The sequence below is a fragment of the Manis javanica genome, chromosome 2, assembly GCF_040802235.1.
Source record: "Manis javanica isolate MJ-LG chromosome 2, MJ_LKY, whole genome shotgun sequence".
Classification (NCBI taxonomy): domain Eukaryota; kingdom Metazoa; phylum Chordata; class Mammalia; order Pholidota; family Manidae; genus Manis; species Manis javanica.
In genome coordinates this window covers 39,367,821-39,439,909 of record NC_133157.1, presented here as the reverse complement: position 1 = coordinate 39,439,909, position 72,089 = coordinate 39,367,821, and positions in this window count along the sequence as shown.

Genomic DNA, 72,089 nt, shown 5'->3' with positions numbered 1-72,089 from the left:
ACCTGTCCCCTGACTGCAGCTTCCGTGTGATGAGTGCACTGAACTCCCTACTTGTTCAGCTACTGACTGCCTGTGGAATGGGTGAGCTACAGGCCAAATCTACATAGGACTTTGAACCTAGCTGAATCCTCCGTCTTGAGGATTATGATGATTTTATTGCTGTTGTTATTATGTCATTAGTCTGATTACAATGCTCCAGTTTTCTCACACAGAGGCCATTTCAGAAGATGGGGAATGAGTAGATCATGAGGTAAGATTTCTGGAGTGGTGGGCTATGTGTAAAACTGCAATATTCCCAGAATCTCTCACCTGACCTTCATTCATCTCCATATCAATAGGTGTTTCCAAGGGGTGGAGAACAGTCCATCTCCATATCAATAGGTAATTATAAGGAGGAGCAAGGGCATATCTGGAATGGAGAGTTTGGGTCAGTTCCTTTTTTGAAGTCAGGTTGTGAAAGACATGGATGAACAGAGTGGTTTTAAGCAAGAAATGGGTTTTTCCTACTTTATTTCTCACTTTGATTGATTTTGGTTTCAAAGGTAATTTGTCCCGGGATTAGAAAATATTTTCGCCCCAGAGTTACAAGAATTAACTATAATTCCATATACCTTGCAAATCCAGAACCAAGTATTCTATAGTCAGAAAGACACTAAAAATTCTAAATAAAAGGTATGTTGTTTAATATTACTGATATACATGCAAAGTGATGCCATTCACATAACAGTTTATGCTACTGAAAGCAGGAAAAACTGTCAATTCACTGTGACTAAGGTACTAGGTCCAGTATGTGTTATAATGCATTTTATAAGCCAAGAGAATTTGCTAGAAGAAAGTTTCATTCTGTCTGTCCTTTTATTAAAATTACTTAGTAAATACTTTTTTTAAATTAAATTATCATTGATATACAATCTTATGAAGGTTTCACATGAGCAACATGGTAGTTTTAACATTCAACCATATTATCAAGTCCCCCCCAACACCCCATGGCAATCACTGTCCATCAGCATAGTAAGATGCAATAGAGTCATTACTTGTCTTCTCCATACTATACTCCTTTCCCCATGACCTACCTATATTGTAAGTGCTAATTATAATGCCCCTTAATCCTCTTCTCCCTTCCTCCTCACCACCCTCCCCAACCCCTTCCCTTTGGTAACCACTAGTCCCTTCTTGGAGTCTGTGAGTCTGCTGCTATTTTGTTCCTTCAATTTTGCATTGTTAAACTCCACAAATGAATGAAATCATTTGGTACTCATCTTTCTCCGCCTGGCTTATTTCACTGATCTGTCTACCCTTTCTAATATGCCCCTATCTCTTTGCTATTACCAAGAAGTGTGACAACAAACATAACCTGTGGTATAGATGGAATCTCTTTTAAACAGCCTCTATAAAATGATAATTGGTGCCTTTTCTTCTAGAAACCACTGTTCTTAAAGAACCAGTAGTGAATAACCTGTTACTTGCATTCTTTTACAAAAATATAGTTGCTGCAGAAAACAAAATAAAACAGCACAGTTATTTTCATTATCAAGGGTTTTGGATGACCTGGTCTTAAATTATGTATTTTTGGCTTTCTTATTGGATTAACAAAGACTAGCAAACCACCACAATTTTATCATTACAAATGCATAGATTTACTTTCTGTTAGCATCTGAAAATATATTTGTGTTCCACATATAGAATCATCTTATCTAAAAATATATATGCAGAAAAAAATCCCTAAGTAAGTAACTGATATTGTATATGATTTTTATCTTAATTAATGCTGTTTTGTATTTTTCATTTTAAAAATGAATATTAGATATTATTTAAAAGTCTTAGATCAGTAAAATCAAGTTTCCATATACCAAATAATTCAAAATAAATAATAGACACTAAGATAGGAAACAATATCAATCAAAATTTTAAAAGTCTCTAGGAGGGCTGTTATTGCTGTCACTATTGTTCCTTGTATTTTTAATTCTCTATAATAAGCATATATTGCCTTTATATTAAAATAAACTTCATTTTAATAAATTTTATTTCATTATCTGGAGATATATATATGAATGTACTATAGGTGGTCCTCCAAAACCTAGTGAAAGTGAAGCCGTTTCGTTTAAAGATGCCATGTTAGAACAAGTTGCTAGGCTGCACTCCTGGAATGAACTTCCAGAAACAGGGAGTATCTCCCTGCTGTTCACAAGGGTAGGGCAAAGCACAAGAATGTAGAGCTGTATTGTGTCCAAAGGAAAAATGAAGAGAAGCAGAATGAACTCCACTGTTACCTGCTTTTCTGCATACAATGATTGCATTCCTTCAAATAATAACTCTCCCCAGTCCTTGATACAAGCTAGCCGAAAGGGTGGGCGATAGCGACTTCAGTAGAGCAGCTGCATGAATATCTCCCACTGCTCTGTAAGTAACCTCTCTAAAACTCACTTACTCACCAAGCTGACTCATCCTAGTCATTTCTTTGGTCTGCTGGATCCCTCACAACACAGGGAGGAGGTGTTTCTTTTACTTTTCTCTAGGAAATTCACATAACATGAATAATATCTTAAATTAGTTAGGTTCAGTAATGCCTTATGATAGTTCTCTCCAGTAATTGTCAAGTTTCCTAATATTTTGAACTTTAGCATGTCACTGTTGTTCACCAATAATTATACTGAAATATGTATTTTAGTCATTATACTTCCCAGAACCAGAACTTTTGTCTAACACCAATGCCAGTGCCACTGCCACTGCCACCTAGTTAACTACCTGCTTCAACTCCAGTAGTAGCTATCTGCTGTTGACTTCAGCTAGCACCAGCAATGAGGTGGGGGAATATCAGAGCCAGAGATGAACATCAATACCAATGCATTTCCATAATCACTATTAGCTACATGCAGACTCTAGAATGAACAGAGATATAGAGCATTTGGGAGGATGTTGGAAATGGAAAGTAACTGTATACAGGGTCTGTGGCTTTTCTTCAGTAGCTTTTGAATCCAGGGATTAATTCAGGAGTATCCCATTTCAAAGTCTGACACTTCAAAAGGAACCCCAGAAAGGAACCATTTAGAAGTAGAGGCAGTGACCAGCTAGAGGTGGGACTGGAACTCTCATCTGTCTTCAGGTTCCATAGGGTTATAGCCTCCCAGGCCATGTGGGCTCAAGGGAGTTCCCATGTTAGTGTCTCTGTATAAACAAGATCTGCCAAGGGTTTCTAAGCCTGGCATCCAGAGCCTACTAGGGACCTTCATGGAAGTATAAATAGAAGCCTCCTGTTAGGAAAAGATGGATAGAGTTTTAAGCCACTCTCATCTATGGGAAGAGCCTTTAGTAGTTTCTGGGTTGAAATGGTTCCCCAGGAGTGGACACAATAAGCTGGATATGTCCATGGTTCCAGGTCTCTGAAATGGGTTCTGAAAGGGTATAGAAGGTACAAACTTGGCTACCCCAGAAAAGGGTTAGGGAGCTTTGGCAGCAGTTACCCACTCCCAGGCTCATCTGGTCAGGGCTTTAGATTCCTGGGAAAAGACCCTGAGATCCAAATACCTTCCTAGAGACTCCGGAATCAAGAAAGGGCTGTCAGTACAACTCTGCCAAGTGCCTCCCAGCTCATCCCATGTTTGAGCCCTTTCAGAACCTTGATGTGCAATGTGAGGTTAGCTGCAGGGATAAACCACAGCTGTCAGAAAGGCACAAAGGCAGGTCCTGCCAACAGTCCACCAACAGCAACTGTGGCTAGGCTGCAGAGAAGAACAAGGTACTGGTAAGCAGAGTCTTGAGATTCTGAGAACCATAGGATTCCCACTTCATAAAGCCATTACTTTCAAGACCAGAATACATTCCTGATCTCTCTAACAAAAAGGAACAAACACAGAAACCCAGACAAATGACAAGGCATAGACATACATTCCAAACAAAAGAACAAGAGAAAATACCAGATAAATGGATAAATGAAACAAAGATTAGCAATCTTAGTGATAAAGAACTCAAAGTAACAATCATAAAAGTGCTCACTAAACTGGGGAAGAGAATTGATGATTTCAGCTAAAAAATTTCAATAAAGAGATGGAAAATACAGAGAAAAGCCACACAGAACTGAAGAATACAATAACTGAAATGAAAAGAAAACTTACAATGGTGGGAATGAATAGTAGCCTGTTGGAAACAAAGGAATGTCAATGAGATGAAAAACAGAGAACAGAAAAACAATCAAACAAAAAACAGACAAAAAAAAAATTTTCTAAGAAAAAGAAGATGCTAAGAGAGCTGTGTGACACCTCCAATTGAAATAATATTCACATGATAGGGATCCCAGAAGGAAAGGAGAGAGACAAAGGAGTAGAAATTCTCCTTGAAGAAGTAATAGCTAAAAACATCCCCAATCTGGAGACAGAAATAGACATACAGGTCCTGGAACCACAGAGAGCCCCCAGCAAGATGAACCCCAGGAAGACAACTCCAAGACATGTAGTAATTAAAATGGCAAAGATTAAAGAAAAAAAGAGAATCTCAAAAGCAGCAAGAGATGAGAGGACAATTACCTACAAAAGTAACTCCATAAAGCTATCAGCAGATTTCTCAGCAGAAATCTTATGGGCCAGAAGGGAATGGCATGAAATATTCAGAGTATTGAAAGGAAAGAACCGAGAACCAAGAATTCTCTATCCAGCAAGGTTATCATTCAGAATTGAAGGATAGATTAAGATTCCCAGATAAATGAAGCTTAAAAGAATTCATCATGACTAAATCTTCCTTACAGGATATGTTAAAGGGATTCCATTAGATGGAAATTTCCTTAAGTCTAAATATTTTTCTTCTGTGAAAATAAGCCTACACTAAAGGGAGTAGACCAATTATTTAAAAACAAGCATGAGGTTCAGAAAACAAAAATAGAAAAAACAACTATATACAAAACTGGTCAAGGGATACACAAAAGATCCAAATAATGACATCTTATACTTAGAGTATGTAAGAGGAAGAAAAAAAGTAGTACTTTTAGAATGTGTTCAAAATGGATTGACCATCAACTTAATATAGACTGTTATATATTCAGGAAACTATGAACCTTATGGTAACCACAAACTTAAAGTCTATAATAGATACACAGAAAACTAAAGGAGAAATCCAATAACAACACTAAAGAAAACAATCAAATAACAAGAGAAAAGTATAAAAGAGGAAGGAAACAAACTACAAAAACAACCAGAAAACAATAAAATGGAAATAAGTACATATCTACCAATAATTACCTTAAATGAAAGGGACTGAATGAACCAATCAAAAGACAAAGGGTGGAAGAATGGATAAATAAAAAAGATACATCTATATGCTGCCTACAAGACACTATTTCAGACTTAAAGACATACACAGACTGAAAGTGAAGGAAGGAAAAAAGGTATTTCACGCAAATCAAAGAGAGACAAAAGCAGGAGTAGCAGTACTTATCAAACAAACTACACCTCACAACAAGAAAGTAACAAGAGACAAAGAAGGACATTACATAATGTCAATGGGTTCAGGCCAATTAAAGGATATGACAATCACAAACATCTCTACACCCAACAAAGGGGCACCTAAATATGTAAACGATATACTAACAGAGTTAAAGGGAGAAAAAGGAACACAATCATATTAGAGGACTTTAACACACAACTCCCATCAAAGGATAGATCATCCAGACAGAAATAAATATGGAACCAACAGTATGGAATGACACATTAGACCAGATAGACTTAACAAACAGATACAGAATATCTAACCAAAAGCAGTAGGATAGACATTTTTCTCAAGTGCACATATAAGGGTCTCCAGAACAGATCACCTATTCGGACACAAAAAGAACTGAAATAAAGTTTAAAAGATTGATATTGTAACAAACATCTTTTCAGGCCATAATGGTATGAAACTAAAAATTAATTATAAAAAAAAGTCTGGAAAAACTACATGCACATGGAGCATGATGTCAGCTGTGGGTTTGTCATATATGGCCTTTAATATCTTGAGGTATGTTACTTCCATACCCATTTTGTTCCAAGTTTTTATCATGAATGGATGTTTTATTTTCTCAAATGTTTTTCAGTATCTATTGAAATTATCACATGGTTTTTATCCTTTCTTTTATTAATATGATGTACCTATGGATTGATTTATGAATATTGTACCATCCTTGTGTCCCTGGAATAATTCCTACTTGATGATGGTAGATGATCTTTGTGATGTATGTTTTTATTTTGGTTTGCTAGAATTTTGTTGCAGATTTTTGCATCTATGTTCATCAGGGATATTAGTCTGTAATTTTCTCTGTAATGCCTTTGTCTAGTTTTAGTACTAGAGTGATGCTAACCTCATAGAATGAGTTTGAAAGTGTTCCTTCCACTTCTACATTTTGAAATATTTTAAGAAGAATAGGTATTAGCTCTTCCTTAAATGTTTGGTAGAATTTATCTGTGAAGCCATCTTGTCCTGGATTTTGTTTGTTGGGAATTTTGTTTATTTTGTACTCTTTTCTTCTTGATAAGTCTGGCTAAGGGTTTGCCTGCTTTATTTTCTTGAGGAACCAGCTCTTGGTTTCAGTGATTTTTCTTTCTTTTTTCTTCTCTAATTTACTTATTTCAGCTCAGATCTTTATTCTGTCCCTCCTTCTACTGTCTTTGGTTTCATTCCTTTTTCTTTTTCTAGTTCCTTTAGTTGTGAGATTAGACTGTTTATTTGGGTTTGTTCCTGTGTCTTGATGTAGGTCTGTATTGCTATTTACTTCCCTCTTATAAATGCTTTTTGCTGAATCCCACATATTTTGAACCATTGTGACTGTTTTCATTTGTCTCCATATATTCTTTAACTTCCTATTTGCTCATTGCTACATTGGTTATTTAAGAGCATGTTGTTCAGCCTCCATGTATTTATTAAAGAAGAAACAAATAAATGGAAAGCTATCCTATGCTCATGGATAGGAAGAATTATTTTCAAAATGATCATCCTACCCAAATCAATTTACAGATACAATGCAATTCCTATCAAAATACCAACAGCATTTTTCATTGAACTAGAACAAATACTTCTAAAATTCATATGGAAACACAAAAGACCCAGTACGTCAAAGCAATCCTGCAAAAGAAGAACAAAGCCGAGTGTATTATGCAACCTGACTTCAAGTTATACTACAAAGCTACAGTAATCAAAATGGTATGGTACTGGCACAAGCACAGACCCATAGATCAAAGGAATAGGACAGAGAGCCCAGATATAAACCCATGCATATATGGTCAATTAATATATGATAAAGGAGCAATGAATATACAGTGAGGAAAAAACAGCCTCTTCAATAACTGTTATGGGGAACACTGAACAGCTATATGCAAGCAAATGCAACTGGATTACTGCCTAACTCAACATATAAAAGTAAATTCTAAATGGATCAAAGACCTGAATGCAATTACAAAACTTTTAGAAGAAAACATAGGGAAAAATCTCTTGAACATATGTTTGAGCACATTTTTCCTAGGTACATTTCCTTGGTCAATGGAAACAAAATAAAAAATGCACAAACATGACTACATCAAACTAAAAATCTTCTGTACAGCAAAGGAAACCATCAGCAGAACGAAAAGGTAACATACAGTACAGCAGAATATATTCATAAATGATTTATCTGACAAGGAGTTAACATCCAAAATATATGAAGAGCTCATACACCTCAGTACCAAAAAAAACAAATAACCTGATTTAAAAAATGGGTGGAGGACCTGAACAGACATTTTTTTTTTCGAAAGAAGACATACAGATGGCCAAAGGCATGTAAAAGGGTGCTCCACATTGCTAATCATCAGGGGAATGCAAATCAAAACCACAATGAGATATCTCCTCAAACCAGTTAGAATGGCTATTATCCAAAAGATGAGAAATAATGAGGTTACTCAAAAAACTAAAAATAGAAATTCCATATGACCCAGTAATTCCACTTGTAGAAATTTACACAAAGAAAACAAAATCTGTTTCAAAAGATAATATGCATCCCTATGTTTACTGCCTCATTATTTACAGTAGCCATGATATGGAAGCAACCAAAATGTTCATCAAGAGATGAATGGATAAAGAAGTGGTATATGCATAACAGAATATTACTCAGCAATAAAAAAGAAAGAAATGATGCCATTTGGGACAAAATGGATGGACGTAGAGGGTACTTTGGTAAGTGAAATAAACTAGTAGAGAAACACAAATACCATATGATTTCACTTAGATTTGGAATCTAAAATCAAAATGAAACAAAATGAACAAACAGCAATAAACTCATAGATGCCAATAAGTGACTGATGGTACCATGGGAGAGGGCTCGGGGTAGGTGAGAAGAAAGGGTTAAGGGGATAGAGTCACAAAATCTCAATCATAACTTAAATTAGTCACAGGGATGAAATTATAGCATAGAGAATATAGGCAATAGTTCTGTAGTATCTTTCTTTATTGCCGCATAGTAACTACACTAGTTGAGTCAGCATTTAATAATATATATATAGAACTCCCAAATCACTATTCTACATACTTGATGTCAGTATAATATTGTATATCAAGTATGCTTCAATTAAAAAGAGCATCAAAAAAAATCCACCTTCGGAAAACTGACACACTTGATTAAAAAGTAACATTAAAAGATGCTTCCATTTATATGTTCTATTCAGTTTTAAACGGGTTCTACCATTTCTTTCTTCTAACTCATTGTACATTTGAAGTTAACTTTTATATACAAATTTTAAATTTCTACATTATTGTCTTTTCTTCTAATTGTATTGCCTAGACTTCCCAGTGAATATTCAAAGAGTGTTAATAATGAACACGCTAGTTAATCTTGCTGAATTAGGGATAAATTTCTATGTTACTATATTATGCATAATCCCCCCTGGGTTAATAATTAATATGTTTACAGAGCCCTTATTTCTTATTTAATTAAGGGTTTTTAAATCAGGAATGCATTTTTTTAACTTTACCAAATAAATTTTCAAAGAAATGACTATGAGTTTTATGCTGACCTATTAATATGGAAAACTAAATTAATATATTACCTAATATTGAACCATGTTTATGTTCCTGGATTAAATTCATTTGCTGATTCATTAATAATAATGTTTACACCAATATTAATAATATGATTGGTTTTAATATTCTTTCATTGTAACAAGTTTATGTGTGCATTATTGTTTTCTGGTTTCAAATATAATTTTGAAAGTTTTATTTTTTTCTCTATAAAACATTAAAAATATTCATATTAGGTGTTTCTTAGAAATGTTATAAATTTTTCTTCTAAAACTACCTGTATTTGGTGAATGTTGAACTCTTATCCAGAGCATTTTAGACTAAAAAATTTAAAATGGAGATTATTCTGTTAAAAAATATTTGATGGATACAGTCATATCAGCATTGATTACCTTTGTTATGTTTTTAGTCTTTGACAATTATTTCTGTAGTTAATTATCCCTCTAGTTAATATGAAAGCACTTTACATAATTTATAAATTTTTAATTCAAATATTTATTAAATATCTGCAATGTATAAAGCAATGATTCAAAAGAGAAACTAAAAGATAAATCTACCTGTCTGCCAAAGTGAAGAATAAATCCTTTTTAAAAGCTAATTCAGCTATCCTAGTATACTTTCAGACTTTGTAAGAGAAACAGTTTACTACAGAAATTGATCGAGTTTAATGTTTCTCTCTGACATCACCTGTTGATGTGACAATAAATAGGATTACCAAATAAACCAATAAGCATAAATAACTTCAGCAAGAGTGGGAAGAAAAGTACACGGATTTAGTTTTAAAAAAATTACTCTTATTCTTTGGTCATTTGCATAGTTTAGTGATATTTCAGATATTTAACACAGGCTGTCATATGGATGCACTTTGTCACTAGGAAGGATTTTTTGTCACTATAGCTCTGCACATGCAACTTTCCCGAGAGAAGTCACTTAAACCACCATTACTGAAAACAATACTCAGAGGGCATGAGAAACTCAATCAGGAGTGTTACGTAGGTAATTTGTATACTGATGGAGCTAGATCATTTTATTTGCATGTATTCTTATCTATGTGTATTTTCCTTTATATTCCCAACTTCTAGGTTATTTATTATGTGTGGCTGAGATGGCCAGTAATCCACGACAGAGTCTTACTGTCCTAGCCTGGGATTGTGGCTGGGGTGCTGCTGACCCAGAGATTGTATTTTGTGACTCTCCCACTGTGGGCAGGTGTAGTCATGTGCTTATTCTTGCCAACAGAGTAAGAGCAGAAACTACCTGTATCATTGCTGGTCAGAACTTCTAAAAAGTGAATGGGGTTTTCTATTCTTCTATTTTCCTCTTTCTGTTGGCTGGAAGAAGAGGATACTCAAGCCACAGGGATAATAGAGCCACAAAAGGAAGCTGGGTTCCCTGAATCACATGGAGGAAGATCTCCCACCAACAAAATATTCAATACTACATTAATATTTTTCTCTCCTGCAGAGGACTATTTCCCTGAAAGTTCAACTTACCCTTTATTATGGCACATTGAGATCGATTTCAGTCTTTTCACAATGATATATAATGCTGCAGAGAACCATTTAACACATATTTGCACCGATTCTTTATTACTAGCCTTATGATAAATTCCTATAGGTGGAATGACTAGATCAAAGGCTTTGGATATCTACTGCCAAATTGCCCTTTGGATAAATAGTTCATTCCCCTTACACTTCCTGGTTTCTCAGCAAATCACCCATTTAATCTAGATTCTCAAAAAGTGTGCATAGAATTGAACAAATAATTTACAATTTATAAATAAGAAGCTTTACTTTCTACTTCATATGCACATTTTTGTAAATGGAATAACTGGTCTACCATTTTTATTTTTCTATTTGGTCAGTGAGTTTTATAATTAATGAAAATCTCTAATTCCAGCAACAAGTGGACACTCAGCCCTGGTTTCCAGAACTGTATATTTTCCTCATTTTCTGTTTTCAAAGGTATTTTGGTTGGAAACCAAGTAAAGCTTTTTCAAAGGCTATTATCAAGAACATTTTAAAACAGTTTTGAAATGGAGATACACTAATGCTGTTTTTAAAATATGATGGATACAGTCATATTAGCATCAGTCACCTTTGTTATTCTTTTTACTCATAAGGTTCAGTCTTCCTAAGCATGCCATTTAGATATACAATATATTGAGATGCTTCAGCTGTAATTATTTTCACTAAAGTCTCAGTATTAGCTCTGATACTTATTTTCATGTGGATTATAAGTTAAAGTCATAGAATTATGTATATTCTTTTCATATTCTAAATAAATCCTGATTTGTATCCTCTCTAAAGAATTTTAAAAGTTATTCTTTTCAAAAGGAAGTAGCATTATTCCTCTGCTTGTATCTCAATGAGGCACATTTCAGGAAAGAAATAAGTTTTAGGAACTAATGCTCTTGCTGAAACTACATATGAGAAATGTCCAAAAATTCATGGAGTGCATCTAAGTTTTGGGTTACATGATTCATTACATTATTTTCCCAAAGATGCTAGCTTTGTATAGATAAATCAGTAAATTATTTTCTGTTCTGTTGAATCAGAATTTGTAAAAATAACAAAACTATAATACAAATTAAAGGAAGGTCTACAATTTTAAACTGCAAACTTGTAATTTTTCCTTTTTTTGTTTTTTCCTTTTTTAAGTTGAGTGATGTTTAAGATTAGATTATTTTAGCTTTTTTTTTTTGTATTCTTGGCCAAAAATGTAATAGATTGAACTGAGTTCCTACCTTGGGTTAAACAGAACAATTAAGGAATGAACAGAGGAGAAACAAATAGATATAAAATGTCAGCCTTAAATGATGTGCCTTTCATTTACATTAGTACATAAAAACTGCTATCTTACTTCAGTCTAGGAAGATCTTCCATGCATGATGCAATCTCAAACTTGTCAGTGATTTTCTATCTGAGAGACAGGCATGCAGTAAACCTGAAGGTAAACCTTTCAAGCAGAGATGAAATGGTAGATACTTATCATAGGTTGTTATAATCCCCTCTTCCCTGTCCTAATAGGAAACATTAGCTAGCTTTGAACGTCCCTCTCTTTTCAGAATTTGATTTTTAATTTTGAAGAAAATATAACAGACACATTAAGAATCTCAGGTTCAGTCCCTAAACTGACAAAAAAATCCTAGAATAACTAGTTAAGCATTTGCTGTATAAAATAAGTAAAGAAATAGAAGTTTATTAATATGGATAAAATGTATGTGTATGTTTCTCATCTCACTAGGATGTTGACTTCCAAATAAATTTCCATTTCTCATGATTCCAGGTGCCTTGCCTATCTATTCTCTGCAATGGGCTATTTCTGCCAATCTTAAGGAATAACATAGGAAGGCTCTTTAAATTTGTAATCATGTTCAACTATAGAAATTTTGGAGATATACAGATCTTTGAGAATTTTAAGACTGGCTTAATTTATAGAAGCAATTTTTTTTAAACCTTAAAACCATATTCATACTTTCTTGTTTATGCTTTGCTATTTAAGCAGACTTTGCTAATACACAGAGATTTTCTTGGTTATACCTTGGCCACTATCAATTTTCTTGCATAATGGCATAAATATATACCTATCCAGTAAGAATCACAGATACTGGGCTGAGAGTAGTATTTATAAACACTTAGCTGAAATTCTACAAGATAGGGTGTGGTTAAATCAATTTCTGGTTAAGAAGGGAAATGGTCTGAGTTACTGGTGCCTGTCACCAGCACACACTGGGCCATGTGCTAGCTGCTGATATTAGTGACTACCTAGGGGAAACAGTTGGGGTTTTTTGTTTGTTTTTTTAAATCTTGAGGTCAGGGGTCATTAAAACTACCATGGAGTGAAGGAAGTATCACTCCAGAACGTTAGCTCTATATGCCATTAAACCTGATACATTCTTACACTGTTCTACATTTTATTTAATGTCTCCTTTCCAAGATTAATGCTATTCTCTGTTTTGTGAGTGTTATTCTAACAACTAGTATATGGCAATCATTAGTAGTGCAAGTTAAAATTAAATTTTATTACAGATCCTAATAATGATCAGAGAAAGCTAGTCCCATACAAAAGCCAAAACTCCATCTAGTGGTTTAATATTCTGATTTAGGTTATGAAAGTTTGATTCAAACTGTCTAATTTAATTTAATGATGATGATAATACATTCAGAAGCTCCTCCAACTAACCATCACTATTTAATCCTACACACTGGAATACTGACACTTCATGCAATCATCAAGGACTTTTCAACATCATGAAAATAATACCAGTCTTTAAAAGAATATTCTCTATAAAAGAATGTCTTTCTGGTAAACTGATTGGAGGAACAGAAGAGGTATGTACAAGACTATGCCTCACACTAATTTAACTTGAGGGTTTATCACCATGGGATTCCATTATCCTTGTTTTCTCTCAAGTCTGAGAGAGGCAGTGAAAAAACAGCCTATCACTGGTCTGAACTAAGATTAGCTTTAAAACAAACTATTTTCATTCAAAAATACTTTCTCTATTCCCTAGCCCCTAATTCTAGAGTGTCTAAGTCAAATCCACCCAAATATAGGGTTTTAAAAGGTGACCTGTTAGAAATGTGCATACTTCCAGATACCACTGGTATAAGATATAATATACACATTAGTATGCTAAATTATCTATTAAGCTTGAACATTGGACACACTCTATTTTCATAGTGGCTAACAATTACTTTTTAATATATTAAAGAGTAAAGAAAATACTTTAAAATAGTACTGAGTTACCTAAATTGTTTACTGTAATTCTGACATGATGTATATTATACTGTTTCACAATTAGATAATAAATGAAAAGCAATCTTTTAAATTGATTTTCTAGAATGTATTCTCTGTCAGTCTTTAGATAAACGATTTTTATGGTACATTGGCAACATGACAAAAACTTCTCACCTGCCAATGACAACTGTGCTCCATCTTGAGGAAGAACAAATACATGTAAACCAAAATTAGAATGTTATAGAAGATGCAGGATAATAAATGACAGCAGAAGAGAAGGAGCAAGAAGCAGAAACAAAGTGGATGGCAAAACTGTAGTTTAATATTATGCACTAATTACTAACACATCAAATTGTAAACATGAAAACAAATATTAAAATATCTTTATTCTAGTATGAAATGACAAAGTAAAACACAAGATCCAGCCTTACATAAAACAGCAATTTTAATCATTACATTGAACTCATAAAAGCGCTTGCAAACTCTTGTTATTTTAAAAAAATGTTCAGTATAAGTTATACTAATAGAGCCATGTGAGCCTGAAAATATGCTAAACTGTTAGTTTCTACACATCAGGAAAAAAAAATCTATGATTTTTCTTCTAATTCTCCTGACAATATTTTGCTTATAAGCAACTATTGGTATTTCAGTACTCAATGTATTATATTATCTATTAATTTATCAATTGTTCATTTATGCTGCATATTTTTAGACTGCTCATATTTTCTTTATTTTTGACCCTATTTTTAAATTGTTAGGCTGGTAATTTTAATATATTAAATTACTCATTTTTCACTTATTTTAATTTTTTTCAGGTATATAAAATAAATATATTCTAACTGAATTAGTTAAAACCTGGCCAATCCTACCCTTTATGGATTTCATGGTTTTATTGTGACACTTATTTCAAAAACTAATTTAAAATCCTCAAATCTATCCATGGATGAAGACAAGTGAATTTATCACACTGAAAAATAGAGGCATTTTGGCAAATAATTGGTTTACAACCACTCTAGACAGCTGAATAAACCTACTGGACAGGATCTTGAAAACTGTCCAATATTTTATTGTCAGACTGCTTCTTTGTGACATAAACTGTCACTTTTCTTGTCAATATCCTAAAACCATGATAGAATTTTGTGACCATGATGCTACACCTACCATATGTTTTTTATCGCTGTTTAACTCCTCTCTGAAAAAATTTTCTCAAGGTCTGAAGGCATTAACAACCTTTGAAATATATACACTACAGATTGTTCTCCCAAAATTCATAGATTGATTGAGGTTCTAACCCCAAATACGGTGATATTTGCATATGGGGCCTTTGAATGGTAATTAGGTTTAGATGAGGTCAGAAGATTGGGCCCTCATGATGAGATTTAGTTCTCTCATTAAGAATGGACATCAGAGAACTTGCTCTCAATCTCTACCTGCAGGCACTGAGGAAAGGCCATGTGAGAACACAGCCATCTTCAACCCAAGGAGAGACGCTTTACCAGACAATGACCCTGATGACACCTTGATCCTGAATTTTCAGTCTGCTGTTCAAGCCACTCAGACCATGATATTTTGTCATGGCAGCCCAAGACAAGTAATACAATATGCATTTATTATAAAGATTATAGAAGCACCATTGACACTCTTGTATCTACTATAAAGACTTTTTTCTGTGCCCCGTAAAAGTTACCTCTTAACTAACAACTCTAGATCTAAAAAAGATACACCATAGTTTGAAAGATCCTATGGGAATATGCTATATTTACCAATTTGGATAGCAACCTGTATGAGAAAAATTATGTTTAATATGCATGTATAAATGTTGATCAAAATTTCAAGTCTTTTACTCTATCTCCATTTGGAAGCCAAAAAGGATAAAGAAGACATGTATATGTATGTATGTTTGTGATGTACAAGCTGGCATATATGTGCTTATATGGGTTTATGTATATACTTACTTTAAATTTTAGATCCATACAATTCATATATATATATTATATATATATATATATATATATATATATAATATATATATATAATACTTTGGATTATCAATGCAATTATTCCAAGCTATTTAATTAAAAACAATTTTTTGCTACTTTTAATCTCAACCACTTCTGATTGTTTTAACTCCTATTATAATCTCTGTTTCATTTAACTGTTATAAACCCAACAAATGAAAGAGATGACAAAGTATAGATGAGTATTCTTATATACCTGGTCAGACTAGTAAGATTTGAGATTATGATTGCTTCCTTATCAAAACATATGTATTATGCATCAACATTGTATTTGTTACTGTAAAAGATACTATGTAATTGTGAAGAACAGTTATAGTCAAAAGTATTGCAATTTAGCTGATGAAACAGGATGCATAAAAACTACATTCTAAACTGTAGCCTAAGAAATATAATCAGACATAAATTTAAGAGTGAAAGCTACAAACTCAGAGATTAACTCTTATTATTTCTTAAAAATGATACAACATTGGAAACAAAAGGTAAATTGGATTTATCAATATTAAAAACTTAATGCTTCAGAAATTACTAAAAATGTGAAAAGAAAACCCAGACAATAAGAAAAATATCTGCAGATCAAATATCTGATAAAGGACTTATATCCATAATAAATAAAGAATTCAATAAAAATGCAGATAACTCAATTAAAACATGGGCAAGTGATCTAAATAAACATTTCTTCCATGAAGATATACAAGTTGCCAGTAAGCACATCAAAAGATATACTTAGCGACATTCATTAGTTAACAGGGAAATGTAACACAGTGAGATACCACTTCATACCCACTAGGATAGTCAGATAATTACAAGGGTTGGTGAGGATATAAAATGAGATACTGATACACTGCTGATAGGAATGTAAAATAACTGCAGCCCCTTTGGAAAACATTCTGCTAGTTCCTCTAAAGGTTAAAGACAGTTTCCATATGACCTCGAAATTCTGCTCCTAGGTATATATTCAAGAGAAATGAATATATATGTCCATACAAAAAATTTGCACATGAATGTTTATAATAGTATTATTCCTACAGCCAAAAGGTGGAAATGATCCATATATCCGTCAACTACAGAATGGATAACCAACATACAGCAAACCAAAACAATGGAATATTCAGACATAGGAGGAATGAAATACTGATACATGCTACAAGATAGATAAATGAATCAAGAAAAAATAAGGGAAATGAAAGTGGACAGTCACAAAATACCACAAATTATATGACTGCATTCATATGAGATGTGTAGAAAAGAACAATATATACCTTCTGAAAGTAGATTTTAGTTGTTGCTTAGGGATGGTTATGGGGATGGCAGGGATAAAGGCATGACAGTCACAGGATACAGGGTTTACTTTTGAGGTAATGAAAATGTTCTACAATTGTGATGGCTGCACATATTTGTGAATATACTGAAAGAAATGTTGAATTGCAATCTAAGAATGGGTGAACTGGACAGTATGTGAATTATATCTCAAATTGTTTTAAAAAGTTAACTAATACAAACTTCACTGTAAATGTAAAAATATTTCTTAAATGCTAAACAATAAAAGGAAAAATACATGACAGCAACACACTTTTGTAAGTAAATATATTATCCTTAAACATGTCTGTATTGCTTAACCTGTGACATCACTGGTATGGTAAAATAAAAAACAAATGGATACAAGCCTTGAAAATTTTCTGAGCAAACAAAACCAGTTTGGTCATACAAGCAAAGCTTAATTTCACTTACTTTGCAAAACTAACTTGACCTGGGTCATTTCTTGTTTATGCCTCTAGAAATCATAAGCAAAATAAGCTGTTTCCCCAAATTAACATGAAATAACCACTTAACAATTCCCTATCATTTAAGAAAATTGTATTATTACAACCAATCACTAAAAATAGTCACCGTGTCGTCAGTATATAAGATGTTTTAAAACAATATACCCGAGTCTCATTCCATGTTTGGTTTGTATGCTCCTGGTTCACAAGCTCTCTTTTTGGTGTGTGCACAATAAACTAATTATTACTGCAGTGATTCATTGGTTTTATTTCCATTATTTCTGAACTTTTGACAGCTCAATCAAAGCATTCCTTACTGACAGTCAGAATTCCCTTACAGCTCTCATGCAGACTCTAGGAAATCAATTCCGTTTCTCTTTTACACCTGTACCAGGGTGATACACTTAGTTGCAGCCCTCTTATCTTTGTTTCTCAAACACTCTTTCTATTATTTCTATTTGATTTCACATGATCACTTGGTTATAAAAACTTTATCCTAGTTTCTATACAAACATCTAGTATGCAATAGCATAAATATTTTGTGAGTGGAAACATGATGCAAAGTTCATTTCAATTTGACAGTGAATAGAGGTCTGTCCCAAATAGTGAGAAAAAATATGGGACTTACTTGCCACAGGCTGGTTTCTTCAAGGAGTAGACTGATGCAGGAGAGTAGAGAGCATGTGGCTTATTGAATCCTCCTAGAGTCAAAGAGACATGGAGAGAAAAGAATGAAGCTAGATCAGTCAGAAGTCAAGCTGCAAATTCACTTTCAAAGGAATGGCTCAGCCATCTTTGCAGGCAATGTTGAAATGGGATTACCCATTGGAGCTAAACCGATATTAAATGAGAAAGCAGGGTTTTTCTACCTCTATGTTGAGCAATTACTGGATGTGGATCAGTCATAGATGTGGTTATGCCCTTTGATAATGTTCTACAGCTGAGGCAAGCATGAAGCATCATGGAAGGAATCTCTGATAGGGGTCAACAACTGAATGCTGGATGCCAGCAGCACTCAGAGCAACTGGACTAATAAAATCTTTATTTCTGGAGAGGGACAAAGGTATTTCAACTAAAAGCATCACTGCAAAAGCAAATATTTATTGCCTTAAGTGATATATTAATCTAAATTAGTAAACTGGTCCTAAAAGTACAATCAAACAAGGCTATAATAAGTCCACATACAGATGTTTCTTTTGAAAATTCATTTTTCAGTCTCATTATTGGTCATTTGCTCTTTCTCTGGCTGCTTGTCAGATTTTCTCTTTTGATTTTTAGCAATTTAAAATGATTTTTGTAGTGTGATTTTCTTTGTATTCACCATATTTGAAATTTGTACCTTCTTCTGAGTCCTCGATATTGTTTTTCCCTTTGCCCTGCTTCACTCCACTATGCATTGATCTTGTAGTATAATTGGCAGAGCTGAGACTTCAGTTTTTCTCGCAAATTTTTCTTGTGCCCTTTTCTCCATTTTCTAACCATTTTTACTTCAGGTTGTATTGGCCTATATTGTAGTTTTCTGATTCTCTCTTTTTGTTCATTTAATCTGCTGTTAAAATAATTCATTGAGTTATTAATTGATATATATTATTTTCTTCTAGAAGATCCAATTTATTATTTTCTTTGCTAGAGTTCTCTGATGAAAGTTTTCATTTTGTCAGTACAATTAGTTACAGCTGTTCTAATGTTTTTAATAACTGCCCAATCTTGATCATATGTGGAACTATTTTTATTGATTGTTTTTTGTTGATTTTAGATAATTTAATACTGTATTTAAATGTGTATAGTAGTTGTTAATTTACTGGTATCCTATGGAAAAAATTTAGAGTTTCTTAATGTTATATTCCTTCAGTAAGGTTAATCTTCATCTGATAATTATAATAGGTTTACTGAAGATTAGACTTCATGGGACTGTTCTATTTATGGCTTGTATTTACTACTGATAAATAGCTTTTTAGGGTACTCAACTAGACCATGGATATTTACTAGAGTAACGCATATTGGGCATGCCCTGAACTCTATGTTTTAAAACCTAAAATTCTTTATGACAACCAAAGTTTGTTTAGCTCTCAGGACACTTAGCTTCATTGTTTTTTTTTTGCCTTCTTGGCCTCTTATTCCATACAGATAAAGACTATAAGCGGCCAAGAGAGGATGTGGTATAGAACACTGAGCTATCCTGTTGTTCTCTTTCCTTTAGAACCTTGGACCCTCACCTTTTGCCTATCTTTGAAACTCTGAACTTCAATGTTTTTTTCTATCCCAATGAAACTATTGTAAGAAATAGACTTCCACACTTGTCTCCGTCTGTCAGTTCTCTGCGGCTTACAGAAAAGCAAATTTTCTAAGGGGGGAAATGATAGATAATGCCTGATGAATAATGATACTCCCATTAAAAGATATAAATATTCACTTTTGAGCTTTTCATGACACTAGAATGAAGGTTTGTGGCCTATTTGGGCTTTAAATGGGTAGTAAGTGATGCAAGATGGCAGAGAATACTGAAGAAATGGAAGGTATACCAATGACCAGAATATAGGGCAACATTAGATCTATCAAATCTGACAGCACTGTCATTATCCAGCGGAGACATTATCCACCGGAAGTGTCTGGTGTCCATAAAAATAGGGCAGCTAAATCTAGTGCTCAGAGGTCTTAGCAGTGATATGCTCACTAGGCTGATACTATGACATATTTTGTTTGTGGTTCTGAAGATGAGTAAGCTTCAAACTACTCTCAACATTTCCAGAAATGAGGTGTAATGTCCAGTAAACTATCAATAAATTATTTACTGCTGTTTGCACAGAATGAATTATATTACATTCAACAAATCTGCAAACTTATAAACAATTATGATTGCTTCCTAACATTCTGTTATCAACTTTTTAGATTGCTGCCAATTGAAGAGGTGTAAAACTACATTTCATTATTATTTTAATTCTAACTGAAAACTAAATGTAAGTAAGCTCATTTTTTTAGAATTGAAGTATACATGATATACAATCTTATATTAGTTTCAAGTATACAACACAGAAGTTCACCAGTTACTCACATTATTAAATTCTCAACACAACTAGTATAGTTACTATCTTGTCAACATGAAAAGATGTCACAGAATCATTGGCTATGTTCTCCATGCTATATTAGCATACCCATGATCAACTTACACTAGGATTGAGAATTTTTGTGCCCCTTTGTACCCCTCCAGCTCCCTCCCACCCTCCCACCCCAAAACGTTCCTCATGGTAACAACCTGACACTTCTCAGTGTCTATGAGGCTACTGCTATTTCATTTACTTTGTTTTGTTTTTATATTCCACAAGTAAGTGAAATCATAAGATATTTTCCCCCCACCTGGCTTATTTCACTTATCATAATACTCTCTAGGTCCATCCATGTTGTCACGAATGGCAAGACTTCTTTCTTTTTTATGGCTGAATAATATTCCATTGTGTATATGTACCACCTCTTATTTATCCATTCATGTATTGATGGATATTTTGATTACTTCCACACCTTAGTTATATTGTAAATAATGTGGCAATAAACATAAAGGTGCATATATCTTTTCAAATCAGAGATGTTGTTTTCTTTGGGTAAATTCCTAGAAGTGGAATTACTGGATTAAATGGTATTTCTATTCATAGTTTCTTGAGGAATCAATACTACTTTCCACAGTGTCTGCACCAACTTACATTCCACCAACAGTGTAGGAGGGTTTCCTTTTCTCTACATCCTTGCCAACCCTTGTTATTTCTTCTCTTCTGGATAGTAGCCATTCCAACTGGTGTGAGGTGGTATCTCACTGTAGTTTTGATTTGCACTCCCCTGATGATTAGTGATGTGGAGCATCTTTTCATGTGCCTGTTGGCCATTTGAATTTCTTCTTTGGAGAAGGGTCTGTTCAGATCCTTTGCCCATTTTTTAATTGGGTTCTTTGCTTTTTGGGTGTTGAGGCATGTGAGTTCTTTATATATTTTGGATGTTAACCCCTTACTGGATATGTCACTTATGAATATATTCTCCCATACAGTAGGATGCCTTTTTGCTCTACTGATGGTATCCTTTGCTGTACAGAAACTTTTTAGCTTGATGTAGTCCCATTTGTTCATTTTTGCTTTTGTTTCCCTTGCCCAAGGAGATATGTTGAGGAAAAAGTTGCCAGACAGTATTCCATTTTCATTCTCTTACATGCAGCTATATAGTTTTGCCAATACCAGCTATTGAAGAAGCTGTCATTTCCTCATTGTACATCCATGGCTCCTCTATTATATATTAATTGGTCATATATGTGTGGGTTTATATCTGGGCTCTCTATTCTGTTCCATTGATCTATGGGTCTGTTCTTTCGACAGTACCAAATTGTCTCAATTACTGTGGCTTTGTAGTAGAGCTTGAAGATAGAGTAATCCCCCCAGCTTTGTTCTTCCTTCTCAGAATTGCTTTGGCTATTCGGGGTCTTTTGTGGTTCCATATGAATTTTAGAACTATATGTTCTAGTTTGTTGCAGAATGCCTTTGGTATTTTGGTAGGGATTGCACTGAATCTGTAAATTGCTTTAGACAGGATGGCCATTCTGACAATATTAATTCTTCCTATCAATGTGCATGGGATATATTTCCATTTGTTGGTGTCTTCTTTAATTTATCTCATGTGTGTCTTGTAGTTTTCAGGGTATAGGTCTTTCACCCCCCCCCCCCCTTAGGCAGGTTTATTCCTAGTTGTTTATTCTTTTTGATGCAATTGTAAATGGAATTGTTTTCCTGATTTCTTTTTCAGCTAGTTCATTTTTGGTATACAGGAACACAACACATTTCTGTGTATTAACTTTTTATCCTGCAATTCTGCTAAATTCAGTTATTAGTTCTAATAGTTTTTTTTGGTGGAGTCTTTAAGGTTTTCTATGTATAATATTATGTCATCTGTAAATAGGGACAGTTTACCTTCTTCTTTACCAATTTGGATGCATTTTATCTCTTTGCCTTGTCTGTCTGCCATGGCTAGGAACTCGAGTACTATTCAAAGAAAGTTAACTAACTTTGGGTTTCATTTTTCTTTCTTTTCTAGTTTCTTTAGATGAGAGTTTAGACTGTTTATTTGGATTGTTACCCAGCTGGGGGGATGCCTGCAGGAGCTGACTCCAAATGCCTCTTCATCCTTGCTGATTGTTGTTTCTTGAAGTAGTCTTGTATTGCTATGTAGTTCCCTCTTATAACCAATATTGCAGCATTCCAAATACTTGGAACTGTTGTGATTTTGTTTTTATTATTTAATTTCCTCATTGATTTGTTCACTGATCCACTGACTATTTAGAAACATGTTATTTAGCTTCCATGTGTTTGTAGGCTTTTTTGTTTTCTTGTTGTAATTTTCAGTTTCATACCATTGTGGTCTGAGAAGTTGCTTGATACAATTTAAATCTTTTTTAATTCACTGTTGCTCTTTTTGTGATCTATTAAATGACTTAGTCTGGAGAATGTTCCATGTACACTTGAGATTAAAGTATATTGTGCTGCTTTTGGGTGGCACGTTCTGTAGATACCTGTTTATTCCATCTGATCAAATGTGTTGTTCAGTGCCTATGTTTCCTTATTTATTTTCAGCCTGGTTGATCTGTCTGTTGATGTGAATGGTGTGTTAATGTCTAAAATGAATATGTTGCAATTTATTTTCCCCTTTGATTCTGTTAGTATTTGTTTTACATCTTTAGGTGCTCCTATGTTGGGTGCACAGTTATTTATAATAGTTATATCCCCTTGTTGTACTGATTCCTTTATCATTATGTAGTGTTATTCTTTGTCTCTTGTTACTTTCTTCATTTTGAAGTTGAGCTGGGCTGAGAGAGTACTAAGAGAGCTGGGAAAACCTCCCTCTACCTGTCAGGCAGCAAAGTCTGATCACTGTTGGGCAGAGAGGGTCATGTGGATTAGCAGGTGGGTGCACAGAAAAAGTACCTGGAGGCTGTGCCACCAGAGATGTGGGTGGTGCATCTGGAGCTGGCTTCTGAGAGCACCTAACTAGTTGGGCAGATGAAGAGCTGGGGTTGTGTCATGGGGTTGTATCATTCACCTGCCCTTTCTCCTGTGGAGAGAGCTCTGTCCAACTCCTGCGGGTCTGGCACCCTTCCCTCTGCTGGTAAATCTTTCAAACTGTAGCCTCTGCTCAGAAGGACCACTGGAGTATGCCTGTCTTCTACAAGTGACAGTTGTCTCAGTCTCCCAGAGAGCTCCAACTCTCCCTGGAGTTCAGCCCTACTAATCACCAAAGCTTGAAGCAATGTGGACTTGGGTTTCCAGAATGGATCTCCAGGGCCAGGTGTGCAGAGTTCTTGAGCCCTTATCCTCTCCTTCCAGTTTGTGGGCTGGGACTGGGGAAGAGCTTGGGTCCCAGCTGATTGTGACTCTGCCACTTTACCCTTCTATGTGTGGTCTTGTTTTCTTCACCAGGTGTTCTGCAATCTTCAGGTCATTCTCAGGGTTAGTTGTTTTAGCTGTAGTTACTTCCTTGGCTTATATGTGTGAAGAGGTTTCCACCTTGCCTTCCACTGTGCCATCTTTTTCACTAGAAGCCTAAGTAAACTCATTTTTGTATTTTTAAAACCAGCCACCACGTATTGATTGTTTACTATGTGCATGTAATTTGTGAAGTGTTTTACATTAATCTTCCCACTTAACTCATCAAAATCTTTTGATGTAGGCATAGCATCATCACTTTTAAATAATAAAAGAAACAAATGTTTAGAAATAAACAGTGACTTGCCCAATATACTATAGCAAATGAGTGTTGAACTGGGATTTCAACCCAAGTACCCTGGTTTCAGAGCCCATATGCCCAAATACTATGCTTCAGTGGTTCCCTTTAATATAAGATACACTTATATTATACATTATGATTTATAACTATCATGTTTGTACATTAAGAGGAAAAAATCTTGTTTTATAATTATAATGGAGACAATGAATTGCATTATTGTCTTACAAATATATGATCAATGTATAACTGTCATGTAATACAAAATAATTTCAAAGTCATTAGAAAGCTGAAATAAATTATAATAGATAAGATTTGGCTTAATATTTTATGTGTGCAAAACTGGTAAAATGTAAAAAATAAATACACAGTTGCTGAACACCTATGTTTTCTAAGCAAATGGTTCTTCATGTATTTTTAGAAGATGTATATATGTCTATATATACACACATATACACATATATGTATATATATATATATATACACACACATATATATCTGATGTATATATATGTGTATGTATATTTATATGTATTCTGGCAAATCTTTTGAGTTGACAAAAATGTTAAACCATATAACCATAGAGAAACCTAAAAAACCTTTTAAAACATACACAAAACCTAAAAACTTTTAAAACATATACAAAACCCAAAAAAACAAACCAAAACAAAAGCAAAAAACAAAAAACAAAACTCTTGGTCTGACAGGATTTCTTGTGGACTGGCCTTGAAGGGAATTATCTGCTTTGCTAGAAAAACAAATCACGACAGGAATTTGTTGATAAATAAATCAAGACTCAAAAGTAGTACCAATAACATTTAAGTGGCCTTCATGATGAAATTCAATGTGAATATATTCTCTAAAGATACCTCCACTCCCTAATGAATTACAAATAAATACTATATATGTCTATATTTTTTATCTGTGCCCTAAAGCCATTTTGAGGTTATGCTTATGTAATGTAATTCTTATTTTTCTCCAAACTTAACGTCCATTGTTAAAATTCTGAGTATAATATCCAGAATAAGATCTCAATCTTCTTATGCTTTACAATGTTACCCTTTTTTGAACATTTTTAACACTAAAAGCTTAATATTATAACAAACACCAAAGCTATGTCATGTTTGCAGATTGCTTATTACTTTGGAAATATGATAATTCTCATTGGCGTGTTCTATGCTTATTCCTTGGATTGCTCCATTTATATCCCACATATGTGAAGAATCAAAATAATGTGCTGGCCAGCAGCATGCTAACTCCTCTTCTCAATTCATACATTAAATAAATGCATTTTCACTTTTGGCTGGAATTTCACCAGTTTTGGGGATTTAATAAAAACAGAAAGTATGAGGAAACATGACTTTGACACACTACTGAATGTAGAAGAAAACACTTGTTTTCTATTTCTCTTGAGAATAATAAATCCCTTTCCTCTTAGGAAAAGATTGATTGATTTTGACTATGGCAATAAGTAACCACCTGAGTCAGTTTAATCCCATAATATTTGATCAATCACTACTTCCTTCAGCAGCAAAATTCTTAGAACCAGTCAAGCAGAAAGTCCTTTTCGATAGCCCAGATCTGGAAAATCGGCTAAACAGAAAGACTCTCCACTTGGTAACTTGCTTTCACAGATAAAAGTTCAACCAACCTCTAATCACTTCCACTTCTCAAAGTCTACATCCTTAAGTGCCCCAATTCCTTTAACCCTATGTAAGATTAGCTCTCTGCTTTTCCTTTTTGCTTTCCTAGGAAAAGACTGATTGCTTACACAAAGTAATTTAGCTTTTCTCTCAGGCAATAGTGAATAATGGTCCCTTCCCTTCTGCACTCTTCAATGAAAATGTAACTAACTATTCTCTTTTAATGTCATATTCTCCAAGAAAAGGTTATGGGTTCCTTAACTGAAAAAAGTCCACTCTTATACCAATAATTATTCCTATACCATTTATCATAACACATTATATATTATGGGTACACAGTATATAAAATAGAAAAATGTTTTAGTCATAAGGTATTTTAGGTGTTAAACAATCCAGTGGTGCATAAACTTAGACTTTTAATAGTAGAAGTTTTCTTAAAATAAAATTTCATACCAAATCTAACTTATACCTAAAAAAATGTATAATGTCTCTGGGAGAAGCTATAAAAGTGAAGCTAATCCTCTCCCATTAGTTCTATTATACTCTTCACCTCTCTCCATGCTTTCATGTGCTTCTTTATATCACTTCAGAGTTTGCTAAATAGTTTAAACCGTTGATCTGTTTCTAGTCCCTCAATTTGCAGATGAGGACAGTGAGGCATCAGTGACTACCTCAAAGCCATATTACATTCATATAAATAAAAAAATTTTCTGTGACTGACTAAATATCCATGTCAGGCAATTCTTTCAGTTATGGCCTTTTCCTAAAAAATATTATCATTTTCATGTATGTGGATTCATTAACATGTATGATGGTAATTATATTTTGCATTAATTTTATTAAAAACTATATTCAAAGCTAGAGTAATCAAAACAGTACAGCAGTGGCATAAAAAGACATATGAATCATGAATAGAGATCATCAAAATAAACCCAAGCATATACAGTTAACTAATACTTAAGGGAGCCAAGTATATCCAATAGAGAAAAAAAAAAAACACTCTTCAACAAACAGTCTAGGAAAACTGGATATTCTCATGAAAATGAAAATAGACCCCTACCTTACACCACTGACAAAAATTAATTCAAAATGGATTACAGACTTAAAGTTAACTCTTGAAACCATAAAATACTTAGAAGAAAACATAGGGAGAAAGCTCCTTGACGTTGGTCTTAGCAATAACTTTTTTGAATATGATATCTGAAGTACAAGCAAATAAAAAATAAACAACTGTGACTATTTCAAACTAAAGAGCTTTGCACAGCAAAATAAATAAACCACTATAATGAAAAGACAACCTACAGAATGGGAGGAAAGGTTTTCAAGCTACATATTAACAAGGGGTTGATATCCCAAAAATATAAGGAGTCCACTCAACTCAATAGCAAAAAAAACCAAAATAATCCAGTTTGAAAATGGAAGGACCTGAATAGACATTTTTTTCCAAAGAAGATATGCAAATGAAAACCACATACATGAAAAGGCACTCAATATCACTAATCATCAGAGAAATGCAAATAAAAGCCATAATGATATATTACCCCACACTTGTTAGAATGGTTATCATCAAAACACAAGAGAAAAGTGCTGTCAAGGATGTGGAGAAAAAGGAACCCTTTTGCACTGTTGGTGGAAATCTAATTTGGTAGAGTAACTATGAAAAATAGTATGGCTTTTTCTCAAAAAATAAAAACAGAACTACTATATGATCTAGCAATTCCATTTTTGGAAATATATCTAAAGGAAATGATAATACTACTGTGAAAAGGTATCTACAGTCCCATGTTCACCAAAGCATTATTTGCAATAGCTGGGGCATGGAAAAAAAACTCATTTTGTTTGATAAATCATTTTGTAATATTCCACATGCTTTATCATTGGAAACAAGGAAAAATAAAGTAGAGCTCTGAAATTGAAAGTGCTGTCTCTAATGCATAGACTGTAATTTAAAATAGATTGGTAAAGGCAGAGTGCAATGAGCAGATAACACTTTAGCAGAGATTTGAAAGATATGAAGAAATTAGCAGGATGTTATATGGGTGAAGAGAATTTTAGAAAAATTAACCAGGCAAAGGTCTTAAGGTAAAGTGTACATGGATTACTCAAAAAATAGTAAGGAAGACAGTTTGTCTAGGTAGAATATATAGGGGAGAAATGTAAAACATGATTTCAAAAGGTGAAAATAAGCCAGAGCATATAGGGACAGTCTTATAACAGGTCTTCAATCTGAGTAAAATAAGGAACTACTGCAATGCAGGGTGCTGAACTGAAAAGTATCCGATATGTTTACTAAAAAGGAACTGTTGGGGTGTTTGAGTAAACTAACCAAAAGAAGAGATACAGGTAACTTACACTGAATTTCCAATAGGAATTGTCTGGGGGTTAGGTAGAGGGTGAGTTTGGTAGAAGAGGCATTGGAGAGCAACAGAGAGAAAAGTATCAAAGCTGACCCTGAGGTTTCTGGTTTGATGAAGTTATTAACAAATGAAATAAAGGAATTTGCTCATGGAGAAGTGTTATGGGGAAAAGATGACAGTTCAACTAGACATGCTGAGTTAGCAGTATCAGCTGGGCACACAAAAAGAGACCACAATTCAACAAGCCTGTCTTGATTTCAGGATGGAGGTAATATAAAATATATGAACACTCAACATATAAATGCAACTTTTAATGATGATTAAAAAAGAGTAAAAACAATTGGATTAAAAGCATGAGAGGTAACACAGAGGCTTCCTCCTAAAAACCACATATAATATGAAAATATAATCAATACAACTAATTCTGAAACAGCAACAGGAAAGAGGGTTGTGCCAGACTGCACGCAGCTGGAAAAAAGAATAAACTTCATGAAACAGGGTAACGTAGCAAAGCGGTGGCCTGGTGGGACCAAAGCCCTTCCCCCATCCAACCTCAATGGCAGGAGAAAGAGAAACAGAGTAGGGAGGGAGTAGAGGCCTGGGACTGCTGAACACCTAGCTCTGAAGATCTTCTGTGGGAGTATAAATCTACATTTCATGGTGCTCTCGTGGTGCACTCATGATTAGGGGTGTTGGAAAGCTAAGACAGGCAGAATACCTGGAGAGATTGAGATTTCCACTTGTGGAAAGCAGGATCCATATCCAGCTGCCTCTGGGACAAAAGAAAGGTGGGCAGTCTGAGAGACTTCCTAACAGCGAGAGGGATGCTAAAGGGGTAAGGACTGCACAGAGCTTACTGCTCAGGAGAATGGATAGGAAGACAAAATTGTCCAGGTGCACTCTGCCCAGCAGGTTGGGAACTTTCACAATCTTCAGGTGTTCCAGCCCCCTGTCTGGCTACACAGCTCCAAGTCACCCCTCCATGATACACAGCCTACTGTGCCTTTCTCCTGGCCAGACCAACCTGACAAACCCTATCCTGGCATCAGCCAGCCAGAGGGATACCCTGTCTACAGCAGCTACGAATGCAAAGCATAGAGGTTTATACCTGTGTGCTTGGCCAACTGGTTCTGGCACAGCAGCAGGGAAACAGGAAACAGTTCTTTCCTCCCCCCATGGAGCAACACCACTCCCTTGTGACCCCTGACATTGCTCCAGGGGCTTAGCAGCTCCAGAGAGAAGAGCTTCTGGGCACTTGAGGGAGCCACACACAAGTGTAAAATGTCAAAGGAACCTGCTTCAAACCAAAATTATGAATATAACACCACAGAAAGGTTCAAATGAAATTGATCTCATGAATCTTCCTGAAAGATATTTCAAAATAAAAATCATTAACATGCTCATGGAGGTACAGAGAAATATTCAAGAACTCAGGAATGAATTCTGATCAGAGATCCCATCATTACACAACACAGTATCAGAACTGAAACATACAATGGAAGGTTTTAAATGCAGATCAGATAGGGTGGAGATGACGACAAATGAACTAGAAACTAGAGAAGAGGAATACAAAGAAGCTGAGGCACAGAGAGAAAAGGATCTCTAAGAATGTAAAAATATTAAGAGAACTGTGTGACCAATCCAAATGGAACAATATTCATATTATAGGAGTACGAGAAGAAGAGAGAGAAAAAAAGGGATAGAAAGTGTCTTTGAGGAGGTAATTACTGAGAACTTACCCAATCTGGGGAAGGAGATAGTTTCTCAGGCCATAGAGATGCACAGATCTCCCAACACAATGGATCCAAGGAGAACAACACCAAGACACATAGTAATTAAAAGGGCAAAGATCAAGGATAAGGACAGACTTTTAAAAGCAGCCAGAGAGAGAAATAACAAAGGAGACATACAAAGGAAAGCCCATCAGGCTATTACCAGACTTCTCAGCAGAAACCTTACAGGCCAGAAAGGAGTGGCATGATATATTTAATGCAATGAAGCAGAAGGGCCTCGAACCAAAAAAACTTTATCAGGAAAGATTATCATTTAAATTTGAAGGAGGGATTAAACAATTTCCAGATAAGCAAAAGCTCAGGGAATTTGCCTCACATAATCCATCTCTACAGTGTATTTTGGAGGGAATGCTACAGATGGAAGTGTTTCTAAGATTTAGTAGCTGTCACCAGAGGTAAGAAAACCACAGTAAAGAACAATTAATTACTAAGCAAATGCAAAATCAAATCAACTATCCCCACAGTCAATCAAGGGATAGACAAAGAGTACAGGATAGGATACCTAATATATGAAGAATGGAGGAGAAAAAATGATCCTTTAGATTGTGCTCATAATGGCATATTAAGAGAGTTAAGGTAGACTCTTAGATAGTAAGGAAGTTAACCTTGAACCTTTGGTAACCATGAATCTAAAGCCTGCAATGGCAATAAGTACATATATATCAATAATAACCCTAAATGTAAATGGTCTGAATGCACCAATCAAAAGACATAGAGTCAATGAATGGATAAATAAAAAGATCCATCTATATGTTGCCTACAAGAGACCACTTTAAACACAAAGGCATACACAGACTAAAAGTGAAGGGATGGAAAAAGAGATTTCATGCAACTAATAGAGAGGAAAAAGCAGGAGTTGCAGTACTTGTATCAGACGAAATAGACTTCAAAACAAAGAAAGTCACAAGAGACAAAGAAGGACATTACATAATGATAAAGGGGTCAATCCCACAAGAAGATATAACCATTATGAATATCTATGCACCCAACACAGGAACATCCACATATGTGAAACAAATGCTAACAGAATTAAAATGGGAAATAGAATGCAATACATTCATTGTATGAGACTTCAACACTCCACACATTCCAAAGAACACATAAAACAAACAGAAAATAAGAAAGGCACTGAACAACACATTAGAACAGATGGACCTAACAGACAATTACAGAACTCTACACACAAAAGGAGCAGAATACACATTCTTCCCAAGTGCACATGGAACATTTTCAAAAACAGATCATATACTAGGCCACAAAAATAACCTAAGTAAATTCAAAAAGACTAAAATTGTATCAACCACTTTCTGAGACCACAAAGGTATGAAACTAGAAATAAATGATGCAAAGAAAATGAAAAATCTCACAAACACATGGAGGCTTCACAACATGCTCCTATTGAACTAATGGATCAATGACCAACTGAGAACAGAGATCAAGCAATATATGGAGATATGGAGACAAATGACAACAATAATTCAACACCGCAAAATCTGTGGGATGTAGCGAAGGCCGTGCTAAGAGGAAAGTATATTGCAATACAGGCCTATCTCAGGAAAGAAGAACAATCCCAAATGAACACTCTAAACTTACAATTAATGAAACTAGAAAAAGAAAACAAATGAGGCCCAAAGTCAGTAGAAAGGGAGGAACATAATAAAGATTAGAGCAAAAATAAATAAAATCAAGAAAAATAAAACAATAGAAAGAATCAATGAAAGCAAGAGCTAGTTCTTCAAGAAAATAAACAAAATAGATAAACCCTTAGCCAGACTTATCAAGAAAATAAGAGAGTCTACTCACATAAACAGAATCAGAAATGAGAAGGGAAAAATCACTATGGACACCACAGAAATACAAAGAATTATGAAAGAATATTATGAAAAATTATATGGTAACAAACTGGATAACCTAGAAGAAATGGACAACTTTCTATAAAAATACAACCTTGCAAGGCTGATCCAGAAAGAAACAGAAAATCTGAACAGACCAATTACCAGCAACGAAATTGAAATGGTAATCAAAAAACTACCTAAGAACAAAATCCCTGGACAAGATGGCTTCACTGCTCAATTGCATCAAACATTAAGTGAAGACCTAATACCAATCCTCAAAGTTTTCCAAAAAGTAGAAAAAGAGGTAATACTCCCAAACTCATTCTATGAGGCCATTATCACTCTAATACCAAAACCAGGCAAAGACACCACAAAAAAAGACAATTACATACCAATATTCCTGATGAACATAGATACAAAAATACTCAACAAAATATTAGCAAACCGAATTCAAAAATCCATCAAAAAGATCATCCATCATGATCAAGGAGGATTTATTCCAGGGATGCAAGGATGGTACAACATTCAAAAGTCCATCAACACAATCCACGACATCAACAAAAAGGATAAAAACCACATGATCATCCCCATATAGGCTGAAAAAACATTCGACAAAATTCAACATCCTTTCATGATAAAAACTCTCAACAAAATGGGTATAGTGGGCAAATACTTCAATAATAAAGGCCATGAATGACAAACCCACAACCAACATTATACTTAACAACAGGAGGCTGAAAGCTTTTCCTTTAAGATCGGGAACAAGACAAGGATGCCCACTCTCACCGCCTCTATTCTACATAGTACTGGAGGTCTTACCCATGATAATCTGACAACACGAAGAAATAAAAGGCATCCAGATTGGTAAGGAAGAAGTTAAACTGTCCCTGTTTGTAGACGACATGATATTGTACATAAAAAACCCTAAGGAATCCACTCCAAATCTACTAGATCTAATACCTGAATTCAGCAAAGTTGCAGGATACAAAATTAAAGCACAGAAATCTGTTGCATTCCTATATGCTAATGACGAACTAGCAGAAAAAGAAATCAGGAAAACAATTCCATTCACAATTGCATCCAAAAGAACAAAATACCTAGGAATAAACCTAACCAAAGAAGAGAAAGACCTATACCCTGAAAACTACAAGACACTCTTAAGAGAAATTAAAGGAGATACCAATAAATGGAAACACATCCTGTGCTCATGGATAGGAAGAATTAATATTGTCAAAATGGCCATCCTGCCTAAAGCAATGTACAGATTCAATGCAACTCCTATCAAAATACCAAGAGCATTCTTCAATGAACTAGAGCAAATCATTCTGAAATTCATATGGAACTACAAAAGACCCCAAATAGCCAAAGCAATCCTGAGAAGGAAGAATAAATCTGAGGGGATTATGCTCTCCAACTTCACCCTCTACTACTTTACTATAAAGCCATAGTAATCAAGACAATTTTGTACTGGCACAAGAGCAGACCCATAGATCAATGTAATAGAATAGAGAGCCCAGATATTAACCCACACATACAAGACCAATTAATGTACAATAAAGGAGCCATGGATATAAAATTGGGCAATGACAGCCTCTTCAACTGCTGGTGTTGGCAAAACTGGAAGGCTACATATAAGAGAATGAAACTGGAGTGCTGCCTAACTTCATAAACAAAAGTAAACTCAAAATGGATAAAATACTTGAATGTAAGTCATGAAGTCATATAACTCTTAGTAGAAAACATAGGCAAAAATCTCTTGAATATAAACATGAGGAACTTTTCCCTAACACATCTCCTCAGACAAGGGGCATAAAAGCAAAAATAAACAAGTGGGACTATTTCAAACTAAAAAGCTTCTGTAGAACAAAGGACACTATCAGCGGAACAAAAAGGCATCCAACAGTATGGGAGAATACATTCATAAATGAAATATCTGACAAGGGGTTAACATCCAAAATATTTAAAGAGCTCATATGCTTCTACACCCAAAATGCAAATAATCCAATTAACAAATGGGCAGAGGACCTGAACAGACAGTTCTCCAAAGAAGAAATTCAGATGACCAACAGGCACATGAAAGCATGCTCTACATCACTAATTAAAACCACAATGCGGTATCTTCTCACACTTGTTAGCATGGCCAACATCCAAATGTCAAACAACAACAAATGCTGGTGAGAATACAGAGAAAGGGGAACCCTCCTACACTGTTGGTGGGAATGTAGATTAGTTCAACCATTGTGTAAAGTGATATGGAGTTTCCTCAAAAAATTAAAAATAGAAATACCATTTAACTCAGGAATTTTATTCCTATGAATTTACCTGTAAAAATACAAGATCCCAGATTCAAAAAGACATATGCACCCCTATGTTTATTGCAGCACTATTTAATATAGCCAAGATATGGTAGCAACCTAAGTGTCTACCAGTAGATGAATGAGTAACGAAAATATAGCTCATATACACAATGGAATACTATTCAGCCATAAGAAGAAAACAAATTCTACCATTTGCAACAACATGGATGGAGCTAGAGGGTATCATGCTCAGTGAACTGATGTTGGGAGGATGTTTTCACTCATTTGTGGTGTGTATAACAATGAAGCAAAACTGAAGGAACAAAACAGCATCATACTCACGGACTCCAAGAAGGGACTAGTGGTTACCAAAGGGGAGGGGTGTAGGAGGGTGAGTAGGGATGGAAGGAGATGGGGATTGAGGGGTATTATGTTTAGTACACATGGTGTGAACGGTCACGGGGTAAACAGGACAGCACAGAGAAGGCAAATTTTGAATCTGTGGCTTCATACTACACTGATGGACAGTGACTGCATTGGGGTATGAGTGGGTGCTTGATAATATGGGTAAATGTAGTAGCCCATTGTTTATTCATGTGAAACCTTCATAAGAGTGTGTATCAATAATACCTTAATAAAAATTTTTAAAAAGTAATCAGAAAACACTTAATTGAAAATAAATAAATAAATCAAATTTATTTATTCAAAAAAAAAGAGTGAAACCAACGACTGAGCTCTGATGCACTCTAAGAGATCTGTCAAATGTGGAACCTGCAAAGACGACTGAAACAACCAGGGAGGTAAGAAGAAAACAGGAGAGGGCCTCAGAAGCCAAGTGGAGGACTTCTTTTTTTATTTTTTTTTACGATGGAGAAAGGAGTGAAGGAGTATCAAATCAGGCTTAGAGGTTACAGAAGATTATACTTGAGAGAAATATTCATTAAATATAGTAACTTGAAGGCTATTGATAATTCTCACAAAAACAGATTTGATGGTCTCATTAGATACAATGGGAGTATAAAATACCCTCTCAGGGAGTTAAAGGGGATACAAATGAAAAGTATTAATTTGTCAGGTGAGTTTGAGCAATGCTGTCTGTCTTAAATAATATTAAACATATGCCTTTTGAGTAAGCCTAAATAGACTTTCTAATATACAAATTCTAGGAAGTTCCCTGGAGCTTAATGACTTAATTAAAAATGTCTTTTCTATTACAAAACATTTGTAGAATTAGGGTTCTATGCATTTCGAAAATATGATCTTGTAGTCACTCATGTATCTGGATTTTAGAAGAAGGATTGGTAGGGCAAAGCAAGTTAAAATATTTGGAGTTTTCTAATTATGTTTAATATGCTATATTACACATATGTTCTTAAGTTAGGTTCCCATCTTTAGTTCACACCATGATGTGGGTTTAGCTCCCCTAAATTAATTTTACATATGTTCTTAAATTTCTGAATTTAAATAACACCTCTAGCATTTAGGAAGGGAAACTAAGCAAAATAGAAACTAGTTTGAATGTAATCTTCTGTTTCCTCAAGGGGAGATAGCTAATCAAATACCTGAGAAAATGACATCCCAATGATCTCACACTATAATTTCAGCTATTCTTCACAAAATCCCTTAAGAGTTATTACTAACAAGGTCATGGATATTTTTTCCCTGAATTAAATACATACAATGTATGGCTTCTCATTAGGTGTACTAGTTTTAAAACAGCAATTCCACTATTCAAGTCAGGGATTCATAATTGTGTTTCTAAAGCAACAGCAGCCACTTTGTGATATTGGCAGTAATCTCTGTTCAGTTTATGTCCCACTCAGTACATGATGGAGCATTTACTGTGCATTCTCCTGGGTGTACAAAGTGTCAGACTACTTTCAAACCACCTGTTCTCATAGATAATCAAAAGAACTTCAGCAGCAAGGAAGCAAACTGTCTTTTCACATCATAGTTGGTACAAATGGAAGTAAAGGACATGAATAGGATTTGGAATGTAGAATAACCTTTTAGGTATATTTAAGAATCTGGAGGATATTATGCAAATGGAAGGGAATACAAATTGGGGACACATATTCAGACAATTATCATATAGTTTGTGACATTCTACTATCTCCTATAGAGTCAAGTTTTACCAGTTACGGACAACTGAAGGGAAAGCCAGTCTCCATTAATAAAGAAATCCAAATTCATTTATCTATACATACACGTGTACATGTATGAATTCATTCTATACATGGAGTCCTCCTGGGGCATATTAAAAAACATCATACCCATGTAATCATCTTAATAGTCTTTTAAGTCAGATATTATTCTCATTCAACATGCAAGAAAACTAAAAAATATCTAAATTGTGCAATGTCCAATGTCACATAAGTATTTCAGCAATGACTGCCTAACCTGTAGGTTTGTCACCAAATTCCTTGTTTAAAAAATACAACTCTAATTTTGTCCAGTTATTGGAAGACATATGTTTCATGGGTCACTCCCCAGACTAAGAGGCTAAAAGGTAGTTACTATAAATCAATCTTGGAAATTATATTTCCCTGATCAGGCATCATGGAGATGACCTAACCTAAACTAATGAGATAGAAGTTAGACTTGGGACTGTTTTTCCCTGTTCTTATAAACAATACAAGATAAAGACCATCTTCTAGGCTGTGCATATATTTGTTTTAGGACATGATGCGGGCAGCTGCTATATCCAAATAGCAACCATAAGACACATTTTAAGAGAATTACACAGAAGGTGATGAGACCCTTGCATCATTGAGTCACTGTATTCACTTATCCCCTAACAGCTAACCCCTGCATTACTGTTATCTGACATTAACAGGTGCCCTGAATATATCACTGGGATGGCTTTTACTTGCCAGTGGAAGTGGGTAATGTTGTTATGAAGTGACAGAATGGTAACTTAAAAGCATGACTTGTGATTCAAATCAGTGGGTTCTAGCCTTTGCAAAATGTGAAACTATTTTCAAATATATATATAGTTTATATAATTGAAATGGAATATTCATTACAACAGTCTTTTTATGATTTTCAATTCATATAATACAAACATAGAATTTTAGTACTTCAGAAGAACAATATCAACATTCCAGTCACCTCTATTTAACTTTTAAAAAATGGCTACTCAAATACATGAAGTGAAAACCTACCTCTTCTGTCCCCTATTCCCTAAGTAAAACTTGGGTTTGAAAGCTAATGTCATAAAAAATAACTACGGGTTACTAGGAGAAGAAAATTCTTTTTCTCTTTTAGTCTCATACTATTGTTTTTACTTGTGGGTAAAATTGCAATATTTACAGAATCTTTCACCTGGCCTTAGTGTATCTCCATATCAATAGGTGTTTCCAAGGGGTGGACAAAAGTAGTCCATCTTCAAATCAATAGGTGATTACCAGGGAGAGCAAGGGCATATCTGGACCGGAAAGTTTGGGTGGGATCCCTTTTTGCAGCCAGGTCGCGAGAGACACGGGTGAGCAGAAGTGGACAAATGCTTATAAGCGATAAATGGTTTTCTCCCACCTTATTTCTCCCTTTGAAGGATTTCGGCTTCATAGGTGATTTGCCCTGAACTGGGAACTTATTTTCCTCCCAGACTAATAACTATTTAGTCTTATTGCTTATTACAAGTGTTTTATGGGACAGATATTACAAATGCTGAGGATTAAATGATATTACACATATACAATTATTGGCACATACTAGCTGCCAATAAACATTACTTTTCATACATACACTTTTCAATGCAAAGAATATTCAGCAAAATTAGATTCTGAGAAATGCACTTGAGGAATGGGTACTATCTTAAATATATTCACACTACACGATGCACACTGCAGGTCTTTCTTTTAGAATTACAACAACATAATAAAGGCTCTGCGAAGTTCTGGAATAAAAGCATTTGCATTTGCTGTCTGTTGTTGTAAATTACTGTTTCTTAATATTTATCATCAAAAAAAACAATAAACATGTAGTGCCTTCCACAGGTTCCTTGGATCGGGAATCTGGGAGCCCTTAGCCAGCTGGTTAAGAGTCTCTCATGAGGTTGTATTCAGGATGTTTGCTAGGACTTTCATTCATCTGAAGTTTTGACTAAAGTAGGAGGATCTGTTTGCAAGATGGCTCTCTCATTTGCCTGGCAAATCACGCTTCTAACTTATGTAAAGACTCAGTGACTTGTTACATGGACTTCCACAGAGCTTCTTAAGTGTCAACGTGAAATGGTAGTTGGATTCCTGCAAAGCAAGCAATCCAGGACAATGAAGCAAGGAGGAAGCTGCAATTCCTTTTATAATCTAGGTTAGGAATTTACACACAGTTGTCACATGTTATACATTAGAGCCAGTCACTAAGTCCATCCCATAGTGAGAAGAAGTAGGTTTTAGCCCTACTTCTTAAAAGGGAAGAATAGCAAAGTATCATGGACATACTGTTAAAGCAACAGAGGATCTATTGTAACTTTATTTAATCTAGATTTTCCTAAAGTAACATGGTTCTAAGAATTCCCTTCAGGCACTCCTGTGGTTTAATAGAAGAATTATGTGTGATCTAGTTAGAATAAACAAGTGAGGAAAGTATGTCATGAGAAGATAAAAAGTTCGAGTATTTTTGAAATATGTAAGCAGCTTGACAGCTTTTTAAATAGTTTGTTTTTAAATAGTTCCTTGAATTGTAGTTATGGTATTCATTTGCATCTAATAATTTATAACCATTGATCATGATCTTAGAAATCATGATGTTTAAACTAGACAAATGGACATAAAGTGATAAGATTTTGGAGAGGCATTTTCTAACTGCAATTTGGCATATACTGCTGTGTTACTAAGTTTTAAATGGCATTAGTGAGAACATTGACTAGGACTACTGTTCTGGAAAGTGATACCAATGTAAGGAAGAGTAAAAAAGAATAGTTTTTATAGCAGAAGGGTTCTGATTCCTCAACAGCTATTAGGTTGATAAAACTGACATTTGTAAATAAAATACAGTCTTCACTGAAAGGTCAAGGAACAAGAAAAATGGAATCCCAAAGAGTTCGTTATTCCTGACTGTAATCTATGATTTATAAGCAGTGCTATAGCATTTTCTTGAAGACTACATGTCTAGCCACTGCCTTACAGTAGATCTTAAACAAATGCCCATCAGGAAAAAGTATCAGGCAGCTTACGTACCTTATAAGCATCTAAAATATACACATCAACAAAGTCATAGAGCCCTTTGGAGTCCAGGATCACTTAGGAGATACGTGACTCTGCTACTAACAGTATAACAGAAGATAATAACAAAATCAGCAATGTATGTTACACAAACAAAAGCTTCAACAAACACATGATACACTCACAGGAACACAGAAAAAATAAAAAGTTTGAAATTCTTTGTTTTTTAGAGAAAACAGGGCATAAGAAAACCCATTGTTAGAATTTAATTGTCATTAGATTGCAGCTGCTTTCTTTATCTACTGTTTTGTTCCTTACTCAGGTTTCAGCTATTCTGTGCCCCATGTTGCCCCATCACCAAGAATTGTACCTCTGGGGAATGACAATTTTCCACTAGAGCAATTCTAATATCTAAAAGACAAGAGTAATATGAGAAGAATGGTTGTTGCTGTTAAAGTATGTCCTCAGGATTATAAACTGCATTATGCAGTCATGAACTTCCGTATTAATGTCATTTAACCTTTGGCAATATTAGTCTAGAGAGGATCTTGTGAAGGATGGTACATTAACTTTCAGAAGTGATGGGCTGTGATATTCCTGCTGTGATATTCAATGGCATAGACTGAACTTCAGCACAGCGCTCTGAAGACATAAGATATATTCTCTCTATAGGGCAAAGCTTACATACATGAGGGAAGAGCTGTGAATTTAGATAGTTCAACCTGTCCCTTGAATAGTAGGACATAATGGGCAATTTTAAAAAGGATCCTATAGAACAGCCCACTTTCTGATTACTGCCCACTATATTTTTTAAATCTTTCATCATTCAATTTATTCTGTAAAGAGATTCCAGGGGCCTGCAGCATATATATTAAAATAAATATAATTGTTCCAAAATTCTACATATTTCCAAACTATTTATGGGAAAAAAAGCAACTAACCATTAGTTGAAACATAATGAGATTATGGTTTTAGTAGCAGTTTACACAAATTACTGAGAATAGAAAATGTAATTATCTGGCTGGATCAAGAGGTGAAGACTCTAGAAGATTCCTTCTAGAGAGAGATTACTGACCAAACTGATGGGTGGGGAAAAGAACAAGGCAATGAATATGGACCTGAAGTCACACTGAAATTAAATCCTTGCTCTTCTATTTTCTGAATGACTTTAGACCTATTATTTAACCTCATGAAATTTCAGTCATCTCATACTTATTACAAATGCTCCTTTTACTCATTTCCCACAAGCAACTCAAAACAGAAATCCAGTGAAATTCCAAGAACTGCAAAGTATGTCTCCTAAACATTTTTCTGCATATCCATCTTGTCTCGATGGTGTGCATTTAGTATAGACCTCAGCATTTCACACATGAGTTAGAACATATTTCCAATGAGGCAGTTTGATAAAAGCTGTCCTGCCATATAAATCATTCTCCACAATGTGATTCACATAATTTTCCTGAGAAATTGGCCTGGTCATGTAAATTATTTTTTTATTAAGGTATCATTGTTATACGATTGTATGCAGGTTTCACATGAGCAACATTGTAGTTACTACATTCACCCTTATTATCAAGCCCCCACCCCCATACACAGTAACTGTCCATCAGTGTAGTAAGATGCTACACAGTCATTATTTGTCTATTATGGGATATATTGTCTAACCTGTTGTCTCCCTACATGATATGTGTTAACCATAATACCCCTTAATCTCCTTCTCCCTCCGTTCTGGCCCACCTTCCTTACCCCTTTTCCCTTTGGTAACTGCTGGTCCCTTCTTGGAGTCTGTGAGTCTGATGCTGTTTTGTTCTTACAGTTTTTGCTTTGTTGTTAAACTCCACAAATGAGTGAAAACATTTGGTACCTGTCTTTCTCCTCCTGGTTTATTTCACTGAGCATGATACCCCTAGCTCCATCCATGTTGTTGCAAATGGTAGGACTGGTTTTCTTCTTATGGCTGAAAAATATTCCATTGTGTATATGTGCCACATCTTCTTTATCCATTCATTTACTGATGGACACTTAGGTTGCTTCCATGTCTTAGCTATATTAATATAGTGCTGCAATAAACATAGGGGTGCATATGTCTTTTTGAATCTGGGATCTTGTTTTTTTACAGGTAAATTCCTAGGAGTGGAATTCCTGAGTTAAATGGTATATCTATTTTTAATTTTTTGAGGAACCTCCATATTACTTTACACAATGGTTGAACTAATTTTTATTCCCACCAGCAGTGTAGGAGGGTTCCCCTTTCTCTACATCGTCACCAACATTTCTTGTTGTTTGTCTTTTGGATGTTGGCCACCCTAACTGGTGTGAGGTGATATCTCATTGTGGTTTTAATTTGCATTTCCCTGATGTGGAGCATCTTTTCATGTGCCTGTTCGCCATTTGAATTTCATCTTAGGAGAATTATGTGTTCAGGTCCTCTGCCCATTTGTTAATTGGGTTATTTGCTTTTTGAGTGTTGAGGCATATGAGCTCTTTATATATTTGGGATGTTATCCCCTCATCGGATATGTCATTTATGAATGTATTCTCCCATACTGTTGGATGCCTTTTTGTTCTGCTGGTGGTGTCCTTTTCAGTTTGATATAGTCCCACTTGTTCATTTTGCTTTTGTTTCCCTTGCCTGAGGAGATGTGTTAAGGAAAAAATTTCATGTTTATATTCAAGAGATTTTTGCATATGTTGTCTACTGAGAGTTTTATGATTTCATGACTTACTTTCAGGTATTTGGTCCATTTTGAGTTTACTTTTGTGTATGGGGTTAAACAATAATCCAGTTTCACTCTCTTGCATGTAGCTGTTCAGTTTTGCCAACACCAGCAGTTGAAGAGGCTGTCATTGCCCAATTTTATATCCATGGCTCCTTTATCATTTTTTAATTGGTTTTGTATGTGTAGGTTTATAGCTGGGCTCTCTATTCTATTCCTTTGATCTATGGGTCTGCTCTTGTGCCAGTACCAAGTTGTCCTGATTACTGTGGCTTTATAGTAAAGTAGCAGAGGTTGATTTTGGGAAGTGTAATCCCACCAGCTTTATTCTTCCTTCTCAAGATTGCTTTAGCTACTTAGGGTCTTTTGTGGTTCCACATGAATTTTAGAACTATTTTTTCTAGTTCATTGAAGAATGCTGTTTTTATTTTTATAGGAATTGCACTGAATCTGTAGACTGCTTTAGGCAGGATGGCCATTTTGACAATACTAATTCCTCCTATCCATGAACAGGGGATGTATTTCCATTTATTGGTATCTTATTTAATTTCTTTCATGAGTGTCTTATAATTTTCAGGGCATAGGTCATTCACTTCCTTGGTTAGGTTTATTCCTAGGTATTGTATTCTTTCTGATGCTATTCTGAATGGAATTGTTTTCCTGACTTCTCTTTCTGCTACTTCTTTGTTAACATACAGTGCAACAGATTTCTGTGTATTAGTTTTATATTCTTCAACTTGCTGAATTCAGTTATTAGTTCTAGTAGTTCTGGAGTGGATTTTTTAGAGATTTTTAATGTACAATGTCATGTCATTTGCAACAGTGACAGTTTAACTTCTTCCTTACAAATCTGGTTGACTTCTATTTATTTGTGTTTTCTGATTGCCGTGGCTATGACTTCCAGTACTATGTTGAATAAAAGGGGGGAGAGTGGGCATCCTAGTATTGTTCCCAATCTTAGAGGAAAAGCTTTCAGCTTTACGGTGTTAAGTATCATGTTGGCTGTGGGTTTTAATATATGGTCTTTACTATGTTGAGGTACTTGCCCGCTATACCCAATTTGTTGAAAGTTTTTATCATGAATGGATGTTGAATTTTGTCGAATTCTTTTTCAGCATCTATTGAGATGATTATGTGATTTTTGTCCTTCCTTCTTTTTGTTAATGTAGTGTATGATATTGATGGATTTTTTAATATTGTACCATCCTTGCATCCCTGGAATAAATCCCACTTGATCATTATGGATGATCTTTCTGAATAATTTTTGAATTTGGTTTGCTAATATTTTGTTGAGTATTTTTGCACCTATGTTCCTCAGGGATATTGGTCTGTAATTTTCTTTTTATTCTGTGGTGTCTTTGCCTGGTTTTGGTATTAGAGTGATGTTCGCTTCATAGAGTGTGTTTGGAAGTATTCCCTCTTCTGCTGCTTTTTGGAAAACTTTGAGGACAGGTATTAGTTCTCTCTAAATGTCTGATAAATTTTGGTGGTAAAGCTATCTTGTTTTGGGGTTTCTTTTTGGTTACTTTTTTGATTACCAGTTCAATTTAATTGTTCATAATTGGTCTGTTCATATTTTCTGTTTCTTCCTGGGTCAGTCTTGGAAGGTTGTATTTTTCTAGAAAGTTGTCCCTTTCTTCTAGATTATCCTATTTGTTAGCATATAATTATTCATAGTGCTCTCTAATATTTCTTTGTATTTCTGTGATATCCATTGTGATTTTTCCTTTCTCATTTCTGATTCTGCTTATGTGTGTAGACTCTCTTTTTTTCTTGATAAGTTTGGCTAGTGGTTTATTTATTGTTTTATTTTTCTCAAAGAACCAGCTCTTGGTTTTATTAATTCTTTCTATTATTTTATTTTTTTCCATTTTATTTATTTCTTCTCTGATCTTTATTATGTTCCTCCTTTTACTGACTTTGTCTCATTTGTTTTTTTTCCTAGTTTAGTTAATTGTGCATATATACTGTTCATTTGGTTTGTTCTTCTGTCTTGAGATAAGCCTGTATTGCTATATACTTCCCTCTTAGAAGTACCCTTGCTCCATCCCATGGAAGTTGTGGTGTTGAACTTTTATTTTCATTTGTTTCCACATATTACTTTATCTCTGCTTTTCTATGGTCATTGATTCATTGACTATTTAGGAGCATGTTGTGAAGCCTCCATTTCTTGTGGGCCTTTTTGTTTCCTTTGTACAATTTATTTCTTGTTTTTGTGATCTGAAAAGTTGGTTGGTTTGATTTCAATCTTTTTTAATTTACTGAGGCTCTTTTTGTGGCCTAGTATGTGATCTATTCTGGAAAACATTCCATGTGCATTTGAGAAGAATGTTTATCCAGTTGCTTCTGGGTATAATGTTTTGTAGATGTCTTTTAGGTCTAACTGTACTACTGTGTTGTTCAGTGTCTCTGTCTCCTTAGTTTATTTTCTCTCCAGTAGATCTGTTTTTTGGTGTGATTTGGATGCTGAGTCTCCTAAGATGAATGTGCTGTATTCTATTTCTCCCTTTAGTCTGTTAGTATTTGTTTCACATATTTAGGTGCTCCTATGTTGTGTGCATAGATACTTACAATGGCTATATTCTCTTGTTGGGCTGACTTATACTGATGGTAGCCTGATGAGTTTTCCTTTGCAGGTGAACTTTTTTTTTCTATCTGGCTGCTTTAAACACTCTCCTTGTCCATGATCTTTGCCATTTTAATTATTATATGTTTTAGTGTTGTCTTCCTCAGGTTCCTTGTGCTGGGAGATCTGTGCACTTCCATGGCCAGAGGGACTATTTTCTTCCCCAGATTGGGGAAGTTCACAGCAATTGTTTCCTCAAAGAGATTTTCTATCCTTATTTTTCTCTCTTCCTCTTCTGGTATCCCTATAATGCAAATATTGTTCCATTTGGATTGGTCGCACAGTTCTCTTAATACTCTTTCATTCCCAGAGATCCTTTTTCCTCTCTGTGCTTCAGCTTCTTTGTATTCTTGTTCTCTCATTTCTATTTCATTTTCTGTCTCCTCTACCTCTTCTAGTCTGCTCTTAAATCCCTCCATTGTATGTTTTATTATAGATACTGTATATTTCAAAGTGTCTGTCTCTCTCTCTTGGATTAGTCCCTTAGATCTTGAATATTTTTATGTAGCTCCCTTAGCATGTTTATGACTTTTATTTTGAAATCTTTATCAGGACGACTGGTGATTTCAGTTTCACTGAGCCCTCTTTCTGTTTTTTTGAGATTTTGGATTGAACAAGGTTCCTCTGCCTTTTTATAATCCTACTAAATAATATCGAATAATAGTTTTGTATAGATATCACCCTCTAGTGCCCAGAAGCACTACTCTCTGGAGCTACCCAGCACCTGGAGCAATGGTGGGGTTCACAGGCAAGTGGTGCTGGTGCCTGCTGGGAGGAAAGTGCTCTTTCCTGCTTCCCAGCCACAGTCATTGCTAGTGAGCCGAGTGCACAGGGAGCAGCCTCTTTGATAGGCCTCTGTAGGTGTGTAGGCAGGGCTTCCCTCTGGCTGGCCTGGAACAATGGCAGGGGTTACAGGCAAGCAGCACCAGTGCCTGCTCAGAGGACAGAGCTCTTTCCTGCTTCCCAGCCACAGTGCCTTCCTCCACTGTCAGGGCCAGTGAGCTGAGCATTCAGGGAGCATCCTCTGACGTACACCCTCGTAGCTGCCATAGGTAGGGCTTCCTTCCATCTGGCCTGGTGCAATGGTGGGGGCAGCAGTTTTGTGAGCAGGTGCTGGCTGGGAGGAAGGAGCAACAGACTGTGCATTGCGGTGGGGGGCCTCAGCACTGCATTGCCAGCCAGGCGGATGGAGCACTTGAAGCTCCTGAAAGTTCCCAGCCTGCTGGGCTAAGTGTGCATGACAATTTTGTTCACCTGTCCCTTCTCCTGAGCAACAAGCTCTATGTAATCCTTGACACTTTACAAGCCCTCTCACTGTTGGGAAATCTTTCAAAGTGCCCACCTTTCTTTTGTCCCAGAGCAGCCAGATGTGGGAACCTGTTCTCCACAAGTGACTGGAATCTCTGTCTCTCCAAGTGTTCTACCTTTGCTTTCCAACCCCTCTAATCTCCAGAGCACCATGTAATGTGGGTTTGTGCTCCTGGAGAGATCTCCAGGTCTGGATATTTAGCAGTCTTGGGATTCTACTCCCTCCCCACTCTGTTTTCTCTTCCTCCTGCTGGTGAGCTGGGGTTGGGGGTGGTCTCAGGTCCTGCTGGATTGACGCTTTGCTACTTACCCTATTCTGTGAGATCTTCTCTGTTCCCCAGATGTAGGCTGGGTGTGGCAATCTTCTTTCTGGTCACTCTTTTAGGATTAGTTGCATTTGCTGTATTCTAGTGTTATATGTAGTTTTGGGAGGAGATTTCTGCCTCACTTCTCACACTGCCCTCTTTTTCCTGACTCTCAAAGAAATTCTTGTGTTATGTAAATTTTGCAAAGCAATGTGAATGGATGCTAGTAGTTTCCTTAAGTCACTTATTCATATAGCAAATAAAACCAATCCTCCTTTAACCCTTCCCAGTTTTTCTTCTTTTCTTTTAAAGATTTAGCTGTTATTATGATTTTGCTATATATTTATATATTTATACTATAGTTTAGTATAGTTTGCTATATATTTATACTATCTACCATCGTGATTATATTTTTGGCTTTTTCTACAGCTTTTCTGAGGTATAACTTATATACAGAAAAAGTACTTATTTAATGTATTCAATTTGATGAATTTGGACTTGCGCATACCTTGTGGTACAATTACAATCAAGGTCATTGCAATCAAAGTCATGAACATATCACCTCCAAAAGTTTATGTGTCTGACGTTGTCTCCCACCAACTTCTTTAAGCCATCTTCTGCCACAGATACTCCTCAGTGTTGCAGCCATAATAATAAGTTGTAACACCACTTACTGACTTCCCTCTCAGTCAGTAACAGAACTAAATATTTTACCAGTATTTTATCTTCCCAAATAATTTATAGGTTAGGGAATATACATATACTAATTTCATAGATGTAACTGAAGCACACTGATTTAGTAACTGACCAGATACAGCACAACAAGTAATTGGAGGACCCAGAATTTGTACCCATAATTTACATCTAGAGTCCTTGGTTGTACATCACTGTAAATACACAGATTTGAAGTGCTGTGAATGCTTTAACCACATTCAAATGATTTTTCTAATGTTCTTCCTGGTAAGTCTTTACTGTAGTTTTAGTCATTCAAATACTACAAGTGGACTCAAGCACTTTCTCTTCCAAAAGCCTTCCTTCATTCCTTGTGTTCACAGAGACCTTAGCAGAACTGTACTGCAGACTACTCCATCAGCCTGTAATTATCCTGAGTAGGAGGTCTTCATTATGAATAAATTAACTCTAAATATTAGCCAAGTTAATTTACTAAATGATAAAACTTTTATAGAAAGATTTTCATTTATCCTATGCACTTATTAATCATCTTCCTATATATTCTCCAATATCCCATTCAGTCCTTTTTCCAAATAACTAAATGATTCTCATAAAGCATAAATCAAATCATATCTTTCCACTGTTTCAAAATATGCAATGCTTTACTGTTATAACAAAACCTGAAATACTACTTGCTCAAGAGTTAAAGCATGCACTTTCTGCCATTTTCTTACCTCCTCACTCTTGCCACATTTCACGATCCTCCAGACATCCCCCTCTCCCTGTTTGTTGAACATGCCAAGTTTATTCTCACCCTGAACTTTCTGCACTTTCTATTCCTGTATTAGGACATTTTTCACCCACACCTTTACATAACTTCCTCATCATCACTTAGTTTTCAGATAAAAAATCACCTCCTGTAGAAAGTTTATTTGATCTCCCTGTGACAATAGCCTTGTACTCACCACATTTGCAAAACCTTTATTCCATTACCCAGGTTTAATTTTGTCATGGCACTTGTCACTATCACTATCATTATCTGAAATCATCTCCCTTGTAGGAGAATAGTTGTTCTTGGAATCCCACTAGAATACAGGCTCAGTAAAGACAGTGAATTTATTCTCACTCTTCTGTCAGGCATGGCATAGTAGTAAGTGTCTGATTAATATTTTTGAACAAGTGATAGAAAATACACAATTGTAAATTAGAAAATCCAGGTCGAAATCTATATGTAACATTTAGCAGGAATAAAGAATAACAATTGCAAAATAAGATACAACATTATTTATGAGAATTATACATGAAGAGTAACTGGAACACAACATGAGAGGATAACAGAAATGGAACATATTAAGATTTTTAAAGGTAAAAGGCTAGAATTTAGTCATATATTGACATGGAGAAGACAGTACTAATATCAATGATTATTAACCTTGGATGACTAAATTAATAGTTTTAATACTAAATCTTACAAAATTACCAGAAGAAATCATATTTTAGGGCTACAGTTTGGGAATAATATTATTTTAGAAGTACTGTATTTTAAGTGCCAATGGGGCATCCTATTAGAGACCTCACTATTTTGGGGGGCAGCTAAGAAGAAATATTAGAGGGAAAAATATATTTGAAGCATCTGAAGTGGATGATACTATCCAAAAAATACTTAGTGTAAGAGGAAAGTTAACAGTAGGCTTGGAAGAAGTAATAGGAATAAGAGAATGAGTGAGAAACCCCTTTTGAGATAACTGCTTCAGTAGTGGTAAGGATGGATCACTGGATCACGCACTCTAAGTAAGGCAAGTATAAATCATGTTCAGTATGAGGAAGAGATAGAGATCAGGACAGATGTCACCTGTTGGTGAATGTATACTACTGCTCTCTCTTTGCCTCACTCCACAATTTCATGTCTTAAAGAAATGATCCTGAAATATAGGCAGGGTATGGGAAGGCCTCGTTCTCCATCTGTCACCTAGAAGCCCTGTTGTCTTTCCCAGTGCAATCCCCCAAACATATGCAAATTTTTCTTCCATCAATGAGAGAACTATCTAGTCACAAACTTAGTCTTTGTGTAGGAATACCTCCTCTGGCCCTAGTGCTCTTTCTGTGTGATAGTTTGATTTTTACTATTTCTTTTCAATGTGCTCATGAAGTCAATGATATTTTGGTTCTAGGCCAGTGTGTACAATATTTTGTGTTTATGTACAGTTAATTTGTTAAATGTTAACACTGGATTTTACCATTATTGTGCAATTAGGGGTAAGAATTACAGGGAAAATATAATCATGAAAATGAATGCTGCTTGTTTTATTTTTTAGGCAAGGAATAAATTCAAAGAGAGGTTAACCAACACTGATATTATTAAAACAAATGTACAAGAAGTTCTAACATTCAAACACTTAAACAAATACTTAAAATAAAGATCATTTTGAAAGGAAATATAGTCTCTTTCTGTGTATTAAAATATATGCTTAATCCTTTGAATAACATTAGCCAAAAAGTAACAATAAATAAATGAAATAAAGTATGATCCATTATCATCCCTAGCAATTCTGTTACAAAGATGGTTTTAATGCCTCTGAATTCAAGTTGGCAAAACAAATTAAAATGCAAGAATACCCTTAATAAGAATGACAATAATATTTTCATTTCAAATCAAATATTTGAAATAAGGACAGAAATCTGTATTAGCATGAGACAGTGTCTAGAGTCAAGCCCAGGAGCGGGATTCCCACTTGCTAGTCTGCTCTGAGTATTTAGGAGGTTAGCCATATTGACTAATTAATGTTTAGTTTACCACTGTGACCAAAACTGGTGTGTGTTTGGCTTAATTTGTGATTAACTGCTTCTGTATCTTGAGAACGGTTTGAATACTTAAAATGACTGAAAAAAAACCCCTTCACTAGTTAGTGTTTATAAGGTGCTGCCTGGGAGTCAGTGCTCCGACTTTGGTTTCTTCCATAGGGTACAGGAATGTCCTGCCACTCAGCCTTTTGAATCTATATATAGAGAGAATGAAGAGCCAATATTGAGGACATATATATGTAATTTAGTTGTAAGTCATGTCTTTTTTTATAGATATTGTATTTGATCCATAATGAATCCAGCATTTTAGGTTGAGTGGAACTGTACCTAGAGATGAACTTTGGAGCAGATCTTTTGGGACATCTGGAGAAGTGCAGAGAGGGGAGTTCCTAGGATATACATTCATCCATCATTTAATGTAACACAGGGAATATTGAAAAATAAAATTTATAGAAGTGAAGGTCAATTATATTAGATTGTTCCCAAATAAATTACATAATACTTCAGGAGAGGAAAATAACAATAATAATAATGAATTTTTAACTTACGCATTTTATTGTATGACATAATGAAAACTCAGTGTTTCAGTGGACAGACATTAAAAATTCTGTCATTTTACTTGTGATAATTGAAATATGAATACACAAGTATACAAATAAAATTCACAAAAGATTTCATGTCAATGAATGAATTCAGGAATTGGTTTTCTGTTAGAAACATGAAAACTGACTTCTAAAATTTTCGGTTCTTATTCTAATGAAATTTCATACTCAGTGTTCTCCAATAATTTAAAAATTAGAAAAAAACCTTCAAGACATAAAGAAGATAGGGTAATAACATCAACTGCAACTGACAAGCAGAAGCGTCAATTTAAGAATAGACTGTAATAAAAGAAGTATTCTTTTTTGTAGTGTAGATCAGCATTTTTTAAATCTAGACTAAAATGATATGAAATGTTCTGAAAACCAGGAGCAGAAAACTGTATAGATTAATAGTTTAATGTAGCCAAATGGGTTATAAATATAACTGCTTTATTAATTTCTTAGAATATCACAGTGATCACTGAGTTTAGAAATCAGCTTTATTTTTTAAACTCACTTTCGAACCTAATTTGAATCACATCTCTCTTTTGGTCATATAACAACTATAACTATCACCTGAAAATTATATTTGGCAGAAATATTTGAGAAACATTAGGCCATCAAATTAAAAAATCATCAAATTTATGAGGAGATTTGTTAAATGGATTCCAATTAGAATAAATGCATGTTTCTCCTTCATCAATGCTTGCCGTGTCTTCATTTCATTACTTCTTACATCTATGCTTTCACTTGTATTCTCAATGTGATCACTTAAGTCTAAACTCTAATCTCCATAAATATAGAAGTTTAATATAAGCCGCAAGGGTCCTATATCCCCCATTTATTTATTTCCCTCTTATATATCTTACATGTAACTGAGCAATTATATATACACAATTTTTATAGCAAACTACTGCTCATAAGACCTCACTTGAATAACTCTTACTAGTAAGGTCAAATACAACCAGTTTCTGTTTCAACCTCACCTCCCTACTCTTGCCTACATAGATGTTTAGGAATCAAGAGTGGTCTGCTCCTTATACTATGATGATGTCATAGTTTTCAAACTTCCAAGTCTTGATACATGCCTTTCCTTGTCTTGCAATATTCTCCTCTATTTAATATCTCCAGGTCTTACTTGCAGAACTTTTTTTCAAATCTAATTCTGACTCATAATAATGTCTTTCTTTTCTGAATTTATAATATTTTTTCTATGTCAACTGTGTGGCATTTAAGTAGATTTTGCCTTGCCCTATCTATGCAATAATTTCCTAATTGTGTTTCTTGAATTTTTAAACACTTATATTTTACTAAATCTATTTCCTGGAGTTTACCAATAGAGAGTTTACCTCTTTTTATTTATTCATTAGATAACCATTATTGAAGAGATGCTATATTCTAAAAAGTTTGACAAAGAATCCCTGAAAATTCAAAGCTTTAACAACCTCTTTCCTACTTTAAGAGCTCATAGTCTAAAATGAAGATATGAAATAGCAGATAATTATACTGCATTTTATTTCCTTGTCACAGAGTCATGCATATAGAAGGTAATATATACCTTTATATGGAAAACAACAAAAATCTATTAATGAGTCCTTATTTCTAGGCACTGCTTAAGTCATTTCTAGATAAATTAATATGTTCAATTAGTAAGCATAGTACCAGAAACATAATAAACACTATAAAAAGTTGTTTTTCAAATTTGCATTTTAATTATTATTGCTATTTTAGTTATTCCATTCATTATACCTTCTAAGTAAAGGGCATTTGTACCTTTTAAGATAAAGAAATCGAGCACAGGTATATGTGTTTGTTTTTTATTATTAAAGTATCATTGACATACAATGTCATGATGATTTCATACAAAACAAAACAGTGGTTCAACATTCGCCCATATTATCAAGACTTCACCCCTCCATTGTAGTCACTGTCCATGAAAGTAGTAAGATATTATGGTCACTGATCGTATTTTACATGCTCTGTTACAGTCCCAGTGACTTACCTATGTTGTGATTGCAAATTTTAGTGTCCCTTAATCCCCTTCTCTCTCCCTATCCACCCACCCCAACACGTCCCTTCCCCTTTGGTAACCACTGGGCACAGGTATATTTAAATAAAATTATTTAACCCTGGGATCAATTAACAGATGTAGAAGTTAAACTCATCATTTTAATTTTAGAATCTTTATGTTTTTTCCTCTAAGTAACATTGACAATGATGTCTCCCTCAGTGCCTTTTTTAAGTAAGAATGGGTTTGAGAAAAGACCATCTTATGTTCATACAAGATAAACTTTTTATGACTTCCTTGGTTTCTCATTTTTTTTCCATGTTATAAAATAAGTGCCTCAGCCAAGAGGCAGAGAATGGAAACATCAGTAGTAGAATGTAGTTGCTTCTTTTCTCCTTATAGTTTACACTGATTATAGGGTTCAGGCATAAGGAGGTCCATTTAATTTGCACTGAGAACAGTAGGTGACATTGTAAGAATTAAGGATATCATCCACCTACAGCATTTTAGATCAAAATATTTTATTTGAAACTGGCATTTTAACTTTTTAAATGCTGAGATTATCAGTTAATTCTCTAAAATTTACATTTTAGAGAATATGTGGATCATCACAACTAGGGAGGATCCTTGCCCAATGGGACCTTCTTTTTAATAGTGCAACATTCAGAGTCACTCTAATGAGGCTTGAAATGCTAAAATTTTTTTGCCCTGTACATCTTAGCCAATCAGTAGTACCTGATTGATTATAATCCTTCACAAACCTGAAACTAAGTAATATGTCTTTGTTAGCGCCATTCAAAAGTGAGTCCAAAGTAGATTTTGTCTTTTTTATAATTATTATGAAATATATATAATAATTATTATTAAAGACATTTATCAATCATGTACTTAATGCCATGCCACACATTTAACTGTATTAAGCACTTTACAAATATGGTCTCAATTTTTCTAACTTTATGAGGTAGCCATTATGATTTTCCACCACATGGCACATGCAGAAATTGAAACTTGGTTTGAGATACCTAATCTAATAATTGGCACCGCCTACTTATGGGCAATGTTTGTTCACACCAGAATCTAAACTCTTAAACACATGTATATAATATTTATAAATAAAGTTAGTTGAAATTTTAAGTAGAAAGAGTAATCAAAGACATTGAAGAAGAAAAATGATACCTTATCAAAATGTAGTCTTAGCTACAGTCTTAGTTCTTACTTATTATATTATTCACCTAAGTTATTCAATTGAAGTCACCAGGTAAGCTTTGCTGCTTTCATATACCCTTTTTTCCAGAGCATTGATATACCAGTGAGTCAGCTAGAGGACTTTTCTCTATAGTCCTTTGGGTTTCTGAATCTCTGGTGCAGTTAGCTGTATTTTTATTAGAAATAAGGGAAATAAAGATTTGCCTTATATGAAATGGGATCAAAGGTATTGAGAAGCATGATACTATGTTATATGCCTGCATGATGAGATTTGAGTCACAGTATCCAGCATGAGAAAAGTATATTCATTCTATAGTCTTTTGGGGCTATATACTTCTCAAATCCAAAACAAGCTAAGAAAGTTTGATTTTATTTTTCTATCCACTACTATCAGACTGAAGCTTTTGCTTTAGAGAAAAGCACCAATATGTATTTTACTCCTGATGCTTTTACTCAAGATACAGGTGTTTGCCTAGGCTTTCCTCACAGCCAATCTCTGGCTCAAAATGGCTCTAAAGCAAAATTGGTTCATAATACACTTCAAGAGCTATGGTGTTATTATTGGGGGATTATAATAGGTTAAGGACAATATTACCTAATTTTTATGTATCAATATGACTTTTTCTACCATCTATTTTGAAAGAAACTGATTCCTATCAGTCTATCCCTAACTAAAGTATTAAATAATAGAATATTCTATTCCCAATGCTTTTAATGAGAACTTAAAAAGCACTACACTTAAATGAAACATAGTCTGGAAAACTCAGTTTCCTGAATGAATATAATTACATATATTTTCATAGTTTTATATTTATAAATTGCTTTCATATTCTTTATCTCATTTACTTTTCACAAAAGCTTGTGAGACAAGGCATGAGTCAGAGCCATTTTACAGTTATCACTTAAGCTCAAAGAAACTAAGGGACCTCCTTAATATACATAGGTTGTAAAGCAAATATTACAATCAGGTCTCAAGTTCTTTCCACCTCTTTATGGCTCCAGTGCATTCGTTCATCACTTATCCAATATTACCTTTCTAAAGAGCAACTTCTTTGTGTAGTGCATCTGCAATAATCATCTAATTTGGGGTACTAAAGTGTATATTTTAAGCCAAAACCATCTCATTATATTTCCATACAGTCTAAACAGTTCAGAGTTCAGAAAGAAGAGTTCTACTTTTAAATAAAAATATTTATTCAATATCAGAATGAGAATATCATTGCCTGATTTATCCCACAGTATGGCCAAACTCATGATTTATAAAAATTCATCTGTTTAATGTTCTGCTCAAGAAGAATAAATATTTTGAAGCCTTGGGGCTATCTTTACCTAGCTTCTATAACTTAGCAGTTATTTAGCAGATGCTTATTTCCTATGTTCTAAAAAAGTAGTCATATTATTTTTTAAATATATTACGGGTTGAATAAATATAAAGCCTCAAAACTATTTAGGAATTTTAATATGAAGGTACCCTGAGATATACATAGATGACTTAGCAGCAATTTTGAATATAGGTTAAATAACTATAACATATAAATATAATCAAAATGGCACTATGGAGATATAATATACACACACACATAAACATACACACATATACATATATGTGTATATATGTAAATTTTTATGTGTATGTAATATCAGCAAAATATAATTTAAAAAGTAACAGTTGACCTCTGCTTTTGAATAAATGGAATACAAAAGTGTCAGAAGAGTATTACTACTAAGAAATCTTTTAAGTTATTTAAAAAATAATTTAAATATTTTTGAAAACTGATGGGCAACAAACATGAAAGGAACTATAATTACATAGAGGACAAACTGCAAGAGATGATTTATGATTACCAGCTACTTTTTCACTGGGGACATTTGCATATTAACAGAAAATAAAAGATGCTGAAATGTTTTGTAAAGAAAGAGGATGACCACTGTTGGAGAGGGAAATGGAGCTGTGTGTTGGTGATTTGATGGAGAAGAGATAACACTGATGATCTCAGTCAAGTTTGGAGCCAGGGTCCATAAGGAGGAGGGGAGAGGATGAAAAAAATAGCTTCTTGGCAAAAGAAGCTCTGGAAAGTTACACATCCTCCAGGAGTGGTGAATCAGAATGTTAAAAGCTAATAAGGAATAACTTTCAGCAAAGCTGATATAATCGAGACTGGATTTCCTCCTTTCAAAACAACTAAAAATATTGAAAGAATATATTGAATAAACATTTTCAGACATCGTACATCAGTCAACCAAGTCTGTGACCCTGACAGAGGTGAAATAAAGGAGGCAAGCTCTGTAGTCACAAGCACTTGCTGAATGAGAAGGGTATCGAGGGCTCAATGCAGGAAGAGGAAACCCAGGCAGAGCCTGGTTGAGTTGACAGGATTGAGGTAAGATTTCAGGGAACCCAAGCAGCTGAAGTTCTTGCTAAAGTTCTCAAGTCAGAAAACTGGAGTGCCTAGAACTACAGAGAATAAGAGGGAGGCAGGTGGAGGAGAACCAGGTATCTGCAAAGAGTTCCCCTTTGAGTCCTCAGTTGAGTACTAAGCATATGTATGAGGAAAAAAGTGCCCACTATCATTTGAAAGGAAGACAGGGAGTTATCCCTGGAGCTCTACAGGTTTAAGAAAAATTTGTGTTTATACCATCTAGAGTAGAGAAACTTGGAATTCAAGACATTTTGGGTAATTAAAAGGATAATGCTTCGGCAGGAAAGCAAAATTCTACTTGATTCAGGACTGTTCTAGAAATTCTAACATTTTCCAAAATTTCCTTTTCACTATATTTCCTGTTAGGATAGGCCCCAAGGGGGTTTCTCTTGTGAGAGTTGGAGGGCTAAGAAAGGAAGCATTCACTGTGTTGTAGATACTTATGTGGTTGCTGATCTCCTGACTTGCCCCCTTGGACCTGAATAGCAGTTGGGCCTGCAGTTGCTCGCTCTACACTCTGGATTTTTATTCAGTTTCTCTGACTCCTGGGCCAGGAATACATGTCCTTACTTAAGCCAAGGACATTGACTTAGGCAGGATACCTTCTCAACTAGGTCAGAAGTAAGAAAAAGGGGCATGGATTTCAGTTAATGCTTGTGAGGTTCAAACTCATGGGGTTCCAGGCTACTTTTAAGCTTCTCATCTGACTGCTTACCCTGTGGACTGCAGGCTCCAGCATTAGATGCAGAAATAGCCCTGTAGAAACTGCTTAGCCAGCCCCCATAATCAAATGAGCTAATTTTTCAATTCCTGTGTATATATCCTAATGGTTCTGCTACTTCTTTGGTTGAACCCTCACTGATATATACACTAAAAAATCAAATTGATACCAGGTAACTTAATGCATCAGAAAACAAACCTCAAGTATATTTAAGGGATACAAAAAATATCTAGCCCCCAACAGGATCAAATTCACAACTTTTGTCATATAATTAAAAAAAAAATTACCAGACATGCAAAGATGCAGGAAAAATCAATCAACAGGAAAAAATCCAGAAATGACAGATGATAAAGATATTTAAATAGTTATTACTATAGACCATTTAGACAAAAATAAGAGGGAAAATCTTGAGAACATTAAGCAGGAATATGGAAGGTATTCTTAAAAGATACAAGTAAACCATCTAGAGATGGAAAATAGGTCTAAGATGAAAAATGTAGTATATGGGATAAACAGCAGATCATATACTGTAGTTAAAAAGATTAGAGAGCTTAAAAATAATCAAAAGGAACTACACAAAATGAAACAGACTCCTGAATATTTTTCATAAAGAAATGAAAAAATAAGTACATGAGAAAGGCTTTACACACATGCTCATATTAGCTTCATTTGTTATAGCTCCCAACTAGAAATAACCCAAATGTCCTTTCTTGGGTGAATGGTTACAAACAATGCTATATCCATACCAGGAAATACTATTCGGCAATAAAAATGAAGAAACTATTGACACATGTAACAACTTACATGGACATCTGGGGAATTACTCAGAATTTTAAAAAAGCAAGTTTCAAATGTTTACATACAGGGGATTTGGGGAAGATGGCAGAATAGAGAGTGTCTGAATCTATTTTCTCCCACCTACACACTAAATCTATACCCACAAATACAGCATTCATTCTGAAGAACAGGGACTGAGGTGAACACCCTTTCTACAATAAGGGACAAAGAGATCACATTTAAAAAAAACATGACAGGACCTTGTACTGTTCATCATGTAAGACTTTATTCACTATGTAAGAATTCGTTCACCATGTAAGAACTTGTTCGTTATGCTTCAGAAGATTGGAGACTGACGAGAATTAGGCTTGAGATGGATTAATGATTGTACATTGAGCATTGACCCCCCCCTATACTGAATTTTATTGTTGTTAACAACCATTTGATCAATAAATATGAGAGATGCCCTCTCAAAAAAAAAAAAAACATGGCAGGAGAAACAGAGTCATGGAAACCCCACCACCAGTACAGCAACTGGCAGAGGGGAGGGAGAGGATAATACTGAGAGATAGACATGAACTCCTCCTCAGAAGTGCAGGATAAAAAGACTTCTGGTTTAAAGTACAACTTGGCACTTGGCAAGGACACTATTAAAGGCAATCCAGGATTATAGAAGATAGCAAACATCACTGTTCATGCTTCTCCTGTACATCTATCACAACCAAGAGCAGGATCTGGGCACACAGACCAATCTCAGACTTGCTGTAGGCAGCCCCTTGGACCCCAACCACACCCAGGTGCCCTGCAGGAGATCCAGCAGTCTACCTTGCTGCCTGCCGTTATCTACTCGCCCAGCTCCCATCAGCAGGACTGGAATGTTCCCAGGCTCACAACAAAGGTGCACAAATCTGCACACTGGTGCCACTGAGACAACTCCTCAAAGCACCACCAGGGAATTCGAGTGCCAGCAGCAGGACCCAGTGTGCACCAACATGGGAATTCCCAAGAACAGCCCAAGGGCTGAGGGGATAAATAAAGGGAGCCTGAATCTCTGCCACCAGTGGGACCTAGTGGGCACCAGACATAGTAATTCCCTGGAGCAGCCCCCATTGGATGAGAGGATACATGGGCATACAAGTGAGCCAGCACAGAGGACTCAGCTGGCATCCATCTGAGAGTTATCTGGAGTGCAACCCAAAACTACAGCTGGCCCTTGATCTACTCCCACCAGGACAGAACTGACAGGTGTCCACCCAGAAATCCATCCAGAGCCCCTCCAATGAAACCCCATGGCTGAGCCCTGAGAACACACTCTCGGAGCCCCAGCACCAAGAAAAGCCTGTCTCACATTTACTCAGCATCCAGCTTACCAAAACCATGAGGCGCATGCACTTCACGCAGGGGACTCTCCCACACAAAACCCATCCTTCAAGACTGGGAAGAGAGAGCCCTATCAACTAATTCATAGAACCAAGCACAAAACCCAATACAAAATGAAGAGACACATATGCTCCAACAACAGAACAAGAAAAAACAATAACAAAAACAGAGTTAACCAATCTAGCTGATAGAGAGTTTAAAGAATGGTAATTAAGATTCTCACTGGACTTGAGAAAGCAATAATGGAACTCAAGGAGACCTCAACTACAGATAATCTAAAAAAAAAAAAAACAGAGGTGAAGAATTCAGAAGATAAAATAGAAAACATACTAAAGAGAATGAATAGCAGACTAGATGATGCAGAAGAATGGTTGAGTGATTTGGAAGATGAGTAATTTGGAAAAAAAGGTGCTCAAGTTGAACAGCATAAGGAAGAAAGAATGAAAAGAAATGAGGATAGGATAAGAGAGCTCTGGGACAATTTAAAACATCCTAACATCTGCATTGCAGGAGTCCAAGAAGGAGAAGAAAGGAATAGAAAAATAATTTGAAAAAACAATAGCTGGAAAATTCCCTGACCAGGGAAAGTAAACAGTCTAACATGAACAAGAGGCACAGAGAACTCCAAACAAGATGAACCCAAGGTGGACAACACCAAGACACCTTGTAATAGAAATGTCAAAGATAAAGAGAGAATCTTAAAAGCAGGAAGAGAAAAGTAACAAATTATGCACAAGGAAAACCCCTAACGTTATCAGTGGATTTTCTGCAGAAACTCTACAGGACAGAAAGGGATAATATATTCAAAGTACTGAATGAAAAACACTTCCAAACACAAACATTCTACCCAGCAAAGTTAACATTTGGAATTTAAGGAGACTTTAAATAAAAGTTAGAAGAGTTCACCACTACTAAACCAGCCTTAACAAGAATTTTTAGAGATTTCCTTAAGAGGAAAAGGAAAAACCCTAACTAGAAACAAGAAATTTAAAAAAGGGAAATGTTTTCAAAAGCAAACATATAGCAGAGGAAGTAAATTACTTACTTAAAAGCTAGTAGGAATGTCAAAAAGACAAAAGTAGCCAAACTAATTATACCTAAAAATTAAGAGAATCACTAAATAAAAAGTTATAAAAGAATATATTGTATACACAGAACATGGTGCAGGAGGAGTAGGAAATGTAGTGCTGTTAGAATGTGTTTAAACTTAAGTGGCATCAACTTATTACAGATTGTTATACTCACAGGATGTCATTTAAGAATACAGTGTAAGCCACAAGCCAAAACTTATAATAGATATACAAAAAATAAAGAAAAGCCCAACCATAACAATAAAGAAAATCATAAAACAAGAGAAGAGAGTAAGGGGGGAGAAAGCATCAGAGAAGAACAACAAAAACAACCAGGAAACATTTAACAAAATGGCAATAAGAACATACATATTGATAATTAGTTTAAATGTAAACAGCCTAAATGTTCCAATCGGAAGACAGAGAGTGATTGAATGGATTAAAAAAAAATAAGGCCCATCTATTTGGGGCCTATAAGAGATTCACTTTGGACTTAAGACACACACAAACTGAAAATGAAGGAATGAAAAGGATATACCATGTATATAGGGACAAAAAAGAAAAAGTAGGAGTAGCAATACTTATATCAGACAAAATAGATTTCAAAACAAAGAAAGTGACAAAAGACAAAGAAGGACATTATATAATAATAAAGAGATAAGTACAACAAGAGGATATAACAATTGTAAACATCTATGTACCAAACACAGGAGCATCTAAATATGTAAATCAAATATTAACACATTTGTCCCTAAAGGGACAAATAGCAACTCTATCATATTAAGGGATTTTTAACACCCCACTTTAATCAACTGATAAATCATCAAGACAGAAAATAAGGAAACAGGGGCACTGAATGACACATTAGACAAGAAAGATATAACAGATATATATACAGGACATCCAACCTGAAAGCAACAGAATACACATTTTTCTCAAGTGGACAAGGAATGTTCTCCAAAATGGATCACATATTAGGATACTAAACAAGTCTCAACAAATTTAAGACTGAAATTGTATCAAGCATCTTCTCAGATCACAATGGTATCAAACTAAAAATCAATTACTAGAAAAAAACCTGGAAAACAAACAAACATATATGGAAGCAAAACAAATGTTTCTAAGTGATGAATGGATCAAAGAACATATCAAAGAGGAAATCACAAAATACATGGAGATAAATCAATACAGAAACACAACAGTTCAAAATATGTGGGATGAAACAAAAATGATTCTAAGAAGAAAGTTTATAGCAATATTGTCCTACCAAGAAAAAAAAAATCTCAAATAAACAATCTAACCCAACAACTAAAGGAACTAGAAAAAAAAATAAACAAAGCCACAAATTAGTAGAAAGTGGCACATTATAACTAACAGAGTGGAAATAAATGAGAGACTGAGAAAACATCAGCTGGGAGTTCTTCAAGAAGATAAAATGTATAGACAACCTCCAGCCACACTTCAGTAGATGAATGGATAAAGAAGATGTGTACATATACACAATGGAATATTATTCAGCCATAAGAAGAAAACAAATCCTACCATTTGCAACAACATGGATGGAGTTAGAGGGTATTATGCTCAGTGAAATAAGCCAAGTGGAGAAAGACAAATACCAAATGATTTCACTCATCTGTGGAGTATAAGAACAAAGGAAAAACTGAAGGAACAAAACAGCAGCAGAATCACAGAACCCAAGAATGGACTAACAGTTACCAAAGGGAAAGAGACTGGGGAGAATGTGAGGGTAGGGAGGGATAAGGACGGGGAAGAAGAAAGGGGGTATTATGATTGGCATGTATAATGTGGGGGGTGGGGGAAAGAGGAGGGCTGTGCCACACAGAGAAGACAAGTAGTGATTCTACAACATCTTACTACGCTGATGGACAGTGACTGTAATGGGGTTTGTGGGGGGGGGGACTTGGGGTAGGGGAGAGCCTAGTAAACATAATGTTCTTCATGTAATTGTAGATTGATGATAACAAAATAAAAAATAAATAAAATTAAAATAAATAAAAAAAGAGATGAAGATGCAAATAAAATTGCAATTGAAAGAGAATTTACAACCAGTAGCACAGAAATTCAAAGAATTGTAAGTGAATTCTATGAAAACTTGTCTGCCAATAAATTGGACAACCTAGAAGAAATGGACAAATTCCTAGAAACATACAATCTCCCAATACTTACCAGAAGAAACAAAGGTCTGTTCAGACCAATTACCAATATCAAAGCTTAACTGTTATTTAAAAAACTTTCAACAAACAAAAATTCAGGACCAAATTGCTTCTAAACTCTTCTACAAAGCCAGAAACACCCTAATACCAAAACCAGATGAAGAAAATAAAAATTAAAACTACAGACCAATAACCCTGTGGAACACAGAGGCTACAATCCTCAAAAAAATATTAGCAGACTGAATTCAAAAATACATCAAAAGGATCATAACATCCATGTGGGATTTTTCCAAGGATGCAAGGATGGTACAATATTTATGTCAATCCATGTGATATACCACATAAAAAAAGGAAGAATAAAAACCATATGATCATTTCAATAGATGCTGAAAAATAATTTGACATAATTCAACATCTACTCATAATAATAACTCTCAACAACATGGGCATAGAAGAAACACACCTCAACATAATAAAGGCCATATAAGATGAAACCATAGCAACATCATTCTCAGTGGCAAAAATATGAAAGCTTTTCCTCTAAGATCAGGAACAAACCCAAGACACCCATTCTCACCAGTTTTATTCACCATTGTACTGGAGGTCCATAAACACTGACAACAAATCACTGGTTACCATAGGGAGTGGGTTGTAAGAGATGAAGTGGATAATAAGGTACAAACTGCAATCAGTGAAGAAACAGAGATAAAAAGCATCCAAATTGGTAAGGAAGAGGTAAAACTCACTATTTGCAGATGATATGACACTATATACAGAAAACCCTAAACACTCCACCAAAAAACTATTAAACTAATAAATGGATTCAGCAAAGTTATAGGATATGAAATCAATATATCAAAATTTGTTGCATTCCCATATACTAACAATGAACTAGTAGAAAGAGAAATCAAGCCATTTACAATTGGATCAAGAATAAAATATCTATAATAAACTATACCAAGGAGGTGAAAGACCTCTACTCTGAAAACTGTAAGACACTGATGAAAGAAATTAAAGACACAAATAAATGGAATCTATCCCATTTATGATTGGCATGTATAATGGGGGTGGGGGAAAGAGGAGGGCTGTGCAACACAGAGAAGACAAGTAGTGATTCTACAACATCTTACTGTGCCGATGGACATAGGAAGAATTACTATTGCCAAAATGGCTATCCTTCCCAAAGCAATTTACAGATTTATTATGATCCCTACCAAACACAAATAGCATTTTTTAAAGAATTAGAGCAAATAATCCTAAAATTTATATGAACCACAAAAGACCCTGAATAGCCAAACCAATCATGAGAAAGAACAAAGCTGGGGGTATCAAACTCCCTGATTTCCAGCTATATTTAAAAGTACATTTTTAAAAATAGAATGGTACTGATGCAAGAACAGACACATAGATCAATGGAATAGGGTACCCAAAAATTAACCAATGCCTAAATGGTCAATTAATCTACCACAAAGGAGCCATAAGAATACAATGGGGAAAAGAAGGTCTCTTCAATAAATGGCATTGAAAAAACTAGACAGCTATATGTAAGAGAATGAAACTTGATCAATGTCTCACACCATATAGGACAGTAAATTCTAAATGGGTTAGAGACCTAAATGTAAGACATAAAACCACACAAATCTTATAAGAAAGCACAGGCAAGAATCTCATGAACATCGGCATGAGAAATCTGTTTATAGATAAGTCTCCACAGGCAAGGGAACAATACCAAAAGAAGTAACTGGGACTACATCAAACCGAAAAGCTTCTGTACTGCAAAGGAAACCTTCAACAAAACAAAAAGTCAGCCTACCATATGGGAGAATATATTTGCCAACAATATATTCAGTAAGGGGTTAATATCCAAAATCTATAAAGAACTCACAAAACTTAATGCCAAAAGAACACATAATTCAATTAAAAAATGTACAGAGGACCTGAATAGTCATTTTTCCAAAGAAGACATATAGATGGCCAGTGGACATACAAAAAAATGCTCAACATCTCTAACCATCAGGGAAATGCAAACCCAAACCACAATGAGGTATCATTTTTGAAAAGTCAGAATGTCTACTACACAAAAGACAAGAAATAACAAGTCTTGGCGGGGATGTGAAAAAGAGAACACTCCTACACTCTTGCTGGGAATGTAAGTTGGTCCAATAATTCTGGGAAACATACAGACATTCCTTAAAAAATTAAAAATAGAAATATCATATGACCCATTCCACTTCTAGGAATCTACCTGAAGAAAACAAAATCACTAATTTGAAAAGATATATGCACTGCTACGGTCACTGTAGCATTATATACAATAGCAAGTATACGGGAGCAAAGCAAGTGCTCAATGATAGATGAAAGGATAAGTACATATAGATGATGGAATATTACTCAACCATAAAAAAGTAATAAGGCTTGCCATTTTTGACAACATGGATGAACCTAGAGCGTAGCAGGCTAAGTGAAATAATCCAGGCAGAAAAAGACAAATACCATATGATTTCACTTACATGTGGAATCTAAAACACAAAACAAACAAAAAAGAAATAGACCCATAAACACTGACAACAAATCACTGGTTACCATAGGGAGTGGGTTGTAAGAGATGAAGTGGATAATAAGGTACAAACTGCAAAATGTAAAATTAGTCATAAGAATAGAAGTACACCCAAACTCATTCTACAAGGCCAACATCACTCTAATACCAAAACCAGGCAAAGACACCATAAAAAAAGAAAATTACAGACCAATATCTATGATGAACTTAGATGCAAAACTACTCAACAAATATTAGCAAACTGAATTCAAAAATACATCAAAAAGATCATTATGATCAAGTGGGATTCATTCCAGGAATGCAAGGATGGTAAAACATTCAAAAACCCATCAACATCACTCACTACATCAACAAAAAGGACAAAAACCACATGATCATCTCCATAGGTGCTGAAAAAGAATTTGACAAAATTCAACATGCATTCATGATAAAAACTCTCAATAAAATGGGTATAGAGGGCAAGTACCTCAACATAATAAAAGCCATATATGACAAACCCACCGCCAACATCATACTTAACAGTGAGAAACTAAAAGCTTTTCCTCTAAGATTGGGAAAAAGACAGGGATGCCCACTCTCCCCACTGTTATTCAACATAGTACTCGAGGTCCTAACCACTGCAATCAGATAAAACAAAGAAATACAAGGCATCTAGATTGGTAAAGAAGAAGTTAAAATGTCCCTGTTAGCAGATGACATAATATTGTACATAAAAAATCTGAAGGAATCCACTCCAAATCTATGAGATCTAATATCTGAATTCAGCAAAGTTATGGGATACAAAATTAATACAGAGAAATCTGTTGCATTTCTATACACTAACAAGGAACTAGCAGAAAGAGAAATCAGGAAAACAATTTCATTCACAATTCCATCAAAAATAATAAAATACCTAGGAATAAACCGAACCAAGGAAGTGAAAGACCTATACCCTGAAAGCTACAAGACACTCATGAGAGAAATTAAAGAAGATATCAATAAATGGAAACACATCCCATGCTCATGGATAGGAAGAATTACTATTGTCAAAATTTCCATCCTGCCTAAAGCAATCTACAGATTCAATGCAATCCCTATCATAATACCAACAGCATTCTTCAGTAAACTAGAGAAAATAGTTCTAAAATTCATGTGGAACCACCAAGACCCCAAATAGCCAAAGCAATACTGAGAAGGAAGAATAAAGTCAGGGTGGATCACACTAACCAACTTCAGTCTCTACTACAAAGTCACAATAATCAAGACAATTTGGTACTAGCACAAGAACAGACCCATAGACCAACAGAACAGACTAGAGAGTCCAGATATTAACCCAAGCATATATGGTCAATTAATATATGATAGAGTAGTCATGGATACACAATGGGGAAATGACAACCTCTTCAACAACTGGTGTTGGCAAAACTGGACAGCTACATGTGAGAGAATGAAACTGAATTACTGTCTAACCCCGTACACAAAAGTAAACTCAAAAAGGATCAAAGATCGAACATAAGTCAGGAAGCCATAAAACTCTTCGAAAAAAACATAGGCAAAAATCTCTTGGACATAAAAATGAGCAACTTCTTAATAAACATATCTCCCTGGGCAAGGGAAACAATAGCAAAAATGAACAAGTGGGACTATATCCAACTAAAAAGCTTCTGTATAGCAAAGGACACCATCAGTAGAACAAAAAGACATCCTACAGTATGGGAGAATATATTCATAAATGACATATCTGATAAGGGGTTGACATCCAAAATATATAAAGAGCTCTTGCACCTCAACAAAGAAAAGCAAATAAGCCAATTAAAAAATGGGCAGAGGAGCAGAACAGACACTTCTCCAAAGAAGAAATTCAGATGGCCAACAGGCACGTGAAGAGATGCTCCACATTGCTAATCATCAGAGAAATGCAAATTAAAACCACAATAAGATATGACTTCACACCAGTTACGATGGCCAACATCGAAAAGACAAACAACAAATGTTGGCAAGGATGTAGAGATTGGGGAACCCTCCTACATTGCTGGTAGGAATGTAAATTAGGTCAACCATTGTGGAAAGCAGTATGGAAGTTCCTCAAAAAACTCAACATAGAAATACCATTTGACCCAGGAATCCCACTGCTAGGAATTACCCTAAGAATGCAGGAGCCCAGTTTGAAAAAGACATATGCAGCCCTGTGTTTACTGCAGCACTGTTTACAATAGCCAAGCAATGGAAGCAACCTAAGTGTCCATCAGTAGATGAATAGATAAAGAAAGACGTGGTATATATACACAATGGAATATTATTCAGCCATAAGAAGAAAACAAATCCTACCATTTGCAATAACATGGATGGAGCTAGAGGGTATTATGCTCAGTGAAATAAGCCAAGTGGAGAAAGACAAGTATCAAATGATTTCACTCATCTGTGGAGTATAAGAACAAAACAAAAACTGAAGGAACAAAGCAGCAGCTGACTCACAGAACCCAGAAATGGACTGACAGTTACCAAAAGGAAAGGGACTGGGGAAGAACAGTGGTAATGGAGGGATAAGGGGGAAAAGGGAGCATTATGATAAGCACACATAATGTAGCAGGGGGGTACACAGGGAAGGCAGTATAACACAGAGCAGACATGTAATGATTCTATAGCATTTTACCACGCTGATGGACAATGACTGTAATGAGTTATGTGGTGGGGACTTGATAACAGGGGGAGTCTAGTAACCATAATGTTGTTCAAGTAATTGCACATTAATGATACACCCCCAAAATAGAGCAAAGAAAAAACTAAAGGAACAAAACAGCAGCAGACTCACAGAACCCAATAATGGACTAACAGTTACCAAAGGGAAGGGACTGGGGAGGATGGGTGGGAAGGGAGGGATAAGGGGGGGAAAGGGGTATTACGATTATCACACATAATGTAGTGGCAGGGGGATACAGGGAAGGCAGTATAAAGCAGAGAAGACAAGTAGTGATTCTATAGCATCTTAGTATGCTGATGGACAGTGACTATAATGGTGTATGTGGTGGGGACTTGATATTAGGGGGAGTCTAGTAACCATAATGTTGCTCATGTAATTGTATAAATTAAAAATAAAGAAAAGAATGGAAGTACAGCACAGAGAATATAACCAATAATACTGTAACATTTTGGTATGGTAATGGGAAGTAACACTTACCATTGGAAGCATTCACTAATATATGTAATTATCCAGTCACTTTGTAGTACATCTTACACCAATATTATATTTTTGTCAACTTTTCCAGTAAAAAATAAAATGCAGATTACTAAAAAAGAGTTAACATATTATGTGATATCATTTATGAAATAAAAATAATAGAAAAATGGAGAGCAAATTAGTATTTCCCAAGGGTTAAGGATACACAGCAGCGTTAGGGATACACAGTAGTTTGAGGAATGAGGTTATAAGGGTGTAATCAAGGTTGCAGTGATTGTTATATGAAGTGACACATTGTTAAATTGAATGTGACTATGTGTGTGCACGTGTGCACACATGCACACACACACACAAACACACAGGTACATGTATCATACAAAACCTGAACAACGTCTGTGAGCTAAACAATGTCAGTTTCTTGGTTTTGATACTGGATTATCCATATTAAAGTTATTCAAGATATCAACATGGAGGAAGCAGAACGAAGGGCTCACTGTACATTTCTTTGCGATTTCTTGCAAACTGTAATTATTTCAAAAGAAAATGAAAAAAAATGAAACAGGAAAAAGTAAACTACAATTAGCCTAATATACTCATAACTAAAGACACTGAAGAAATGGGAAGTAGGAGACTGAGAGTAGTATTTGAAAAAACAATGCCTGAAAAATTTCCAAACTTTACTATGTAAAGTATAGACCACAGGTCATGTAAATTCAACAAATCCTGAGCACTAGAGTATTGAAGAAAATCTGTCAACCTACAATTCTAAACAAGTTAATTGATACTTCAAAAACAAAGTAGAAATAAAGACTTTCTCTGATACACAAAAGACAATTTATGAATAGGAGACTGGTATTATAAGAAATGTTAAAGGCAGCTATTTAGGTAGAAGGAAAATGTTACCAGTTGGAATGCTATATCTGCACAAAGGAAAGAAGCATGAAGAAGAAATAGTACATATGAGGCTAAATATAAAATGATACTTGATTCATATGGTAAGTATAAATGAGTATGATAATTTTGACATGATTTTACCAGTATTAGCTTGTATTTTAGAATTTTTCAAATTTTTCATGATTAATGGTATTTTTTTTCACATACAGTTTGTGTGGACTTTGAAATGGAATAAAAATTAATCTATCATAATAATTATGATATTCTTAAAATGAAGTGTATATTACTGAAATGGCAATCCATGTATGTTGTATTATTTTCAGAGTAGTGATGGTTTCTTTAGTTTACTTAAGACTTATTTGTGACCATGGCCATATTCCTAAATGTACAGTGCTTTTTGCAAAGAATGAAATGTTAAGATATATAAAGTGTACATTGTGATGAAGGGATATATGTACACATTGTGAGAGGACTCCCTTTCTTAATACATTCATGTCATATGTTTACCTTTCATACTTGTGTGAAAAACATGTTTCACAATAAGTGTATTAACTAGTCACCATAAACTCAAGACCTTGATCTCATTAGCAGAGTTTTGAGAGCAATAGAGCTAAATAAAATGCCTTTAAAATACCTACGCATTATAGCCATAAAAATGTCCAAGATCTTAAGTGAGCCTATCTTTATGGACTTCCTGCAGATTTTTTGTCTTCTACCTATTTTAAACTGAAAAATGATTGCTTCTCAAAAAAATTATTTCCCACTTCCCATCAATTCCTCTTTTCCTATTTAGTCTCCTATTTTAACCTTAGTTCTGCCTTCTCGTCTTCTACACTGATACCTATCTCATATATTAAAAAACAGGCTTTTATCTGAGAATTAATCATTTAAACTCTATTTTTCTATACCTTTTCAATTGAATTCTTCTCAAAACTATGTTATTCATCTCTATAACCCTCTTTATGTTGTGTCAGTAGGATACCAAACATTTGATACCTGTTTCTTGAAAAACTGCAAGTTTGAATAGATACTTGAATGTATGAATCCGAAAATAAAAAATAAATCTTATTTAAGTTAGGAGAACAAATTAAAAAAAAAGTTAGTAAAAGCACAGCTCTCTCCCAAATCTGGTAGGTGAGCCTTTTCCTTGAGAGTACTTCAAATCCATTCCTGGTCTGGGACTGTCACTTTCTTATGAAGGTATAAATATCACTGCAGGAACATGAAACTATTTCATGTAAATTATAATACATGGAAATTTGAAATTTAGCAACAATTCAGGTTTATAATCCAAATGCCAGGTATGATTATTGCACAATTATGTGATTTCCTCCCATATAAGTTTTTTTCCCCAACTTTCCTCATTAGAGCCTTCTGGACTAAATTCAGTGTACTAACTGAAGAAGTTGTATATTTGTGAATTCTTCCAAGTTTATGAAGAAAAGTAGAGAAAAAAAGCCTGCTGCTCTCTTAATATAGCCTTAATTGCAGAGCTCAGGAATGGATATTACATTCAGTCTTGAGACTGAGATCTGTATTTGAGTTCCACCTCTGACACCTTATTCCTTTGTGGTCTTCAGCAAGTCCTTAACATCCATCTAACTAAACTGACAGAGCATAATTATCAAAATTAAATAATACAGCATTTAAAAAACTTCTTAAGTTCTCTAACACATAGTAGGAATTCATTACAGTAATTTTATTTTCTTTGGAGTCAGAAAGACCTGAGTTTAAATTCCACTCTGCCACATACTAGCTAAATTAGTTGAAATAAACTTTGTAAGCCATGGTTTCATCTGTAGGCTGGAAGTAGTAATAGTTCCTAATCCTTCAGAATTCCTGTAAAAACTGAATGATACAGTGATCGAAAGCACTTTGCACATTAGAGCAGAGTATTTGTATCATGGGCTAAATGAATCTTCTATTATAACCTCACCCTTTCTTAAAATTTGTAAAGTGTTAAATAATTCAGCTATCACTTTATAAGAAAAAAATAGACACAACTTATTCCAGCTGGACCTTTTTAAAGAGTTCATTCTCAATTCACTAATATTAGATGACCTTCTGAATCATAATTTCCATTCTGCCATTAAAATGGTTGGATTGTAACAAGAATTCTTAAGGGAAGTAGACTAAAATACACCACAAGGACAAACCTCATAATGTAGATTGATGAGCTTTGAAAGCAAGGCTGAGGTTGTCAATAATTATTCAGTAGATTAGAGGAAAACAAGTGACTTTTTAAAACATTCCTGAATAATCAGGCAGAATTTTTTAATGCAACAATTTTTAATATGTCTAAATAAGCAATCCTGATCACCTTATAATCTCTGGTAGTGGAGGTGGAGAGATGGAGATGTATATCCATAATTTTGTGGAATTGGAACCAATAGGATTTAACACATAAGTGAATTATAATTCACAAGGGAGAAGAAATTCCTAATGAATCCCTAAATCCTTCCTTTTCATGGGGCAGAGTGTGGTGTGAAAAATGAAGTAGAATATAGGTAATGAATAACAAGAGAAAAAGTATTTAGAAAGTAAAATTTTAGTCTAAGTCTTTAAGAGTTTAACTATTCAACTTCGGCTCAAATTGTAGGACTTATAATTTATGATATGTCTCAGGACTTAAAACATAATTTTGGATGCTGTTTGTATAAAAAATATGTATTCCTTTAATCAAAGGTGGGAAAAGTTCTAAGTTATGATAAAAAATTTAAGTAAGAGCAAAACATTTAAAAAATACTCCCTAAATCTACATTACTTCTAAATTCTCAGGAATCATTTAATGCAAAGTTTGCAATAACAAACAATACAATAGAATTATCACTGTTAAAGAAACTCTGCCTAAGGAGCTGAACAGACGCTTCTCCAAAGAAGAAATTCAGATGGCCAACAGGCACAAGAAAAGATGCTCCACATCACTAATCATCAGAGAAATGCAAATTAAAACCACAATGAGATATCACCTCACACCAGTTAGGATGGCCAACATCGAAAAGATAAACAACAACAAATGTTGGCGAGGTTGTGGAGAAAGGGGAACCCTCCTACACTGCTGGTGGGAATGTAAATTAGTTCAACCATTGTGGAAAACAGTATGGAGGTTCCTCAAAATGCTCCAAATAGACTTACCATTTGACCCAGGAATTCCACTTCTAGGAATTTACCCTAAGAATGCAGCACTCCAGTTTGAAAAATACAGATGCACCCCTATGTTTATTGCAGCACTATTTACAATAGCCAAGAAATGGAAGCAACCTAAGTGACCATCAGTAGATGAATGGATAAAGAAGACGTGGTACATATACACAATGGAATATTACTCAGCCATAAAAAGAAAACAG